Genomic DNA, 72,089 nt, shown 5'->3' with positions numbered 1-72,089 from the left:
AGAAGGGGAGGCATTGAGAGACTCAGACTAAAATAGAGCCACGGGGTGAGTATCCCCCTACTGGGTGAAGCTCGGCCTGGGTGGCAGGTCCAGAGAGGGATGGCTTATCAGAGCAGGACAGGGCAGCTAGAGTCCCCAGGTAGCCCTGCTCACTCCGGCAGTGGGCTACTCACCCAGTGAGAACCTTTCTGCACAGACCAGATCCAAGTCCCACCAGCAGCGAGCTCTGGCCAGCAGGCAGATTCAGGGACCAGGACAGGGCAGCCAGGGACTTCCCCAAGCAGCCCTGCTCCCTCTGGCAGTCTCCTTTCATGACCAGCTTCTCAGAGAATACCGCCCAGTGAGAGCCTTTCTGCACAGAGCCAGCTACAAGCCCTGGAACCAGTAGTAGGGCTAGGGGCAGCTATCTTTGGAAGCACTGCATTATCAAGTTCCTACAAGATTTCAGTCTACTGAAGGCTGGGAGGTGATACACTGGAAATTTACAGGGACACTATAAGCCAATAGAGAAAATCTGCAAAATCTTAGAGTCCCACTGATATCTGAAAAATATGAGAAAACAAGGGAAGAAAATGTCCCAAACAAACCTAGATACTATATCAATAAAACCCAATGACAGCACAGGAGAAGAAATGTCAGAAAAGGAGTTCAGAATGTACATAATTAAAACAATCAGGGAAGCAAATGAGGAGACGAAAGAGCAAATGCAGGCATTGAAGGAGGAAATGAAAGAGCAAATGCAGGAATTAAATGACAGTGCCAATCAAAAGTTAAAAGAGCAAATACAGGAAGCAAGAGATCATTTCAATAAAGAGTTAGAGATAATGAAAAAAAAAAACAAACAGAAATCTTTGAAATAAAGGAAACAATAAACCAAGTTAAAAACTCCATAGAAAGCATAACCAATAGGATAGAACACCTGGAAGACAGAACCTCAGACCTTGAAGACAAAATATTTAATCTTGAAAACAAAGTTGACAAAACAGAGAAGATGGTATGAAATCATGAACAGAATCTACAAGAATTATGGGATATCATGAAAAGGCCAAATTTGAGAATTATTGGGATTGAGGAAGGTTTAGAGAAACAAACCAAAGGAATGAACAATCTATTCAATGAAATAATATCAGAAAATTTCCCAAATCTGAAGAATGAAATGGAAACCAAGTATAAGAGGCTTATACGACTCCAAGTGTACAAAATTACAACAGACCACACCAAGGCACATTATTATAAAATAACTATCATACAAAATAAAGACAGAATTTTAAAGGCTGTGAGAGAAAAGAATCAAATTACATTCAATGGGAAACCAATAAGAATATCAGCAGATTTTTCAATCCAGACCCTAAAACTAGAAGGACCTGAAACATTTACCAAGCCCTAAAAGAAAATGGATGCCAACCAAGAATCTTATATCCAGCAAAACTTACATTCAGATTTGACGATGAAATAAGATCCTTCCATGATAAACAAAAGCTTCCATGAATTTACAAAAAAGAAAGCAGGCATTACAGAACACTCGCAGCAAAATATTCCATGAGGAAGAGATGAAAAACAATGATGCAATTTAGCAATGGGAGGAACTATCCTAAAGGAATAGCCAAATTAAGAAGAAACCAAATCATGTCAAAAAACAAAAATGAGTCAAATGACTGGGAATAGAAATCATATCACAATTATAACCCTGAATGTTAATGCCCTGAACTCATCAATGAAAGACATAGTCTGGCAGATTGGATTAGAAAGAAAGATCCAACAATATGCTGCCTGCAAGAGACTAATCTCATAGAAAGAGATACCCATAGACTACAGGTGAAAGGATGGGGAAAAACATACCATGCACACGGACACAGCAAAAAAGCTGGAGTATCCATCCTCATTTCAGATAATGTGTACTTCAAGTCAAAGTTAGTCAGAAGGGATAAAGAAGGACATTACATACTGCTTAAGGGAAGCATAGATTAGCAGGACATAACAATCATAAATATCTGTGCCCAACCATTGGCCCATCCATGTACATCAAACAAATCCTTCTCAATTCCAGAAATCAAATAGATCACAACACAATAATATAAGGCGACTTTAACACACCTCTCTCACTACTGGATAGATCTTCCAAGCAACAGTTGAATAAAGAAACCATAGATCTCAATAACACAATCAACAATTTAGACTTAACCGACATATATAGAATATACCATTCAACAAAGAACGAATACACATTCTTCTCAGCAGCACATGGATATCCTTCTCTAAAATAGACCATATTTTATGGCACAAAGCTACTGTTAGCAAATACAAGAAGATAGAGATACTACTTTGTATTCTATCAGATCATAATGGATGGAAATTAGAAATAAATGACAGAATAAAAACAGAAACTTCTCCAATCCCTGGAGATTAAATAATATGCTATTATATGATGAAAGGGTAACACAAGACATCAGGAGGGAAATAAAAAAATTCTTAGAAGTTAAAGAGAACAAAGACACATCATATCAAAATCTCTGGGACACTATGAAAGCAGTACTTACAGGAAGATTTATTTCATGTGGCACATTCAACAAAAGAAGTAGAAATCAACAAATAAATGACTTAACACTACAGCTCAAAGCCCTAGAAAAAGAAGAACAGACCAACACCAAAAGTAGTAGAAGACAGGAAATATTTAAAATCACAGCCAAAATCAATGAAATTGAAACAAAAGAAACAATTGGAAAAATAAACAAAATAAATAGTTGGTTCTTTGAAAAAATAAACATAATTGATAAACCCTTAGCCACACTAACAAAGAGAAAGAGGGAGAAAACTCAAATTACTAAAATTTGGAATGAACAAGGAAATATCACAACAGACACGACTGAAATACAAAACATAATTAGAGGGTATTTTGAAAATCTATACTCCAACAAAACAGAAATCCTCGAAGACATCAACAAGTTTCTGGAGACTTATGAACTACCTAAACTCAACCAGGAGGACATACACAACTTAAATAAATCAATTTCAAGCAGTGAAATAGAACAGGTCATCAAAAGCCTACCAACAAAGAAAAGTCCGGGACCAGATGGGTTCTCAGCCGAGTTCTACAAAACCTTTAAAGAAGAGCTCATTCCAATACTCCTCAAAGTATTCCAGGAATTAGAAGAGGAGGAAACCCTCCCAAATTCATTCTATGAAGCCAATATCACCCTGATACCTAAAGCAGACAGACACACATCGAGGAAACAAAATTTCAGACCAATATTCTTAATGAACATCGACGCAAAAAATCTCAACCAAATTTTAGCAAATTGCATACAAAAATATATTAAAAAGATAGTGCACCACGATCAAGTGGGTTTTATTCCAGGGATGCAAGTTTGGTTCAACATTCAGAAATCAATAAATGTCATTCACCATATCAACAGACTTAAAGTTAAGAATCACATGATTATTTCAATAGATGCAGAAAGAGCATTGGATAAAATACAGCATATCTTCATGTTCAAAACACTAGAAAAAATTGGGGTAGTGGGAACATTCCTTAACATTGTAAAGGTCATCTACACTAAACCCATGGCCAATATCATTGTAAATGGTGAAAAACTGAAAGCATTCCCCCTAAAAACTGGAACAAGGCAGGGATGCCCTCTTTCACCACTTCTATTCAATATCGTCCTTGAAACTCTAGCCAGAGCAATTAGAAAAACCAAAGAAATTAAAGTGGTATGAATTGGAAAAGAAGAACTCAAACTATCCCTGTTCACTGATGACATAATTATATTTTAGAGGAACCTGGAAATTCCACCAGAAAACTTTTAGAACTCATAAATGAATTCAGTAAAGTAGCAGGTTACAAGATCAATGCTCATAAATCCAATGCATTTTTAAACATGTGTTGAATCTTTAGAACAAGAAATTAGGAAAACAACCCCATTCATAATAGCATTGAAAAAAATAAAATACTTGGGAATCAATCTCACAAAAGAGGTGAAAGACCTCTTCAATGAAAACTACTGAACACTAAAGAAAGAAATAAAAGAAAACCTTAGAAGTTGGAAAGATCTCATGTTCTTGGAGAGGAAGAATTAATATTGTCAAAATGGCCATACTACCTAAAGTGCTATACAGATTCAATGCAATTCCAATTAAAATCCCAATGATATACCTTACAGAAATTGAGCAAGCAATTATGAAATTCATCTGGAAGAATAAGAAACCCAGAATAGCTAAAGCAATCCTCAGTAGAAAGAGTGTAGCAGGATATATCGCAATACCACATCTTCAACTCTATTACAGAGCAATAGTAACAAAAATGGCATGGTATTGGTACCAAAATAGACAGGTATATCAATGGTACAGAATAGAGGACATGGACACAAATCCAAATAAATACAATTTTCTCATACTAGACAAGGGGGCCAAAAATATGCAATGGAGAAAAGATAGCCTCTTCAGCAAATGGCACTGGGAATACTGGAATTCCATATGCAACAGAATGAAATTAGACCCCTATCTCTCACCCTGCACAAAACTCAACTCAAAATGCATCAAGGACCTCGGATTCAGACCAGAGACCCTGCATCTTATAGAAGAAAAAGTAGGTCCAAATCTTCATCTTGTTGGCTTAGGATCAAACTTCCTTAACAGAACTCCCATAGCACAAGAAATAAAAGCAAGAATCCACAACTGGGATAGATTCAAACTAAAAAGCTTTTTCTCAGCAAAGGAAACTATCAGTAATGAGAAGAGAGAACCTAGAGAGTGGGAGAATATCTTTGCCACTCATACTTCAGATAGAGCACTAATTTCCAGAATATATAAAGAACTCCAAAAACTCTACCCCAAGAATACAAATAATCCAATCAACAAATGGGTAGTGAAATGAACAGACACTCCACAGAAGAGGATGTACAAGAAATCAACAGATATATGAAAAAAAGTTCAACATCTCTAGTAATAAGAGAAATGCAAATCAAAACTACCCTAAGATTTCATCTCACCCCAATTAGAATGGCGATTATCAAGAACACAAGCAACAACAGGTGTTGGCAAGGATATGGGGAAAAAGGTACACTCATACATTGCTGTTGGGATTGCAAATTAGTGCAGTCACTCTGGAAAGCAGTATGGGGATTCCTCAGAAAACTTGGAATGGACCCACCATTTGACCCACCTCTCCCTCTCCTTGGCCTATACCCAAAGGACTTAAAATCAGCATACTACAGAGATACAGCCACATCAGTGTTCATTACTGCTCAATTCACCATAGCCAGATTGTGAAACCAACCTAGATGCCCTTCAGTTGATTAATGGATAAAGAAACTGTGGCATATATATATATATATATATATATATATATATATATATATATATATATATATATATAATGGAATATTACTCTGCCATAAAAAATGATAAAATTACAGCATTTGCAGGCAAATGGATGAAATTGGAGAATATCATGCTAAGTGAGATAAGCCAATCTCAAAAAACTAAAGGATGAATGATCTGGCTGATAAGCAGATGAGGACATATAAAGGAAGGTGGGAGGGAAAAAATGTGATCCCATTCCAAGCTTTCTGAGCAATCTCCATAATGCTTTCCAGAGCAAGTGCACCAATTTGCAATTCCACCAGCAATTTATGAGTGTGCCTTTTTCCCCATATCCACACCAACACATACTGCTTGTGTTCTTGACAATAGCCATTCTAATTGGAGTGAGACAAAATCGTTGTATTTCTCTAATTACAGGAGATGATGAACACTTTTTCATGTATTTGTTAATCACTTGTATATCTTCTTTGTGAAGTGTCTGTCTAGTTCCTTAACCCAATTATTGATTGAGTTCCTTGTGTTTTTGTTGTAAAATTTTTTAAGTTCTTCATAAATTTTGGAGATTAGTGCTCTATCTGAAGGGCCTGTGTAAAAGATTTTCTTCCGTTCCATAGAGTCTCTTTTCACATTGTTGTGAAAAAGAGAAAGAGCTTTATACTTTGAATACTTCCCATATATTGATTCTTGCTTTTATTTCTTGTTCTCTGGGAGTCTTGTAGAAAATCTGGTCCTAAGCCAACATGATGGAGATTTGGGTCTACTTTTTCTTCTATTTGGTGCAGGATCACTGTTGGGTGAGGAGTTCTGAAGGCCAGAATTCACTTTTTTAAAAACAGAATTGAATATATAGAATGAGTAAAATCACAATATGTACAAGTTTTTAAAAGCTAGAGAATGACTTATATATCACCAAAATCAATATAATACAGTTGGCTTAAATGCCAGAAAGACCCATAATACCTTTTCTTATAATCTTGAAATATATATATATTATTATTTATAAAATGTATATATATATATATATTTCAAGATTATATATACTATATATATTTTACAATATATTTTACATAAAATATTCACTTTTTGAAGCAATATACAGCAGGATAAAATTAAGATAGAAGACTAGTCTGTTGGATAGAAAAATTCCAGACCTGGTCAGCTCCTCTTCCCAGCATTATAAAGGGTAAAGGGGTTTCTCTAATTTTTTTTTCTTTCTTTGATAACAACTGTAGTCTAAATACTCCCCAAGATAGTAATCTGATGTGTCTTGTAAAAGGCAACATAGCCAGGTGGGAGAAATGTCTTAGAGCAGAACACTGGAGATCTGGATTCTCATTCTGGTTTTAACACAGTTGTTTTGCATATTTTAAAATTTCCTGGCCTTGTTTCTTTGAATGAAGAATGGAGACAATAATAGTGCTTTACTTCCCCAGGATGATAGTGGAATAAAATTTTCCCAGAGGGGTCTCCAGACATTCTCTCTAGTGGCAGTGATGTCATTGATCTCTTATAACTTATCATATACTGATGTGGTTTTCCAAATTTCAAACCAGTTGCCTCACAACTTTCTGCTAGCTGCCAGTAATTTGCACACATTTTGCAATTTGAAAGAACAGAGCCAATTCCTCCAATCCCCAATCTGCTCCCCTGGTACCTCTCTTCACACCCCATCTCTGATAAAAACAGAGATTGTTAGTGGTACAGAGTACAGGATTTGAGCTCCCAACATTGGAAAAGTTATTGGTTAGAAGAATTCTGGCCCTGGCAAGCTTGAATCTGTAACCCTCAGTGTTCCTATCTGTATCAATGACACTCATCTATCATCAAGGGTAAGGTGGTGCTTCTATGAAAGACTGGGCCACAGTGAGTGCTCAATTCTTAGTAGGTATTGCTTATTTTTTCCCCTTAGGCTTTTATATAATCTTGCTAGATTGAAGAAACCCACGTGGCTGGCAACAGAAAATCAATATAGCCTCTCCCCATGTCCAGTCACATTCATATACCCTCAGGACACATGGGTCTTTGAAAGGTCACTACTGGACTGTTAGCCAGTGCCCCTTAGGGGCCCTCAATATTTTCTCAAAGAATAGGGCTCCTTTGTGCTGCATTTAACACTTGTCTCCTTTCTATCAAAGTGAGAGATGTGGGCAAAGGTGAGAATAGGGTCAGATGTAGTTCCTAATCCATCTGCTCAACTTGGCTGCTATTGTCAAGCCTCAGTTCCCCCACTTATTCTTTACTGCTTAGGCTTGTGAAGGATGGTGTGTAAAGGTTAATTGGTGTCAAGCTATATGTGTTAAGGGGAGAAATAATAAAGAGGCAAGCAGAAAGTGTGGCAAAGAGCAAGAAGTGGCTCTCATGGGAAAGCCAGTGCAGATTATTATCTATTCCAGGGTCATATCAGGTTACACTAGGCTACATAGTACAATTAACTTTATTCATGTCCAGATTATGTAACTTACTTGCTTATCAGAGTCCACCAGGACCAAAGGTTATAATAATAATATAACATCCCCAGGCCTCAAGGACCAAGTAGTTGCAGAGCATTTCTAAGTCATTCAGAGCACCTATTCTGTCCTGAGGCATTTGCTCAACTGAAAATCATTTGATCCTCTGAGCATTGACTGATTTGAAATCCCTACAACTCCTCTATTTTGTTTTGTATTGCCTTTAGAATAGACATAACTCATCTTATGTTCAGGGGAGATGGAGGCAGAAAGCAAGGCCAACATTGGCAAAAAACAAGCAGAGTATAATAAGGTAAATTTCAATAAACATTCTCCAATGAAAAGCTCTTTGATCTATGTAAAATTTGGTAGCCATGAGGTTAACAAATCTAAAAAGCCCCATCCTCCATCATCTTCCTACACCTTCTTTACAATGTCCTTAAGATGATCCAATTCCCTTTAAATCAGGTTACTCTTATTAGTTAAATGGAAACAACACATATTATTAAATTCTGGCATCCCTTATGATGTAACATCAACAAATAATCAATAGCGACTGTATTATCAAGAATAGATTGATGATACCAATTTGAAAAGAATTAACAATTTTTGCTAAGTACTGGGGCACCACCAATAAGGATACAATAACACAGAAATAACACAACAACAGCATAGTTGTGGAATTCTGGGTAATTTTAGCAAACAGAACTGTACCAAATTTTCCAGGGTACATTCTAAATCCATCTGGGCTAGCAATTGTTGAGCAGATGTTGTTAAAATCTTTATATCTTCCCAAGTCACTAGATTATTAGAAGAATGAGGGTTTCTTGGGCCTCTTGTTCCTATTGGATGTTCCTTCTTTGAATTAGGGTCCTCTTCATCCAGGGTCAAGTAGAATTTAGGAATCAGATTGAGAAGTACTTGATGCCAACTCATGATGATTGATGGATCTCACACATCTGGCAGGAATTCAGACAGGACCTGTAGGAATAATAGCAGCATATCCCCTTCTCCATGTAATTAAAGGTGCAGAGTCCTGCCATATTAAATCTGGTAGAATGTGGTATTTTAACTAAATATTTGATAGAGGTTCCTTAGGGGAAAAGTACCTGTTCAAGATAGAGGTCCAACTATGTGCGTTATCTTCATACTGTTTATTAAGAGCATTTGTTATGAATGAGGTAATATTGAGAGCACTATTAACATGAGCAAGGCTATGTTGCCTTTTTTGTTTTCTTTTAAAAGGCACATATAAGTGTGTGATATGCATGTTCAACTAAAGTAGGATTGTGAGGCATTCCACAGGTTAGGATTATATTCCATTGATTACAAAACTTTGTAAAGAAACTAGAAGTATAAGTAGGGGCATTCTCAGTTTTTAAATGATGAAGTTTGCCCATGGTGGCAGTATAAATGTCACATGAGAGATACAGGCTGAGACCTTCTCTGAAGAAGGTACACTGGCCCATATAAGACCTGGGGATGTATCTGTGGTAATATGTAAAAAGAAATACTGGTGAAAAGGAGAAAAATGTGTCATATCTAATTGCCAAAGGGCATTATAATGTAAACCTCGAGGATTTACGTTTCCCAAGTGGGGAAACAAAAGGGTTTGAAATGAGAGTAATTATTAATAATGAAATGGGCCTGTTGAGAGGAAATGGTTTTCATTAAACAACAAACATTTTGATGAAAAAAATTGTGTGATACCTTGACATCTTAAAAGAGAGGATAAAGTGACTTTATAGCAGAATCAGCATGAGCATTTCCTTCAGTGAGTTGTCCAGAAATCTTAGTATGGCTATATATATGAGGAAGAAATACTGGAGCTGTATAATCCTGTAAAAGAGATTGAAGATTAATAAGCAGGGATAACAAATTAAAGTCCAAATGAGGAGACCAAATTGCAGAGGAAATATGAGGTTATCAGTTTGGCTATATACTGAGAATCTGTAATAATGTTTAATGTTGTGGGAAACATATGAAGAGCCAAAATAATTGCAGCTAATTCTGCTCACTGAGGAGAATCTTGCAGAAATGTGTAATAATCAGTTCATTTTTTATTAGTGAATAGAGATTATAAACACTGTCATTTACCTCCATCAGTATAGACAGTAATCCACCTGGAAAATGTAATGAAGGAGATTTTAGAAAGAGCATGAGAGACTTGACACAAGGAAAGGCACTCATCCTAAGGTGCATGGAAAGCAATAGGAGCTAAAAAAAACTAGTTAAGACAGCTTGAGATATGAAGAAAATTGTAAATAATTTAAATGTAAAGTCTTTCTATAAGTTAGATAAAGTACATGAATATCTGTTACTGTAAGAGATAAAATATGATGGCAACTATCTGAGATCAATTGAATACATATATACATCAGCATAAGGGAGAAACATTTTTTCCTGAAAAGTGAGGAGAATATGACCGCTCTATTACATACTAGATTTGATTATAAATGCCAATAAATGCAGTAAAGTCATAAGACTTTCCTGTAAATATTATTAGAGTTAAAAGAACATTGAGTGTTGAGAGTCTGTCTGTAAGAACTGTAAATAATTTCTCATTAACATACTGAAGAACTGCAGTGAGTAAAGGAGTGAACTGAAAAAAATTGGTGGGATTATGTTGTTTTCTCAGCAGTTGAAAAAAATGTGACATGTCAGTAGTTAAGGAAATATATGATGGAGCCCAATTAAAATGTCTTAATATTTGCTGTAAATGAACTAAGAAGAATTTGGAAGAAAGTGTCAGTTTTGCAACATGAAGAATGGAATAAAATCAGAGTATTTTATGTCCTAATTAATAGGGAGTTGTCATTGAATTTTTCTGTGGCCACATAGAGATCAGATTGTTATAGAATATGTTGTAATTTATTTAATGTATGTTCTGTAATTATTGGCCCAGCACTCAAAATATCATCCATGAAATGAATAACAAGAATATGTGGGAATAATTCTCAGAAAGGATGAAGAGTCTTATTCACAAAATGTTGATATAATGTGGGTCTATGGAACATACCTTGAGGAAGAACTTAGTATTGATATTTATCAGTAGTCTTATGATGATTGAAAACAGGGACTGTGAAGGTGAATTTTACTTGATCATCAGGAAAGAGGAAAAGTTAAAAAATCATTTTTCTACTAAATATAAAGAAAAATCTTGAGGAATTAAATTAGGATTAGGCAATCAATCCACATTGAAGTGGACCCATATATTGTATACATTTATTAATTTCTCTTAAATCTTGTAATAATCTCTATTTCCCTATTTCTTGTTTATGATAAAATAGGTGTATTATATGGATTGGTAGAAGGTTCAATATTTCCCAATTTTAACTGATCTTGAATGAGATACTGTGCAGCTGCCACCTTCTCCTTAGACAAAGGCCATTGTTCTACCCAGACAGGAGTGGTAACCTTTCACTTTAATAGCAAGGTGGTCAATTCCAAAGAGACCCCTATAAAAAAGTCAACTCCATCATCATTTGTAACTTGTATAAGATGTCTTTGCCTCTTATAGGACAGTGAATATCCATAATGTATAGTTGAGTATGAGTAATAACTTATTGTGGGTTGGAAGGGGTGAAGCATTGCAACCATAGAGACATTTATACAGCTGTTTATTATTTCCTCCAATGCCCCAGGGGATGACCCTCTGAAAGAGCCATGCATGAGGCCACATTGAGACAGATATAACTGTTACATCAGCACTGGTGTCTGATAAACCTGTGATTGACTGCTCATTTAAAAAAAGGGTTAATTTTCATCTATTTTCAGTAAAAGGTAATCATGTTCCTGTAATACTGGAGCCAAATCCTGTATTTTCTCTTTCATTTAGGGGTTGTTGGGCAGTAATATAAGGAATGACAATTAATTGAGCTATGTAGAATCCTTTGGGGAGAATTAAAGTCATATGAGACCAACCTTGAATGTATATTACACCAGTGTAATCAGAATCATTCACTTCAGAAATTATAGATTTCCTTCTTTACCACTCTGAGAGCAGGGCAAAATTAAACCAAAGTTACCTTTCAGTAGAGGTCCTTGAGTTTGGGTAAGAATTTCATAAACTACCCCAGAGAGACATATTTGAGCATCCTCAGTAGTAATCAAATTTAATCCCTCTAGTAGCATGAAAGTATTTGTGGAAGGAGCTTCTGTTTGAGCTGGAAACATCTGTGAAGGAGACATCTGCATTTGCAGATGAGAAGGGTTCCTCCTCCTTTAGCCTTGGGTCTGGAGATGGCCCATAATTGGGTTTCCAGACATGTCTGTTTTAGATCTGCAATGATTAGCCCAATGAAATCCTTTATGACAGATTGGACATTTCTGATTGTGTTGTTTTTGAAGCCCCCCTCCTCACTTTTTTTTACCTTACGGTCCTTTGGAAGATGACCAGGATTTTTACAACTGTAACAAAGATTATCAAAGCCATGTCCACTCCTGGGAATTTGGGTGCATGTAACCAAATTCTATGGTCTGGCAAGGGTTGAAGGGGGATTAGAAAATAAAGATTCACAGACACAGACCTTGAAGATTAAGCTGGGTTCAGGTGGAGTTCTGCTCTCTGTTGGAGATGCACATCTAAAGATTTATGTTAGCAATCTTTATTTATATATTTCTTATTATTAGGTAAAAGACTATGTAATTCTTTATATTCAGGAAAGTTACATAAATTAGGACATCCTATGTAGTTTTTCTGTTGTTGCAATTCACAGTTGGAAAGGGCAATGATAAGAGTTTTGTGTAGCTCTCAATAAAGTCCATTGTTAAATGTTTGTATAAGGCAGGCAGGAACCTGGGAAAAAGAGCTGGTGAAATATTGTGGTTGTCTAGCATAAGAATTTCTTTCTTTCCTGGAGCTGTGTACCTGAGATCAAGGTCAGAACTGACAGGACACTTGCACAGAGTCTGCTCATGCAAAGCATTACCACAGCAGCTAAGCATCCTGTGTCCTTGCTGAGAAACATTCTCAAACTCTGGGCATGTCACAGCTATGAGTTTATCAGAGACATCCAATTTCAGTCACTGCTCTCCCATCCTCTGTCACTGATCTCCACAGGTGGGATTGGGCCCCATGGTGCCTCTTGTTGCTAGGAATGAAAAAAAAAAACTTGCATTAATTTCTCATTAACTGTTACACCAACGTGGTATGTCACTACCAAGCACAGAGACTGCAGGTAGGAGCAGGGCACTTCCCTGGGTACATGCAGGGGCAAACCCACATGCCCCGGGTGCAAGAGCAGCAGTGTTCCCTCATTCTGCCTTACCTGTATGGGTCCCACCTGGCCCAAAACACTCGGGCACCCTGTCCACGCAAGCCAGGCCTGAAAACCCCACCCTGAGTGAGAACTGAGATGCAGGTGTCTGCAGTGCCTGCCCCAGATCCCTAGGGCCCAAGCCTTCATGGGAAACTGCCAGACTAGTGCAATATTGCAGGCAGGTGGGAGCGCGTGGGTTGGGGTGGAAGTCGCCTCTCTGGGCCATCTGCTCTGGCATAGGTGGCACGTGTGAAGGGATCCTAAATCCAGAGCAGTGGCTACTGCCGAGGGAGAGGTGACAGTGAGCCAGCATTCTTTCTTCTCAGCACTGGTTGGGGCGGGGAAGGTGTGGTGGTGGCCACCAGGAATGGCCAGGCAATGCTACCTCCTGCAGGGCAGCCACTGCATCCCTGCCCACTCTGGCACCAGGGCTCAGGGCACTACGTGGTCTGATGCTGCATGGCGCACCATAAAGTAGCAGGCTGGGAAGGTTTTGGGGAACTTCCCTGCCATGACTTGGTGCCAAAACCTAGTATGCTGGTGTGATGTAGTGGGCAGCAAAAATCAGCCCTGGTGGTGGCAGATGTTGGGCACTGCTGGCACTTCAACTGCTGTTGTTCTGGGAGCTCTTGAAAAGTCAGTGTGTGTTTGACACTGGAGCCATAAGGGGGCACAGGCATGTTTGTGGGTCAGGTGAGGTGGATGGAGTTGGGGGTCACACACTGGGAAGCCACCTGAGTGTCGTAGGGTTGGTGTAGGCCAGGTGGACTCTCCATCTGGGGTGGGCTCCAGAGCACAACATTGTGAGCTTCTGGATCCCTTCCTTTTCCTCAGAGTCACTGGGTCAGGATTGAGCATCTCTTGGTCTGGAGGCTGTGGGTGGGTTAATGCAGTGTGTCTTTAATCCACAAGGCAACCATGAGAGAAAAACTGAGCTAGTGTGTGTACACCATGTTGCTGCTTTTTTTCTTAATCAAAGCCAAGAAAAACATTTGAAGCTGCGACCCCACACTCTGTTCCTTCAAAGAATGCCAGAGACCCTTCCCATTACTCTGATTAATGGTGGGTTGACTAATGTTTGAGTCTCAGCCCTGAAGATTTGTTAATTAAGGATGACTGACATTTGGTGAACTTCAAATGTCAAGTGCCAGTCAAAGCAACCCACACTTTCAGTCCTCTTATCCTCCATGTCCCCCAAAACCTGGTTCGCAATCCCAAGTGGGTGCTGTGTAATCCATGGAGTAAAACTTTCAGTATCTGCAACATTGCCAGTTCACTGTTTCTCCTTCTGTTGACATCTGTTTAGAAAACAGAGGTGAGCTGTAAAATACCGGAGGATCTGTTGATTTCAAATGACCTTTTGAAAATGGAGATGCAATCTCTTGTGCAAGAGCTTTCAAACCTAAATCTGAATTTCCCACCTAAACTTTGCCAAACCTGCTAGGTAGCATCTTCTTCCACAGAAGTTTCCTCTTAAGAAATGTTAAAACTTCTCTTTGGTTGAGCCTTGGAAATGCATGAGTGAAATTGTTTTGCTGCTAGGTCCTTTAGAAAAATTAACTGGAGTATATTCATTGCATGTGTCCTGAAATACTGCCACACTAAGAAACTAGTTACTCTGGGTTTGATGGAATTTGCCATCATTGGCTCTCTTCTGTGTCAGAAGTTGATTTAGGTGAGTCAGGGATTTTCATTTGATAATATTTTAAAGGTCTGAATCCAATTATGATCAGATAGTTTGACAACATAACTTTTAAATTAATGCATATCTTATGTTTTGGAGTCATTTTTCTCCCTCAGGATTCCATAAATGCCTCCTTTCATGTTTTACTGCATGAAGACAAATTGCTCTACTTCTAGTTAACTCTTCCATTACTTATAAAGTTTATTTTATGTATCTCTGATTTTTGCTTAATGATTTAGTCTGTGAGAAAAAAATTAATCAATTTTTAAAATGGAGTCTGTGGATTGAATAATTCATAGTCATTCTTGGATTCACCATAATTAAAGGAAAACTTTTTGTTCATATTTTCCTGTATCATTAAAAGTTCCATTAAAATATTAAGGGTTATGGAGGAAGGAGGGACTGTATAGAGGGAAAAGAGGGGTGGGAGGGATGGGGAAGAAAAAAATAACAGAATGAATCAAACATTAAAAAAATATATTGAGTTAAATATTTTCAAGTATATATTTTTGTTTTCCTCCTGAACTTCTAAAGAAACATGATTTCAAATTCATTAATTTATAGAAAATAAATGTGCATGTATTTTTCATGTGAACATTGTGTACTGTGAAGTAATATTGAAGTGTATAATTCACACGAAGAAAACAATATTTACTGAGAATAACATGGATATATCACCAGTTTTGTTCCTGGAAGACAATTTTATGAACTATCTAGAAATTCTTGTGATTATTGCTTATGCTTTTTTAAAAATTTTTTTATACTTGTTTTACCAGACTTCTAAGGAAAATTTGTATAATTTTAGAATGATCACTTGTATATTGGTTAAGTATGGTTCAACCTTTCAAAGTTTTATTTATTCAATTAGGGTAATTTTATTCTTAAACAATTGTAGATTTATATGGAGTTGTGTTAATAAAAAGAGAGACATCCTCTGCTCATTTTATATAGAAACCCCCCCAAGGTTCACACTGTGACATTAAAGATGATGTAGCTCAGATATAGACATTTTCTTTCACAAATACCCCTGAAGCTGACCTTTGAGCCACACTTATTTTCTCCAGCTGCCCTCCCCACTACTCATGGCCACCATTAATCCTTTTCTATTTTTATGAATTTATCTTTTCAAAAATATTTTTCAAACAGGAAAGTACTATGGAACCTTTACTGATTTAAAAATATTATAATTCTTTGGTGATTCATTCAGTTTGTTGTGTATATAATAAGGGCTAACACATCTATAAACATTCCACCTGAAAGCACCCAGAAACCACTCATGATGTGGGAACTCATGCAAGAGATTTTATTAAGTGGACAGGCAGAGTGGACAGGTGAGAGAGAGGGAATGGCAGGGGAGCTATTCTTAGTTAGTGGAATTTCATGGACTAATAACAATCTGACCAACGACTGATGAGAAAGTTTGAGGACTAACAATCGGACACAATGATTGACTAGAAAGTTCTTAGGCTAACAATCTAGGTTGTAAAATGGTGTGGAGGGGCAGAATAATGGTGGCAGTGAAATGGCAGATCTGATTCCAATATTCATCCCATTTTGTTTTTATAGATACCAGGGATGCTACAATGGTCCTTCTTCTGTAGCTTCTTCCTGCTGATGAGGGGTGAAGAGTCTCATTCCTGTAAAAAGGAAATTAGGGAGTGCTTTAGTGGGAGCAGAGTTTTTGGAGTCAAAGGTGTCAATAATGAATCACAGTTATTGGGTTTGGGTGTCAGGGGCTGGTAGTCTTGAAGGAGAAGCAGTTGATTGACTGATTGGTTGGTGAACTTGTGTATCTGATCTTGTAGGAACTTCTGTAGGTAATTTAGCAGGCCTGGTCCTGTTTATAAAGATCTGTAGGCCTTTAAATGACCAAAAATTTCTGACTTTAGCAGTTTCTCTTGATAGTTATCAGGCAATCCTGCCTGCCTAAGAACCTCTTTTGTAGTCTCCAGTCTTACTTATTCTTTGGGTTAACACAAGTGGACATCTTAGGTTATATTTGATTATTGTTTCTTCTTTTAATTGCCCAGAAATGATTATGCTTTTGTTTTAACTGTTTTGCTAGTTGTTCAAGATCAAGCTGGTCAAGCAGATCTTGTTCCTATCTGCTATTAAGGGTCAACAGGGGACACTCATGGAGAACTTGAGAGCAGCTTATTAACTCATTTAGTGCTATTTGCTAGGTAGGATCTCTTTGATGAGGTGGCTTCCTTTGGTCTAATAGAAACAATTCACAGTAAAGCAACAAAACAAGGAGACAAAAGAGATAGGTCCCAAACATAAATCCTATTTCTTAAACATTTTCTTTAGTTAAAAACTTTAAAAGGGGTAAAGGTATGTATGAAACAAGTTTCAGCTTGCTTATTCTCCACCTGAAACTACTCCACTTGGAGACAAAAACATGGATTTTTATTTCTCTGATGTGAGATAATTTATTTTTGTTACAAATCATACACTAAAAATCAGTAATATTTTGCTTGAGAAACAAGGGTCAAATAATTTCAAACTCTAATAAGTTTTAAATATGGGAACAACATTATTTATTTAAATATCAAATTAAAACTATCACATCTGATTATGAAAGTTCAAAGTGAAATAAAATGGGTGTATTTGTTTTCGATACATACATGTGCATCTTTGTAGTCACAAACACTTACAGGTAGGTTACATAGCTTTAACATGCTACCATGAGACACATGTGGAGGACACAGAGGGCAAAATATTTGTTGTTTCACTTTCAAGGTTAATGTGTAAGGCAAGAAAAGGAAGCAAGGAGAAGGTAAGATTCTCACTCCCAGTTCATACCAAGGGACATATCAGGAATTTTCTATGAACTTCGTGATCCTTCTTCCTTAGCCTCCTGAGGCACAGGGATTTTAGATGTGTGCCACTCACTGTGCCTGGCTCAGATAATATCTTTAACATCCTGCATAAGCTACAACTCATCTCACAGAACTTCAGTACTAACTCAACTGTTCCTTTCTACATACTCTTTTTAAGAATTTGGACTCTTGTATACAAAAGAATTAAGGCAATAATTTTTACACATCCAGATTGCAGGAGGGTAATCAAATATACAAAATAAAATTTTCTTTCTTAGAGTTGCATGAACTAACAACAGAATATTTCCACCATTGTCCCTACCTCTGTTGGAAACACTCAAAAAAGTCATAATATAGAAACCCTTCCTCCTGATCCCCAGGGATATGATCCAAGACCACCAATGGATGTGTAAAACCATGAACACTAACACAACCCCCAGTAATTTTTCCTAGGTAGCTTCAGTGTTTCCACAGAGAACTGGAGTTAATCCATTCTTAATGTTTTATGCCCTGGTGCATTCTTTGCATCACTATCTTTATGCTTTTGGGCAATTATTAAATAAAACTAGATTATTTGATTAAAAAATATGTGATACTGCAACAATCTGATAACAAGGAGGTAGCATATACAGTTTGAAGATACTGGACCAAGGTATGACTTATGTCCTCAGAGGGATAGAAGATTTCATCCTGAGAGGCTGAGTCATGTGCCCAAGGACACATGCCATGATGTATCAGAGACACCTTCTCCCCAGTTGCACTCTTGTGCATCTTGAACATCTTATCTCTGTTCTACTATGAATGTAGATTATTGGAGCTTGCATCTCTTCTCTCTAGAATCTCCTCCTAGAAGGAGTTGTCCACTAACATGGTTTCAAGTACTCCCTTCACAAAGCAGAATTGCACATCTGTTTATACAGTCCCAGCTTTCCTGTGAGTTCCAGACCTGTGTGTATGTAAACGTCCAGTTAATCATTCTGCGTAGGATTTTCATATGTGTCTCAAACCCATTTGAATCCAGATTTCTTAACTTTAGAGAAATGTATACCAAAGAGTTCAAATCAGGCCCTGACTCCACTTTACACTCAACACATCTTTAAGACCTGTCCATTCTCATTTTGACATAGCTTTTTGATGTGTCCACTCTGGTTCATTTCTTCTCCCTGGTCTTAACCAAGGCTGCCAGTGCCAATGGAAAGGACATATGCAGAAACTTTTTAAGTATTATATTCCAATTTGACTCTTGAATTTCATTATTCAAAGAGAAGTCAGATTTTCTTAAACCAAATCAGATGATAGCACTCCACCTGGAAGAATCCAAAACTGTTTCTCACAAAAAAGAGCCAGGTAACCATGGCCCTGCTCCTCTCTCCTGGGACACCCTCCTACTAGCAATGCAGCCAATCTGGCTTCCTTTCAGGCCTTGGAATTCACCAGACTCCTGACAACCTTAGGTTCAAATGGTTTGCCCAATGTTTAGCCCCATTTCTTTGTGTCACTGGGTTCTCTTTCAATTTTTGGTATAAATATTTTATCCTTAGGGCTTCTCTGATCATTTGATTACATTTATATGTGTGTTTTACTCATGTTTCCCATTGTACCTTTATCAGACTGTGAATTTAGTGAGAACAGGAACCTTGTGGAATGTGACATAAAGGAGGCATCTAACAAATACCTGTTGAAGGAAGGACTGCCTTTTCTTCACTCCAAAGAACTCAGGCCAGAAGATGAACCAATGAAATGACTCAGTGAAGTATAACGATGACCAGCAAAAGGCAAAGGAAAGTAAGAGAGCTGACTTCAGGCCATGGATGTTGTCAAAAGGCAATGCACTGAATATTACTTCTGTATTATTTAATACAGAATTATTTATTTCAGAATGGACAAATCATTGAGACAAAGCCTCATAGTTTCTGCAGCAAGAGAAGAGTTATAAATGGGAATGGCTACAAGTGGGAACAGGGTTTTCTTTCAGAATAAAGAAAAAATTCTGATAGGTAGTGGTGTATGTGCACAACAGTTTGGATGTGCTAATCACCTAGAAGTGGAACAGAACACTTCACAAATCAATTTCATGGTGGTAAGATCACACCTCAATAAAGTTGTTATTTTAAAAAAGCACATGACCTTCAACAGATGAATGGATAAAGAAAATCTGGTATAGATACACAATGGAATACTATTCAGCCATAAAGAAGAATAATATTATGGAATTTGCAAATAAATGGATGGAATTGGAGAATATCATGCTAAGTGCAAAGAGATAAGCCCAAAACACCACACACCAAATGTTTTCCCTGAAAAATGGAGAATGATATATAATGGGGGTGGAGAATGAGAGAAGAATCAGGGAACTTTAGAATATATAGAAGGAAAAGAGAGAGGGGGCACAAAAAATGGTGAAATGAGGCAGGCATTACCTTTGTACATGTATGATTATACAAATGGTATAAGTCTACATTGTGTACAACCATAGAAATAAAATGATGTACACAATTTGTTTAAAAGGAATCAAAATGCTGTCTGTAAAAAATTAAAAGCAAAATAAAAAAATAAAAAAGTACATAAGATGAACTGCTGTGAGGCAGTTATAGCCCACTCAGTAGAACACAAGTCCTAAAGAGTGGTTCCATTTTATTGATCTTTTAATCTGCAGAACCTACTACAGAGGTGAGACTTACACACTGAATAAAGACCATCTTTGAAGCAAATACTCAAACCATTATATCTAGTTAGCCTTTGGTCACTCTGATTACAGGAAAGCATGAGACCTCAGGAAACATAATTTTCCAGATAAAAAATTTGGTAATTCACAAAAGACTCCCAAATTTGTGCCATTATTTGATAATTATGCACACATACACAAGTTCTATGTGGTGAGCAGTCCAGCTCACTATCCCTGAACTTCACAAAGGGAGAAAAGAAATTTCCTAGAACTTAGCATTCTGCACTGGAACCTGGCTGCAAAAGGTATCACAACACCAGAGGCCTGGCACAAAGTGCCTTCTGCCACATGGCCACACTTGTGGCAAGTGGAGATGAATCGTGTCACAAGGATTCACAAAAATGACCAAAAAGTTCCCATCCAAAGGCTGAGGTTCATCCCAAGATCCACCTTTAACATGTAATTTGGCTTTAATTCACCTAATCATTTTCTTTCCCTATCCAGTTATCCACAACATCTGTTTGATAAAACTTCCTCTGTTTTCCTCCATATTATGCCATGTAGAAAGAGAGTAGTCCTGCAGACAAGTAAGAAAAGTGTTTGACTGCACATCATTTGATTGGGTTGCATGTCTCCCAATCCTGCTTCCAGTTCCCATTCTCTAAAAGGAACTGCCACCCCATTCAGTCCTCACCAGCAAATCAAACAAAAAGTAACACAATGGAATATTATTTGGTCATAAAGAAGAATACTATTATGGAATTTGCAAATAAATGGATGGAATTGGAGGCTATCATGGTAAGTGAAATAAGCCAATACCAAAAATTCAAAGGCCAAATGTTTTCCCTGATAAGTGGATGATGATATATAATGGGGGTGGGGGAATGTGGTGAGAGAAGAATGGAGAAATATTAGATTATGCAGAGGAAAATGAGAGGGAGGATGGGGGTTATAAAAATGGTGGAATGAGAAAGACATCATTGCCTTATGTACACGTATGATGACACAAGTGGTATGAATCTACATCATGTACAACCATAGAAACAAAAATATATACTCCATTTGTGTACAATGAATCAAAATGCAGGCTGTAAAAATTTAAAAAAATAATTAAAAGATATGTTCATGTTAGACAGTTGCAATACTGCTGTGTACTCACTTCACATGTAAAAAATATAATCCCCAAAACATTAAGTTAGAATTTTCTAAAATCAGAAGAAGATTGAGGAGGATCACTGGATCTCAAGGTCACTTTTCTCACTCTAACCCAGTATTCTCTCCAAACATATTCAAATTGCACACACTTCCATTCACTCTGTGACAGTAATGTGCCTCATCCACTTTCAAGGACTGTACATCTGTTGGCACCCATCTTGTACATGAATGGCCAAATACATCAGCTGTTGCATTCAACTTTGAGTGGCCTACCTTTTGTCCTTAACACACTTGTCCCTGCCCAAGCCCAAATGATTTTCTTTTTTCTTTTTCTTTTTTTTTTTTTTTTTTTGTGTGTGGTGCTAGGGATCAAACCCAGGGCCCTGTGCTTGTAAGGCAAGCACTTTACCAACTGAGAAATCTCCCCAGCCTGATTTCCTTTTTTAAATCTATAAGCTTCTGGCAGACCTGACCAAGAAGAATTCAAATGTGTGGCACGAGGTACACAGCACCTTGAGCTCAAAGTATAGCTTTTCTCTTGGGTTCCTTTTCCAGGGATGAGAGAATAGCCTCACCTCACATTCCTTATGTATGAGAATGAAACTTTGGTGGCCAATATTTCTCCCCAAACACCTGGGAAAACAAGAGATATAATCAGATCACCATGATGAGCACTCTTTTAAGTGCCAGTACAGACTGAATCCCAGTGATTTAACTCTTCCTTAGATGTGACAGGCATCATGAAGCATTATCAGAAGCTGTGCCTACGGGCCAAGGCTAGGTCTGGATTCAACCACATAGTCTTGCAAAATCTTCCCAGCTCCCTCTTGCAACATTTTCCTTGCCAGGATTAAAACATATTTGCCTTTTAGGGAATTTGGAGTTTTAAGGGTTAAGTTTCATAGATTACATGAGCATAATTAGCTACTTCTTAAATGAGTGAGTGAACAAATGATGAAATGATCTGTATCTGACACTGAAAGTCCAACAAAGAAACTAATAAAAGTCACACGTATTTGACTAGGTAACGAACTGCACATGAGATGCACAGTTGTGATGCCTCCCTCATTACCCAAGCAATATTAGAATGACTTGAGTTTTCCAAGAACATTGTCCCCATTGGAGAAAAGAAGGGGAGTGCCAATGGGTCACAGTTTGTAACAGTTTTCAGAGGTAGGCAGGACTAAGCAAATACTGAAAATTTATTTTGCGAAACCTACCTAAAGACAGTTCTGAGACAGGTGACTCTGAATATTAATGTATGCTCATGTGTCTAATTAGAGTGTAATCAACAGAGGTAGGCATGGAAATAATAATGTCAACACAATGCTTACTTTACAGGGGAAAGTATGCTTCCCCACATATGGTTTTATCAACAAACAATTACTGGCAGTCATAACTCCAAGGACTTATTAGGGCAACTACTACTAACTTCATTTGAGGTATCCCATTATCTCAGCTTTGTTTAGCATAGTAATCTCACTTGCCCATGGTAACAAAGCCACTAACTCAGGGTTGAGAATGAAGCCTTCGGTCCAGTGTACTTTATCCAACACCATCTTTACAGAAGTCACATGCTATCTTATTTATTTATTTATTAATTCAAGAAATACTTATCTACTTATCTGATAAATATTCACTGCTTAGTATGGGCAATCACTATGGTTAAGTTGCTGAGCCATTTCTTTGCCTCCAGGGATTACAGTTAGTACAATTAACCCAGGATTGCAATGAGTATGCATAGATAAGGCAGCAATAAAGAAGCATTATTTTACAATACATAATATAAGCACTTTAAATGCTTCTTGCTTATGACTGTTTCCATTTCAAATCATTACATGGACACAAATTTAAGAGTTCAAAAAGAGAAAGGTATGATTCAACTAACACATTCCAGGATTGCTAACTTCAGAATTTATTGTTCATTAAACCTCTAATTTAATTATTCTAGTTTAAATTAAACCATTTAGTAGAGTTGGTGAAATGCAATTATGAGCAACTGACTTAATATACATAATAGGCTAATATTTCTTAAGATAAGCCTTATTGTCACTAGATCTGTGTATGTAAAACAAAGTGATATTTTATTTCAAGTGAGTTTGGTACACAGAATATTAAACTACATTGTCAAGTAAAATGTAACCCAATCATTCTCAGAGTTTACCATTCTATGGCTTTTCACTTTGCACAGAAACAATTCCTGACCTGACACACAGCTTCAACAGAAGCAGAGCTTCTGTTGATTGCAGACACAAAGAGAAGATGCTAGAGACCTCAGTCACTTCAACTCCACCAGTTAATGATGCAGAACTCAATCTTAACCATTAATCTACTGCTAAGCATGGCCTTGACCTGGTCAAACACTGCCTGTGAGAGAGATTTTCTCATGCCTTCTGACAATGTCTAAGAAAATATGAAATTCTTATAATAATCTTGGACACTAAGGCTTTCACCATGCACTGTGGGATTCTATGTAAAGCACTGGAGAGGCAACTGAGTTAGCAGGCTGAACACTATTTTTTGAACCAGCTGACAACACATTAGAAGAAACTCCAGAGAAGAGGTTTAGAATGTAAATAGTCAAACTGACCTGTGAAATAAAGTATAGAATAAGGAGTCACATCAAAGAAAAATAAAGGAAAGAAAAGACCACCTCAATAAAGAATTAGAAATTGTGAAAAATTACCAAGCATAAATCCTTGAAAGGAAGGAATCAGTAAACCAAATTACACATTCAATAGAAACCATCACCAACAGCCTACACCACTTGGAAATTGAAACCTCAGACAAAGAAGACAAAATATATAGCCTTAAAAATAAAGTCAACCATACAGAGAAGATGAGAAGAAACCATGAACAGAACCTCTAAGAAATACGGGATAACATAAAAATACCAAATTTATGATTTATCAGAATAGACAAAGGCATGGAGATAAAAACCTAAGGAATACACAATCTTTTCAATGACATTATAGATAATTTCCCAAATCTAAATAATGATAGGGGAAATCAAATACAACAGACTTACAGAACCACAAGTGTACATAATTACCATTACAACAGATCCACACAAAAGCAAATTATGAGAATAACTGACATATAGAATAAAGATAGAACTTTAAACTCTGTCAGAGAAACAAATCAAATTACATATAGGGAAAAACCAATTTGGATTTCAGCTGATTTTTCAATCCACACTCAAAGACACTCAAACACTGAAGGAAGATGGATTTTCACATGAGTTCCACAATGCCTACGAAGAAGAATTAACACCAATAGTCCTAAAATTATACCATTAAATAGAAAATAAGAGAACCCTTCCTAACTCATTCTATGAGTATCATGTTGATACAAATAAAAGACAAAGTCACATGAATGAGTGAAAACTTCAGATCAATATCCCTGTTGAACCAGACCCAAAAATTCTTTAAAAATTTCTGTCAAAGCATATATAAAAGCACATTAAAAAGATGGTGCACCACAATCCAATGGGGTTCTTGCCAAAGATGCAAGGTTTGTTCAACATTTGGAAATCAATAAACATAATTTATCCCATCAACAGACTTACAGAAGAGAATCATATGGTCATCTTGATAGATGGAGAAAATACATTTGACAAAATGCACATTCATTCATATCTAAAACAATGGAAGAACAAGGGATAGTAGGAAAGTAGTTCAACATTGTGAAAGTCTTCTATGTTATGCTGAAGGATAACATCATTCTAAATAGAGAAAAAAATGAAGCCTTTCCCATAAAAACTGGAAGAGAATATAAATGTCCTCTTTCACCAATTCTTTTTGACATAGTCCTTGAAATTCTAGCCAGAGCAACTGGACAGATGAGAGGAATTAAAGGGATATGAATAGGAAAATAAGAATTTAACATATCATTATTTACCAAAGACACAATCCTACATTTAGAAAACCCAAAAGCTCCATCAGAAAATTTCTTCACCTAATAAAGAAATTCAGAAAAATAGCAGGATAAAATCAATATCATAAATCAAATGCATTTCTATACATCAGTGAAGGCACAAAGACAAACTCAATAAATAGGATTTTCTCATATTAAATTAAAGAACCAAAAACATACATTAAAAAGATAAAGTCCACTAAAAAATGGTGCTGGGGAAAATGGAAATTCATATGTAGTAAAATGAAATCAAAGTCTATCTCTAACCCTGGGGAAAACTCAACTCAAAGGTGAGTAAAGATGTAGGCACTATAACAGAGATCCTGCAATTAATAAAAGAAAAATTTGGACCAAATCTGCACCCAATCAGCTTGGAAATTGACCTCCTTAACAAGTATCCAAAAGAACAAGAAGTAAAATCAAGGAACCATAAATGGGATGGACTCAAAATAAAAATCTTCTCAGCAAAGAAAACAATCCATAATGTGAAGAGAGTGCCTAGAGAATGGAAGAAAATCTTTACCGTATACACATTAGATAAAGTGATAATCTACAGGATATATAAAGAACTCAAAAAACTTAACATCAAAAATAACCCAATCAATAAACTGGGAAATGAACTGAACCAACAATTTACAGATGAAAAATTACAAATGATCAACTAACATGAAAAATTGCTCATCATTTTTAGCAATTAGAGAAATGCAGCTCAAAACTCTTGAAGATTTCATCCCACTCTTATTACACTGAGAATTTTTAAAAAATTAAACATAAAAATTATGTTTTATTGAGGATGTGTGAAAAAAATATACACTCATACATTGCTGCTTGTTCTACAAAATGATATGACCATTCTGGAAATTTTATTAAGATTTCTCAGAAAACTCATAATGAAACCACCATTTGACCCAGGTATCCCACTCACTGGTTTACACATGAAGAATTTAAAACCAGCATACTACAGTGACTCAGCCACATCATTGTTTATAGCAGCTCAGTTCACAATAACTAAACTAGGGAACCAACCTAGATGTCCTTCAACACATGCATGGATAAATAAAATGTAGTATACACAGACAATGGAATGTTTTTCAGACTTAAAGAAAAAGGAAATTATGGCATTTTCTAGTAAATACATGGATGTAGAGAATACCACAATAAAGTGAAATGAGTCAAACCCAAAAAACTAAAGACCAAATGTTTCCTCTGGCAGTCAAACGCTGATACATAGTGGGGGATATTGGAATAAAGAGTCTTTGGATTGTGCATAAGGTAGTGGGGGGAAAGGAATTAATGTAAGGAGGATAGTGACAGTGAAATTATCTGGATATCATTACCCTGAATACATGTGTGATTACATTACCTTTGTGTCTGCAATACTTGCAGTCTGTGGAAGGAGAATCTGTACTCCATTTCTGTACAATTTGTCTGAATGCATTCTACTGTCACATATAATTAATTGGAAACAATTAAAAATAATTTTTGACAAATAAATGTTTGCCACATTCTTTTTATTTGTAGGACTTATTTTCCGTATGATTTCTCTGCTACTGAGAAATGTATACTTTTACATTAAATGCTTCATCACATTTTTGCATCTGTAGGGCTTCTTCTTAGTGTGAATTCCCTGGTGGTAAATTAGTCATGCTTTTTTATTAATAGTTTTGCCACAATCTGAACATTCCTAAGGCTTATCACCAATATGATTTCCCTGGTGTCGAATAAGGTTTGATTTTAAATTAAAAAATTTGTCACATTCTTTACATTGGTAGGGCTTTTCTCCAGTATGAATTCTGATGGTAAATAAGGTACAATTTGTCATTAAAAGCTTTGTTGCATGTTGTACATTTGAAGGGTTTCTCTCCTGTGAATTCTGTGGTGTTTAGTAAGGTGTGTTCTTTGATAGAAAGCTTTGCCACATTCTTTACATTGGTAAAGCTTCTCTTCAGTATGAATTCTCTGGTGATTAGTAAGTCCTGATCTTCGATAGAAAGCTTTGCCACATTCCTTATATTGGTAGGGCTTCTTTCCAGTATAAATTCTCTGGTGTTGATTAAGGCATGTTCTTCAATACAAAGCTTTGCCACATTCTTTACATTTGTAGGGCTTCTCTCCAGTATGAATTATCTGGTGTTGATTAAGGCATGTTCTTCAATACAAAGCTTTGCCACATTCTTTACATTGGTAGGGCTTCTCTCCAGTATGAATTCTCTGGTGATAAGTAAGGCCTGATTTTCGATAGAAAGCTTTGTCACATTCTTTACATTGGTAGGGCTTCTCTCCAGTATGAATTCTCTGGTGTTGATTAAGGCATGTTCTTTGATAGAAAGCTTTGCCACATTCTTTACATTTGTAGGGTTTCTCTCCAGTATGAATTCTCTGGTGGTGACTAAGGTCTGATTCTTCCTTAAAGACTTTGTTGCATACTGTGCATTCATATGGCTCCTCACCTGTATGAATTTTTTGATGGCAAATAAGGTGTGATTTTGTACTAAAAGCTTTTCCACATTGTTTACATTGGTAGGACTGCTCTCCAATATGAATTCTCTGATTGCAAATAAGGTGCCACTTGACATTAAAAGCTTTATTGCATGTTATGCATTTGAAGGGCTTCTCTACTGTATGAGTTCTGTGGTGTTGACTAAGATGTGACAGAAAGCTTTGCCACATTCTTTACATTTGTAGGGCTTCTCTACAGTATGAATTTGCTGGTGTTGAGTAAGGCATGTTCTTCGATAGAAAGCTTTGCCACATTCTATACATTTGTATGATTTCTCTACAGTATGAATTCTTTGGTGGTGACTAAGGTCTGATTTTCCCTTAAAGACTTTGTTGCAGGCTGTACATTTGTAATACTTCTCTCCTGTATGGATTCTTTGATGACAAATAAGGTTTGATTTTACATTAAAAGCTTTGCCACATTCTTTACATTGGTAGGGCTTTTCTCCAGTATGAATTCTCTGATGGTAAATAAGGTATGATTTGTCATTAAAGGCTTTGTTGCATGCTGTACATTTGAAGGACTTCACTCCTGTATGAGTTCTGTGGTGTTTATTAAGGTGTGATCTTTGATAGAAAGCTTTGCCACATTGTTTACATTTGTAGTGTTTCTATCCAGTGTGAATTCTCTGTTGTTGAGTAAGGAATAATCTTTGACAGAAAGCTTTGCCACATTGTGTACATTGGTCATGTTTCTCTCCAGTATCAATTCTCTGATGGTGGATAAGGTCTGATTTTTTATTAAAAGTTTTGTTGCATGCTGTACATTTGTAAGGCTTCTCTCCTGTTTGAATTCTCTGATGGTGAATGAGGCATGGTTTTTCATAATATAATTTATGATGTTCACTCTTACTTAATGTTCTCCATATTTTCCTGTGTTGTAAATAGTCAAGGTCAGAATTTACATATTTTCCATTAGTCACTTTTTGAAATATATATCTTATGCCCTGGTCTGGTGAAAATTCTTTGGTATTATGAGACATCAATGCTGAAATAAATTAAAGTTTAAAAAATTAATTAGTAGAGTGGGATGAATATATTTCATATATATAACAGGAAATTATAGCAGAGTAAGCAATGTCAGGACATCAGTAGTGTAGCAGGCTAGTAAACTGAGGCCATCATTACTTCAGAAACATGTTACATAAAAATTTACGTCACAAATATGTTGTAAAAATTACATAAATTATTGTAGATCACACAATATCAAAGATGACTATATTTCTAGAGAGAGCAATAAATTATAGGGAAGGAATGTATAGTACTTCTATCAACCAAACTCTTTCCTCCTTTCTTATATAGCATTGTGCAATTAGCAAAAAAACCTACAAGCTGTGTTCACTCTCGGTAGAATAAGGGAAATATGAAACATACACCAACATTTCAGGCTTCTTTGAAGACTGTGTAAACATTGTGTCTCCCAAGATGCAGAAATCTGTAATTAGCAGGTAGATTTTTGATGCTAATACAATGGATATTCAATGAGTTTTAAGAGGGTAAGAAATCTATGGACAAAATTTTAAACAGAAAAATATGAGTGTCCAGAAGATTCTACATGAAAACAAACTTGAGAGAAAATAAGACCCTTGCACAGCCTATGTCAATATTACTTAGATGAAGACAACACATGGAAATAAATACTGATAAATTGCATTTTTAATATCTGTGTTATTTGCTGATTTGTTTCATTGACAAATTCAACTTTGTGTATTTACTAATTATATCACTATATTTTAATATATTTTTACAAGGTGATATGACACATGTAATATTAATAGCACAGTATCATTTTGTATAATTATGTTTTGTTCTTACAAATATTGCAAATATTTGCAATATACAAAAGTTACAAATATTTATTCTACTAGTATTTATCAAGAACATGTTACATAATAGTCACCATGTGGTACAACAAAACTCTTGACCATGTTTCGTCCATTCTAATAAAAATTTGTAGACTTTGAGTAACACTATGCCAACACTCCACAAAACACAGTACCTGGTGACCACATTTATACTCTCTGCATTTCTAACTTTCATATGTGAATCACATGCTCCTGCAAGTGACTTTCTCTGTCTGCTCCATTTCACATAATGTAGAATGCATATTAATCCCATATCACTTTAAATGACTATACATTTTATTTTATAGCAAAATAGAAATAGTATGTAAATACCATGGTTTTACTCATACAAACATTGATGGGCATATAGATTTATTCTCTAAGTTGAATGCTGAGAACCACACTTACACTGAATTCAAATACTGTAGATATGTTTTCAATATGCCAAATTAATTTCTGATGGATACAAATTTTGTACTGGCATTTTTGGATCATGAGATCATTTTACATTTATTTATTTTTTATATGTGGTGCTTGGGATTAAGCCAAAGTGTGCGATACACTCAACTCCAATACAAGCACTTTAAAAATCATTTGAGACATGTCATTTCTTACTTTCTGTGACCTGCCTCAAACTTGAAATCTTTTGGAATATCCTCCCAATTTGCTGGGATTTCAAGCATGTAGCTTGAAACTGTACTTGACTATTTTTAATTGATTTCAAAACTTCCACATATTTCATAAATATCTCTATAATCTACTGTTGACTGTTTTTCAAATGTTCAAAACAATTAAAAATAGTACCACACAAAAAGATAAAGTAAATGATGTATTAATCAAAGTAATAAATGAAAACATTACAAATTGAACATTAGATTAGTGAATTGCCCAAAGAAAGCTAAATAACCATTTAAAGGAAGTATAGTGAGTTAAATTCAGAGAAAAATTGTTAATATAAATAAGCAGAAATTTTGTATGTGAAGAATTCCTTAAGGGAATGTGTGTGAGAGAGGCAGGCATGGTGAACAAATCTATAGTCCTTGCATAATGAGGGAGGCTGAACATGGAGGACCATGAGCTCAAAGTCAGTCTTAGCAACTTAGTGAGATCCTGTGAAAAATAAAAAATCTATAGAATATATATAAAGGGAAAGGGGAATAAAAATATATAAAGGGAAGTGTGAGAGGAATCAAAGCATGTCCCTATGAAATGCAGTGAACCACGTGTTAAAATATTAAGCAAATTAGTAAAAAAAATACATATATATATAAATATATATATATATATAAGAAATATAGAATATGACTTACAATGTAGGAGTAGTGAGTTCTTCAATTTTAAAATTGTATTAGATTATTAGTGCATTATAATAAAGCAAATCAAAACATCTTAGCTAGCAAAATTAAATCTAAAAGAAAGAACTGCCATGTCAGTTCTGGTAGAGAGAGAGTAGCAAGGAATGGAGCATGACTAACTCTTAGAACCTTCTGTGACCCTCCAGTCTCAGGCTGCTGGGTAAGACAGGGGACCCAGGGAAAGGGTGCAGCCTCTGGCCTATAGATATCCAGAACTACTGCAGTGGCTGCTCTGTGGTTGACCAAGGCTGTGAAAGACTGAGAGACCTCCCTGCATGACCAGATGGTGGCATTGATCTTTCCAATCCCAAACCCAGGAATCCTTGACTGTAAAGTCTCCTGCCCCAATCATGTTCAAAGTTGTACTGAGAAAATAGCACAATTGGAAGGTATTTGAAGAATGGTGGTCAAACAAAAGTGCCAATTCCAGCAGGGGGATGAGTGAATGACAGAAAGTTGAGCCAATCAGCACTAACAAGGGCCCTCCATGTCCACTTTGTGCAGGCTCCATTAGATGGGACCTCATCCAGAGAAGGCAAACAAAAGTTAATTCATCCCAGTAGGTAAGCAAAGCTGTGGAACCTGATGGATGGAACAGTGAGCACCTTTGGACAGTTGATGTTTGTTCTACCAAAGAGAGACCCTGCAGGGTAGCAAACTATTTGACTTATTTGAAATGCCCAACATTCTTCAGAAAGATTTACTGGGCATTTGTTGACCTGGGTATATATTATAAAACAGCTGCTCTCAATTTATCCCCACCAACCATTTAAAACTTTAGCTACATCTGTACATTCTAAATTTTAAACAGGTTGCTTATATAGGTTACTTATAATGTTACATACATACTCATTTGTTTTAAAAAGTCAGAATTATCTTCTGGAAGTGACATTGAAATGGAGTTGTTAGACCACCTCTAGGAATGACATTGTCTTTGTTTATTCAGGGAGTTAGAGGACATGGAGAAGATTTTGACCTTGAGAAGGGAGGGTCCTGGACCAGACTGGTTATGTGTAAATTACATTTTTTATATTTTAACCATTGTTTGGTGTGTGCATTTTACTCCTCATTCCTGTATATATAGTTGACAATGCTATGTATTTTTTAAGAAATATCCACTTTTTAGATATTGTAATGTTCCAAGTGGAAGTGGTAAAATATAACACATTTTGTAAATTACTTTATTTTGAACATTTCTAAGAAATGTTTTGAGGAAGACAATAACAAAAACACTTGTTGATTAATAAGCATTGTATGCTGGTTCTCTAGAGCACCATGCCAGCATGCTTAATATGAGGCAAAAGTCACCACTGATCCAATGTCAGTGGGTTTCATTTTACTTTGCTCAGTACATAGTGTATAAAAAGGACAAACAATCTCTAATCTACACCTAGTTTTTCTAGATGTTAATGAGGTTGCCACTGTATGACAAAAGTAGAATTAGTAAACAAATTTTGTATCTTTTGTGATAAAATTCCTAGGAAGAATTCTCTTCTTAAAATTGGATCATTATAACACATTCAGTTAGTGAACGATAAGAATGCTTGTATTTTAAAGTCATTTTCAAATAAGAAGTACTGTTATATGTGTGCAGTTTCTTCAAGACTGTCATGCACATAGTGGACAAATTGAGTTTCTAACTGAAACATCTAGTCTGTATAGATATGTAAAAGTGTCTGATGAATGTTAAATGTACAGAAAATAAGAAATCACTACATAAGGCTGAATGTTCTTTCTGATATGTGGACACTAACAAACAATAAGGTGGGGGTACACAGAATAAAATTTCAATGAATTAGAAAAAGAAAATTAAGGGAACGAAGTAGAGATTGGTATAATAATAATAATAGAATGAATCAGACATAAATTTTCTATGTTTATATATGAGTACACAAGCAGTGTAGCTCCACATTGCATACAACCACAAATATGGAAAGTTTTATTCCATGTATGTACATGTGTCAAAATACATACTACTATAATGCATATCTAAAATGATAACAATTTAAAAAAATAAAAATAATAAATCTAAAAGAAATACAAATAATGCAATCTACAGGGAACACTAAATCTAAAGAGACATGTAGAATAAAAGCAAGGAAGAGTACAGTGTTATATAAAAACATGTACTAAAGAAAGTCAGAATGGCCAAATTATCCTATAGAAAACAGTTTAAAGCAAGAAGTTATCTGAGATAAAATATATTTTAATTAAAAAAACTTTGAAAATAGGCAAAGTAGAATATTCTATGAAGATAAAAAGCTTTCCCTAGAATACTGCAAAAAGAATAGATATAGTTTCAAATCACACCATATATCTAAGACATAAAAAGTTAAGATTGACAGAAGTAAATAAAAAAATAGAAAGCAACACTTGAATACTAGGAGACACCAATGTGCACTTGCTGTAAATGAAAAGTCAAACAAAATGATAATTAAAAAAATAGAAGACTTTGAAAATAATTTAAACAAATTTGACTTATATACCAATTGTTTTCAACAGAAATGGAATATCAAAGTGGATCAACAAACAGGAAATCAATAAACCAAAGACTAATAGGTATAAAATATTAAAATTATTTTCTGATCATCAGAGAATAATGTTAGAAAGCAAAAGTGGACAGGATGTTCACACATATGTGGCAATTGATTGAACAGTCTTGAACATAATCTATTTCCATAATTGAAAGATTAAATTAAAAGACCTTTGTTCTTCTCAAAGTTATCTGGAGACTCATGTAAAAGTTCTCAAACTCCCACTGATAGTTTTTGCAGAGACAGAAAAAACTTATTCTAGAAATTTTATGGAATCTCAAAATTTTATGGATATATAAAAATATTCAAAATAGAAACTAAATTGGGAGAAGGTTGTCTCATAATTTTAAAACATTAAAAACTTTAAAATTTAATTGGTAAGAGTGAAATCAATTAAGACAAACAGTGAATTCTGAGTGTAATATGGCTTCACATATACAGTAAATGAAGACATTTAAACACCAAATTTTATTACAGCTTTAATCAACAGAGCTACTATGAGGAAGAAAACCAAATATCCCTTGAAATGATTGGATGGAGCAATTTGGAATATAGAAACTACAGAATATTTTGTTTTTCTTTTTCTTTCTTTCTTTTTTTTTTTTTTTTTTTTGTGCTGCTGGGGATTTGATCCCAGGGCCTTGTGCTTATGAGGCAACCACTCTACCAACTGAGCTATATCCCCAGCCCTACAGAATATTTTTCAAATTAAAAAGTAATAAATTTTTGCAAAATCTGTATTCAGGATAAATCTTCAGTACATTATGTTAACTGAAATATGTCACTATCACAAAGAAAATTATGAGAGAACTCTACTTTTATATGACAATTAAAAAAACAAACAAATATGCAAAAAACCTTTTGAACAGAAATTAGAATGAGATTAGTGATAGAAGACAGAAATGAGCACTTTTTACATGGAAATATATTTATTGATTTTTGAGATGTAAACATTCTACAGATATATTATGTGATAATTTGAATTAATATTGCTGAACAGTATGCATGATATGGCGAAATGCAAGTATTATTTTGTGGTTTCGATCACAATGAAAATTACAAAAAAGACATAAAAATAAAAAGAATTGTAAAATATTTGAAAGGTACCTTTAAAATTCTGTGGTCTTTATCCTATAAATAAGAATAAATTCATGAATATGTACATAATATAATATATATGTATATATGTATATATGTATAATATAATATATATGTATAAGAATAAATGCATGAATATGTATATAATATAATGTATATGTATATATTATATATGTATATAAAATATAATATAATATATATTATATTATATATTTAATCCAGAATTACTATTGTAATTCTGAGGCAAGGAGGCAAAAATTTCAATGCCATTCTCAATAACTTTGTGAGAACCTCTCTCCAATATAAATAGAAAGGGGCTGGGTATGTAGTCCATTACTAGAGTATCCCTGGATTCTATCCCTATTACATTCACATATAAAAATTTACATTACTATGTACATATACAGGATAAAAAAATTAATCTGGATAAAATATAAATTCATTTAAAGAGGTATACATACGATTTATACAAATAAAAGCATGTAAAATTTTATTGTCAGTAGAAACAAGAATCATGCATACCTTAATTTCAATAATTTCCTAATTTGTGAAGTAATGGAAATTTTCATATATTCATAAAATATTGAAAAAATAAAACAGTGTTATCTGAAGTAAGGAACATCTTATACAACATGAAATGTAGTCTCTAAAATGAAAGAATAAAGAAAAAGAAAATTTAACCAAACATAGATATATTATTTACAAATGCTTTCAAATAACTACAATTTACAACTATCACTACATATCACAAAAGACCATTTATTGTGAATCTTGTCTTTCTTTTCACAGAAAATCCATAATAAGTATTTATTTATAAAGAGCACATGTAAGTGAATTTTAATAAATAAATATATGAATAATAATAAACTGCTTTTGGATATTAATTTATTAAAATGACTTGACCTAGAATTCACCAACAATGTGCATGTTATCACCTGGAGACCCACAAATAACAGAAAATCTTTTAGATCATGCTAACACTCACTATCAAAGGGGAGTTTAGGTGGTTAATTTAAATGAACTTGGACATCACTGTAGACAAACAGAAGATTTTTAAAAATTTGAATACATGATAAACATAGGGCAGTACATATTCAATGATAACAGGAGAAATAAATCTAAGTTTCTGAAAAATCTTTTCTGCTAGGTAACTTCTCCATCTACATTTTGAAGTTGGCTTCTTCCTTGAACTTTAGGTCTCTCAACTGTGTCTTCTAATATGTGTAGGCCACAATATTTTATTTCACTCAATTTCTCTCAGTATCACTTTTCTAAAGTGAAGCATATATAATATATACCAAGAAAGGGAGAGATTAAAGACTAAAAGGAATGTCATTAACATTTTATTTATACCAAAAATATCATTTTTCTTGAATGCACAAATCTTAAACACATTCTTATAGAGAAATTCCCAGAAGATATTCATCAAGGGAAGAAAATTAAATAATTATATTTAAATAAAAATTGTGAAGGGAAGTTATGCTTACCTAGGAAGACCAGTTTCTGTAATTCTCTAACATCACATTTCTATATAAGTTTTTTTGAGCTGGTTGAAGGCATTTCCACTCCTCTTCAGTGAAATCAATGGCCACATCCCTGAATGTCAACAATTCCTGAAATAAGAATAGGTAAATAAATATTACAGAAGAGAAGGGGGCAGCCTAAATTTTATCTGATGGTAGCTCCAGAACGTGGATTGACTGGCAGAGGCTCTCAAAGCATCAGGCCTAAGAATGCCCAGAGAACCTCTGTGGAAGAGGCAACTGTTTACTGTTAGCCTGCAGACTGACTGCAAACTGCCAGGTTATCATCAGTTGCCTGCTGTTTCCTGGAAATCCACTGCAACAGTACCCACAAGTTTGGTTACACGTGGGTCCCACAATTCTGAGACAATAGCCACCACCTGCAGGACCTGTGGAGGGACTGACCAATCCCCATCTACAGGGCACCTCAGCCCAATCAACTGTACCCTGCCATAGGGACCCCCAGGCCAATTGACCACAACCCACCTCTGGGAAGCCTCAACCAGACAGACCACACACTGCTCCAGGACCCATTCCCAACCAACCACACCCTGCCTCCAGGACTCTGGCCAACCATGCCCATGCCCTGAGCCGCAGCTACCCATTTATCAACATATTCATAAGCCAGTGTAGCCATCTTGGATTATTCTGGAAGTGGAAGATCCCATTTTTAGGTGGGGCAAGTCCCATCCTGAGACACCTGCTGGACACTGGAAGTTCATTGTCATGTACCTCTCATGCATCAGGCTACTGAAGATTGGATGGTTTATATAATCCATAACTCTTATAGTGCAGGGTATTCTTTTTCTCCTTTTAAAAATTTGTAAGTTTCTGTTTATTTACTTTTCTTGCTCTATTTACCTTTTGTTTACCTGCATGCTCAGAGTTTTTTCTCCCTTTGGTCATGCTAAAAACCAACTTCTCTTGATTACATTTTCACACTTTCTATGATCTAGAACTTCTATATACTCTGTTCTTACCCCATTAACATTTACATCCTACACCACTCCCCATCCTCTTTGTCCTCCATTATAAACTACAGACCTTTTTGCAAATCTGTCTGTTATACTGTAGTAATAATTGAACTCATCCATTCTGTTTATTTTGACAAAAATTTTAATGTCTTCAAAGGGGTTATTTGGTTTAGAACTGCATATTATCTATACTGGGTGCTGCTAATATTGATCTCCCTCTTAAGGAAGAGGTTTTGGAAACCTATAGGATCACTATAAGCCTATAGGGGGGAAACTTCAACACACAAGAACTGCACTGCTAGAGGGGAAGATAGGTGAACAACATGAAAAAACAAGGAAAGAAAATGTTTCAAAGAAACCTAAATTGTATATTCAGAGAAACCAGTGACAGCATGGTAGAAGAAATTTCAGAAAAGAAGTTCAGAATACACATAATTAAAATGGTTTATGAAGCAAAGGATGAAATAAAGGAGCAAATGCAGGCAATAAATGATCACTCCAATAAGCAGTTGAAAGAGCAACTGCAGGAAGCAAAAGATCACTACAACAAAGAGATAGAGCTTCTTAAAAAAGCAACATAAATCCTTGAAATGAAGGAAACAATAAACTAAATAAAAAACTCAATGGAAACATCACCAACAGACTAGATCACTTGGAAGAAAAAAACCTCAGAAAATAAAGACAAAACATTTAATCTTGAAAATAAAGATGACCAAACAGAAAAGATTGTAAGAGATCATGAACAAAACCTCCAAGAACTCTGGGACATCATGAAAAGAACATATTTAAGAATTATCAGAATTGAGGAAGACACAGAGATCCAAACCAAGGGATGAACAAACTATTCAATGAATGGATATTAAAAAATTCCCCAAACCTGAATAATGAAATGGAAAATCAAATGCAAGAGGTTCACAGAATACCAAATGCACAAAATTACAACAGATCCGCATCAAGGCACATTATAATAAAGATGCCTCATATACACAATAAAGATAGGATTTTGAACGCTGCAAGAGAAAAGCAGCAGAATACATATAGGGAAAAAACAATATGGATATCAGCAGACTCCTCAGTCCAGACCCTAAAAGTTTTAAGGGCCTGGAAAAATATATTTTAAGCTCTGAATGAGCATGGTTGCCAACAAAAGTAACCTTCATATTGAAAGATGAAAAAAATCCTTTGGTGATAAACAAAAGTTAAAAGAATTCGCAAATAGAAAGCTTGTGCTATAGAACATTCTCAGCAAAATATTTCATGTGGAGGAAATGGAAAACAGCAATGTAGGTCAGCAAAGGGAGAAACTGCCTTAAAGGAAAAACCAATCAAAAAAATATCAACTCAAGTTAAAAACCAAAAATAAACCCAAATGACTGGGATTACAAATCATATCTCAATAAAAACACTGAATGTTAATGGCCTAAACTCATCAAACAAAACAGATAGGGTGGCAGATTAGATTAAATTGAAAGACCCAACAATATGCTGCCTTCATGAGACTCATCTAATAGAAAAGATTAAAGTAAAAGATGGGGAAAAAAAACTACTACACACAGGAACTCAGTAAAAAAGCAGGGGTTTCATTCTTATATCAGATAAATTGGACTTCAAGTCATAGTCAGAAGGGATAGAGAAGGAAATTTTATACTCTTTAAGGGAACCATAAATCAGGAAGACATAACAATCCTAATTATTTATGCTCCAGACAAGGATGCATTCATGTACAGCAAAAAAATCCTTCTCAATTTCAGGAATACAAGAGACCACAACATATTAAATCTGGGTGACTTTAGCACACAGACCACTGGATAGATCTTCCAAACAAAAACTAAACAAAGAAACTATAGAACTCAATAAAACTATCAAAAACTTAGACTTAACAGAAATATATAGAATATTCAATCCATCAATGAGTGAATACACTTTCTTCTCAGCAGCACATGGATCCTTCTCTAAAACAGACCAGATGTTTTGCCACAAAGCAGTCCTTACAAATGCAAGAAAATAGATATTACCTTGCATTCTATAATATCATAATTGAGTGAAATTAGAAATCAATGACAAAATAAAAAACAGAAACTACTCCACACCTACAGACTAAGTAATATGCTGCTAAATGAAGCATGGATAACAGAAAACATCAGGAATGAAATAAAAAAAATTGTTAGAGGTAAATGAGATTGATCGTACAACATATCAAAATATCTGGGACACCATGACAGCAGTATTTAGCAGAAAATTCATTCCATGGAGCTCAATCAGGAAAAGAATAAAATGTCAAAAACTAAAGGACCTAATATTACATCTCAAAGAATTAGAAAAAGAACAGAACAACATCAAAAGTAGTAGAAGATAGGAAATACTTAAAATCAGAGCTTAAATCAATAGAATAAAAGCAAAAGAAACAATTCAAAAATTGACAAAACAAAAAGTTGTTGTTTTGAAAAAGTAAACAAAATAGATAAAACCTTAGCCACAATAACAAAGGAGAGAGAAAACTCAAATTAAAGAAATTCATGATGAAATAGGAAATATGACAGACACAACTGCAATAAATAGCAAAATGAGAAACTACTTTGAAAATCTGTACTCCAAAAAATAGAACACATTGATAACACTGACAAATTTCTGGAGACATATGATCCTCCCAAACTAAATCTGGAGGACATACACAATTTAAACAGATGAATTTCAAGCAATGAAATAGAAGAAACCATTAAAATCCTATGAACCAGGAAAAGCTCAGGATAAGAGTTATTCTCAGTTGAGTTCTACAAGACCTTCAAAGAAGATCTCATTCCAATACTCCTCAAAGTATTCCAGAAAATAGAAAAGGAGGAAACACTTCCAATCTGATTCTGTGAAGCAGTGTCACTCTGACACTAAAACCAGACAAAGACACATCAAAGAAAGAAATCTTTAGACTGATATCTCTGATGAATATAGATGCAAAAATCCTTAACAACATTTCAGCAAATCTCATACAAAAACATATAAAAAAGTTAGTGCATCTATAAAGAACTCAAGAAACTCTACACCAAGAATGCAAATAATCCAATCAACAAATGGGCTAAGGAAATGAATAGACACTTCACAGAAGAAGATCTACAAGCAATCAACAAACATATGGAAAAATGTTCAACATCTCTAGTAATAAGAGAAATGCAAATCAAAACCACCCTAAGATTCCATCTCACCCCAATTAGAATGGCAATTATCAAGAATACAAGCAACAACAGGTGTTGGCAAGGATGTGGTGAGAAAGGTACACTCATACATTGCTGGTGGGGCTGCAAATTAGTGCAGCCACTCTGGAAAGCAGTGTGGAGACTCCTTAGAAAACTTGGAATGGAACCACCATTTGACTCAGCTATCCCACTCCTTGGCCTATACCCAAAGGACTTAAAATCAGCATATTACAGAGATACAGCCACATCAATGTTCATAGCTGCTCAGTTCACAATAGCCAGATTGTGGAACCAACCTAGATGTCCTTCAATTGATAAATGGATAAAGAAAATGTGGTATATATAAATACAATGGAATATTACTCAGTCATAAAGAATGATAAAATTATGGCATTTGCAGGCAAATGGATGAAACTGGAGAATATCATGCTAAGTGAGATAAGCCAATCTCAAAAAACCAAAGGATGAATGATATCGCTAATAAGTGGATGATGACACATAATGAGGGGTGGGAGGGGTTAGTGTTAGGGTTAGAGTTAGGGTTAGGGAGGGGGGCAAGAATGGAGGAAGGAAGGACTGTATAGAGGGAAAAGAGGGGTGAGAGCGGTGGGGCGGGAAGGGAAAAAATAACAGAATGAATAAAACAACATTACTTTATGTAAATTTATGATTACACAAATGGTATGCCTTTACGCCATGTACAAACAGAGAAACATCAAGTATCCCATTTGTTTACAAAAAAAAAAAAAAGTTAGTGCTCCGTGATCAAATGGGGTAAACTCCAGGAGTGCAAGTTTTGTTCAACAACTGTAATAATGTAATGTGTGCAATTCATCAATTCAATAGACTTAAGGTAAAGAGTCATAAAATTATTTCAATAAAAGTAGAGTAAGTGTTTGACAAAATATAACACCCCTTCATACTCCAAGTAATAGAAAACATAGGGACAGTAGGAACCTACCTCAACATTGTAAAGGCTACTTATGCTAAGCCCACAGACCACATCATTCTTAATGGAGAAAAACTGAAACATTCCCTTTAAAACTGGAACAAGACAGGGATGCCCTCTCTCATCACTTCTACTCAACATCGTCCTTGAAATACTAGTCAGAGCAAATAGACAGACCAAAGAATTTAAAGGGATATAAATAGGAAAAGAACTAAAAGTATCATTATTTGACAATGACATGATTCTATATTTAGAGGATCCAAAAAACTCCACCAGAAAACTTCTAGACCTAATAAGTGCATTCAGCAAAATAGCAGAATAGAACATCAGCATGCATAATTCTAAAGCATTTTAATTCATAAGCAATGTAATATCTGGAAGGGAAATGAGGGAAACAACTCTGTTCACAATAGCATCAAAAAAATAAAATACTTTGTAGTTAATCTAATCAAATATATGAAAGATCTCTACAATGGAAACTAGAGATATTAAAGAAAGAAGTGTAAGAAGATCTCAGAATATGGAAAGATCTCCCATGTTCTTGGATAGGAAAAACTAATATCATCAAAATGGCCATACTTCCAAAAGTATTATACATATTTAATGCAATTCCATTTAAAATCCCAATGACACTTATATATAAATACAAAAAGCAATCATGAAATTCATGTGGAAGAACAAGAGACCTAGAATAATCCTTTACAGGAAGAGTGATGTAGGAGGTATCACAATACTAGACCTTAAACTCTACTACAGAGGAAGAGTTACAATAACAGCATGTTACTGGCACCAAAATAGACAGGTAGAACAATGATACAGAATAGAAGACACAGAGACATACCCACATAAGTACAGTTATCTCATACTAGAAAAACATCCCAAAAACTTACAATGGAGAAAAGATATCCTATTAAATGAATGGTGTTGGCAAAACTGGAAATTCACATGCAGTAAAATAAAATTAAAACCCTATTTCTCACCCTGTGCAAAACTTAACTCATAATGGATGAAGGATCTAGAAACTAGTTCTGAGACCCTTCACTAAACAGAAGAAAATATAGCCTCAAATCTCCATCATGGTGACTAAGGACAATATTTCCTCAACAAGACTCACATAGCACAGAAATAAAAGAAAGAATCAATAAATGGGATAGAGTCAATTGAACAGCTTTTTCTCAGCAAAGGAAACAATAATGTTAAAAGAAAACCTACAGAGTGGGAGGAAAACTTTTCCACACATACTTCAGACAGAGCACTAATCTCCTAAGTGTATCAAGAGCTTAAAAAACTTTACACCAAAATACAAAGAAACCAATTAATACATGGGCTAAGGAATGGGGCAGACACTTCATAGAAGAAGATATACAGGTTACCAACACATCATCCCTAGTAAGTAGAGAAATGCAAATTAAAATCACCCTAAGCATTTGGTTAACTCCAATTAGAAGGACTAATATTAAAAAAAAAAACAAGCAATAATAAATGTTGGCTTTGATGTGGTGAAAAAGTCACACTCATACATTGCTGGTATGGTGCAGCCACTCTGACAAGCAATATGGAGATTCCTCAGAAAAGTTGGAATGGACCCACCATTTGACCCAGCTATCCCACTCCTCGGTTTATATCCAAAGGACTTAAAATCAGCATATTACAGTGATGCAGCCACATCAGTGTTCATAGAAGTTCAAGTCACAAAAGGTAGATCATGAAACCAACCAAGATGCCCTTCTATAGCTGAATGGATAAAGAAACTGTGGTACATATACAAAATGGAATAATATGCAGATATAAAGAAGAATAAAATTATGGCATTGGCTGGTAAATGGATGCAGTCAGAAATTATCATGCTAAGTGAAATAGGCCAAGCCCAAAAAACCAAAGTCTGAATGTTTTCTTTGATAAGTGAATGAGGATATATAAAGAGGCAGGGTAGGGGGAAGAGAAGAATGAAGTTTCTTTGGTGTAGAGGAAAATGGGAGAGGAGGGGGTAGGGGAAAGAAAGATAGTAGAATGAGACTGTATTACCCTATGTCTATGTATGAGTACATGAATTACATGAATCTACATTGTGTGCAACCATAGAAATAAAAAGTTGTACCCCATTTGTGTACAATGAATCAAAATGCAGGGAATTCTTATACATAATAGTATAACCATGAATAAGAGATTACTGAAATGAAGAATCTGATTCAGTAGTTCTGGGATGGAACTGGGTTTTCTGAAAATGTAACAATTTTTCTAGCTATTCCAAGACCATAGTGGAATTAAAGAAACTTTTTAAAGGCAATGAGGTTGACCACATAAAGGAAATATTTACTAGTGAATTTGAGTTCAGATATTTTATGATATTTATGTATGTTATTAAAATATCAAATAGAACAACAGTCCTATTTGAATATTTAGTTTGTGCTTTATTTTTCAAATTAAAATATTTTAATATATGTAATCAAAATTATACATATTTATGCAATAATGTTTTGATACATGTATATATTGTATTATATTTACAAAAGGATAAACATCTAGCTTTTCAAACAATTGTCATTTTTATGTAATTTTATTGGTTCTTTTTAGTTCTACATGACAGTAGAATCCATTTATGAACTTATATAAGCATGGAATATATCCTATTCTAATTAGAATAACAATTGTCTTGTGGGTGGGCATGATGGTGGAACTCACTTAGGTATTTTTTATGTATACACTGATTTTCAATGTATAGATACTTCACCTCTTTTATAAGGTTGATTCCTAAGTAGTTTCTTTTTTTTTTTTTTGAGGCTATTGTGAAAGTGATAATTTTTCTAATTTATATTGAAGCTGATTCATTATTGATGTATAGATTTATTGTACTACCTTTTCTATTTCTATCATCCTCCCTTCTTTTTTTCACCATTTTCTAATCTTATGAACTTTTCTTACCCTCCTCTACTCTATGTGGTTTAGATTTCACATATCAGCAAAATATTCAACCTTTGGATTCAGGAATTGGTTTATTTCACTTAGCATAATATTCTTTTGATCCAACCATTTAGTGGTAAAAGTCATGGAGTCATTCTTCTTTATGTCTGATTAACAATGCATTGTGTATATATGCCCCGATTTCCTTATCCATTCATTTGTTGAAGAGCACCTATGTTGCTTTCATAACGTACCTATTTTAAATTGTGCTGCTATAAATATTAATATGGCTGTGTCACTGTAGTATGCTGAATTTAATGTCCTTTGGGTATATATTAAGGAGTGGGTTCACTGGTTTAAATGGTGGATCCATTCCTTGAAGAATATCCATACTATTTTCCAGAGGGGTTACAACCATCTGCAGTCCCACCAACAATGTATGAGCATCCTCTTTTCTGCACATCCTCATGAACATGTGTTACTAATTTTCTTGATACCATACTGAACAGACTGAGGTGGAATCTCAGGGCACTTTCAATTGTATTTCTCTAATGTCTAAAGATCTTGAGTATTTTTCAAATATTTTTTGATGATTTATTCTTTGAGAAAGGTCTCTTCAGTTTCTTTGTCCCTTTATTGATTGTATGTGAGTGTTTAAGATTTCTGAATTCTTTGTACATCCTAGAAATTAACAATATATACAGGTAGCAAAGTTCTTCTACATTCTGTAGGTTCTGTCTTCATGTTTCTTTTGTTGTGAATGTATTTAGTTTGGTCCCATCAAATTTATTATTATTATTATTTTTATTTTAGAGTCCTGTTCAAGAAATCAGTTGCTGTACCACTGTGTTGAAGATATGGTCCTAACTGCTCTTCTAGTATGTTCTGCATTTCTAGTACAATTTCTAGGTCTTTGACCTGCTTAATGTTAACTTTTGTGCAGGGTGAGAAATAGGTATCAACTGTCTTTCTATTACATATGGATTTCCAGTTTTCCTAGCACCATTTGTTGAAAAGAATATCTTTTCTCCAATGTGCACTTTTAACATCTTTGTCTAATATGAGGTAACTATACTTAGGTGGAATTAATCTATACATCTTCAATTCTGTTCCATTTCATGCCTATTTAGTCATGTTAGCTTTCATGCCTATTTAGTTTTCTTTTAAATATAGCTCTGTTCACTGATTTTCATTGTAGAGATGCTTCACCTCTTTTATAAGGTTGATTCCTTAGTAGTTTTTTTTTTTTTTTTGGAGGCTATTGTGAAAGGGATAGTTTTCCTAATTTATATTGTAGATGATTCATTATTGATGTATAGAAATTCAATTGAGTTATGGGTATTAATTTTGTATGCCAATATTTTGCTGAATTTCTTCATGAGATCTAGAAAATTACCAGTTGAATTTTTGGGACTTTTACATATAGAATCATGTTGCCAGCAAAAAGATATAGCTTGAACACTCTTTTCCTACTCATATTGAAGCCAGAATTTGGGACAGGCAGTTAGTGTAGAAACAGGGGATCAGATCAGATGGAGGAACTGGAGGCCATAAAAACCATCTGTCTCTGGAAATTGGAGACTGCCCTGGGAGAATGGAATATCAAGGATCTCCAGAACCCATTGGTTATCAAATTTACCTGACCTTGTCAGGGACCACAGGCAAGGAGATGCTAATTAATGTACCTTGGGCCCTTACCTGCCTGAATCACTTTGGCCCTCCCCCTGCCCATTCGCTTCTCACTTTATGCATCTCACCTGCAAAACTGGGCCTAGTAACATAGGCAGGAAGGAAAGAGATAAATGGGAAAGAACAGGAGAACAAAACATTTAAAAATGGCAGGATTTTCTCATCCTAAGGATTCTGCCTTTGAATCCCTTTTTCCACCCAGGAGAAGCCTGCTTTTACTTTTCTTAATAAAGCTGCTTACTTGCTATTCTACGCTTACTTCAGTGTGCTTCTCTTGCATTGATACTTCAACACCTGAGGAAGCAGGACTGGTCACCAGTAAATGGCGGAATCAGATTTGGAGGTCCCACTGAAATCTACACCGAGGTAAGCTTCTCTGCACACACCCCACATCTGTTTGAGGTGCATCATTCTGTCTCTTTCTTTCTGGAGGGCAAAATGGGCACCCGTTGGCAACTGAAATGCAGCTAGTACACCTGCCATCCTCAGGACTCAGGTGAGAGGTTTGCAGGCCCAGACAGTTACCAATCACCTGCTCTTTGCTGATGAGGCACATTGGACTCTGCTGAAGCTGTTTCCTACTTTTTTTTTCCAGGCCTGGAGGACAATTGCCATCACTACACAATGTCCCTAGTCCTGACCTCCCAGGATGCATGGAGGTGGAAGAATATTTGGAACAACTCTGGGGTTCTCTGGCCCAGGCTACTCTTGGGCAGATCTCAAAAGGTTTCTTATCTGGACTCCCACTCCCGACTGCCCTAAGGGGTATCTAGGGTGATCATTTGACAAACAGGACTGAGGGAAAGCACCAATCATCTTTGCCTCTTTATGAGCTGTACAAAACTCCCCCACATCTACTCCCTCCTGGATGTTTCCCCTTTGATCACTGATCAGACATTAAGAATTCAGATGGTAGGAGCAAGAGAAAGATATGTGATAATTAGTAAGAAAATGCCTGGGTTACCTTTGTTTGCATATTTAGACTTTACTAGTTTGTTTAAAATTTTTCTGAACTTAAATGTGTTTAGTTTGCTCTAAGCTGCAAAGAGGAGGTATTTTAAATCAACCCCTCCTTGAATCCCTCAAAGAACAGGTCATTGCATGCCTAACAACCATTAGGTGTTCGATCACTCTCTGGAGATTCCTTTAGTATACAAAAATAGGCAAGAAGATGTGCAATTTTTCTTTTGTTTTGTGTCTCTCTCTTAATTAGGAATTTATAGTGGCAGGGAGAAAAGCAGTAATGTCCTTAAATCTGAATCCTCCAAGGGTCTCTACACAGGGCAAACTGGGACACTAGCACTTTGCCAAAGAAGGCCAGAAGTAAATTTGGCAAAAGTCAGGTAGTGACAGATGGCTTTTCTGGACCATAATGAAGCTCAAACTTAGGGAGATGTCCCTAAAAATGGTCTCCAGCATGGGCACCTGAAGTCTATTTTTCTTTTGTTCCACTCAGATGGGAACTTCACTCTCAACAGTATTGCCAGGCTCACCAATAGCCTGCATACTGAAAAACTGTGACAAATTTGACCCACAGACATTCAAGAAAAAGTGTTTCATTTTTTTTCTGCTGCCAGGCCTGGCCTCAATACAAACTCTCTGATGGAGAATCCTGGCCACCAGAGGGAAGTATAAATTTTAACACCATTTTACAGCTTGATAGATTTTGCAAAAGGGAAGAAAAATGGTGTGAGGTACCTTATGTTCAAACCTTCTTTACCCTAAGGGAAAACCGCAAATTATGCAAACAATGTAAAGTAGACTCAGCCATAACCACTGCCATAAGGGAAGAATACCTTAAAGAATCACCTACTGAAGGAAAGAAATCATGGGGACCCCCAAATCTTCATTTTCTGCTAATGTCCATCAGTAGACCTACTGTCCTCCAAATGCTGGCCTTTCTCCATCTGCCCTGATGGACAGATCAAATATACTACCTCTCCAGAAGATGCCAGGAGAAAAATTTGGACCAATTAAAGTATACAACCCTTTCTCCCTCCAAGACCTAAGACAGATAAAAATAGACCTAGGGAATTTTTCAGAAAATCCAGATAAATATATTGATGTATTTCAAAAAACTATGCCAGGTGTTTGACCTCACCTGGAAAGATATTATACTGTTACTCAACCAGACTTTAACATCCAAAGAGAAGAAAACCACCCTAAAAGCACTGAAATATTTGGTAATGACCTACACCTTGCTCATGCACCAGGAGCCCAAACTACATCTAAACCCAACTATCCAAGGGAGCAATGCACAGAAATGATTCCAACTAGGTTCCAAATGATAAAACAGGATGCTTGGAAGATCAGACACTTCCAAATGTTAGTCCTTAAGGCCCTTAAGAGAATCAAACAGAAGCCTATTAACTATTCCAATGTCTCTGAAATTATACAAGGTCCCCAGGAAAGCCCAACTCTTTTCATGGAGAAACTCAGGGAGGCACTGAGAAAACAAACCACTGTGGATCCTGAATCCACAGAGGGCCACTTAATTTTAAAGGACAAATTTATCATTCAGTCAACCCCAGACATTCAGAGAAAATTACAGAAATTTTCATATGGCCCTGATCAATCTTTAGATGATATACTCTGACTTGTAACTTCTGTTTTTTATAATTGAGATGAAGAGGAAAAGAAGGAAAGAGAGCTTAGAGACAAGAAAAAGGCTGAAGTGCTGGTCTTAGTTCTCACAGGAGTTAGCTTCCTGAGTGAAAAGGAGAATTACTAAGCCTCTTTACAGCATACTGAAAGAAACTTTACACCAAGGAGCAACCAACCTAATATGGGTACCAGAGTATACTAAAGCTTTAAGACATTTAAAGTGGCCCTACTCCAAGCCCCTGCCCTTAGTTTACCTACTAAAGAAAAAATTAACCTGTTTGTCATTGAAAGAGGAGGAATAGCCCTAGGAATGGTAACACAAAAGAATGGACCTGTTCAACAGCCAGTAGACTATTTCAGCAAGGAACTTGACATGGTGTCTAGGGGATGGTGTCACTATTTGCAAGTAATTGCAGCTATAGCACTACTCATCCCTGAGGCAATCAAAAACACCCTGGGAAAAGACCTTATTGTCTACACTTCCCATGATCTCTCATAAATTTTAAACACAAAAGGAGGACTATGGCTTTCAGATAGTCACCTTATAAAATATCAGGCTTTACTTCTGGAAGGACCCAAAACTCAGATAAGGACTTGCTCTACTTTAAATCCAGTTACTTTTCTCCCAGAAACAGTCAAGGAAAGTCCTGAACAAGACTGCCAATGGGTTCTAACTATGAATTACTCAGCCCAGTAAGACCTTCAAAACCTCCTGTCTAATCCAAACTTCTCCATGTTCACTGATGGAAGTTTCTTTATGGAACAAGGAGAACAAAAACCTGGATATGCTCTGGTGACTCTACATGACACCTTAGAGGCACAATCTTTGCCCCCAGGAACAAGTGCACAACTTGCAGAATTGATAGCCCTAACAAGAGCACTCAAACTAGGGAGACAACAGAGAATTAATATTTATACTGACTCTAAATATGCCTACCTAATCCTACATGCTCATGCAGCAATTTGGAAAGAAAGGATTTCAAACAACTGGGGGAACAGTTATAAAAAACTATGAACAGATCTTAAAACTATTAGAAGCTGTGCATTTACCCAAAGAGGTAGCAGTAATCCACTGCCCAGGACATCAAAAGAATAGATGAGATAACAGAAGGCAATAGATGAGCAGATCAGCAAACCAAAGAAGGAACTAAGGGGATTTTACAACAAATGACAACCTTAGCATGTCTAATATGGACAGGCTCTCCCTCAGAGATAAGACCTCAATACACCCAGGAAGAAAACACAGCACATTTTATCTAGAGGAGGTAATCTCTTACCTTCTGGGTGGATTCAGATGGGAGATAACAAACTTTAGTTACCTGCTAATTCCCAGTGTAAGATTTTACACACCCTACCTCAACCTTCCCATCTAGGAGAAGAAAACACTCTCAAATTAACTCAAGAGATATTTGAAGGAAAACATATTTCAAAAACAATCCAACAAATAGTCAAAACCTGTGAGATGTACCAAAGAAATAGCCCACTTAAGTCCCCAAGGCTACAGAGGACAGGGCAATTCCCTGGAGAAGACTGGCATCTTGATTTTACTCACATAACAAAAAGCAATGGATTTCAATATTTAATGTTTATGGAAGATACATTTAGTGGGTGCACTGAGGCCTATCCCTCCTGAACTGCACAGGAAGGAGAAGTAGTCAAAGCCTTATTAGAAGAAATAATTCCTCAATGTGGGCTGCCCCACAGCATTCAAAGTAACAATGAAACTGCTTAAAGCATTTTTCTCCTTAACACAGAAGTAACACTCATGAGGGAAGCTGTCTTACAAAATTGGATACCGTTCGATATGCTCAATGCATCCCAAGATGGTGCTTGTGCCATTGTTAGTACTGAATGCTGTGTTTACATCTCTGACAACTCTTGCAAAGTGACTGACATTCTTAAAGATTTACACTCTCAGATAGAGGCCATGTCCTCCCCAGACTTTAATGGGAACAAATTCTTAGCTGCTGGTTCTCTGGTACCTTCTGGTGAAAAATATTATTAGTCTCTGTCATCACTATCATATTCATTGCTGTATTCCTATGCTGTGTCATTTACTATTGCATTAATATCATCTGAGCACTCATAACTTCTTGTTTCTCTTATATAACACCCATCTCTCAAATGACCCTCCAACCAATTACTTCTCAACCAGACTTTTACCATGGACCCCTCCATGGACCCAATTTCTGAAAGGGAACTCCAAACTGCTTGTCCCATGCTGCCCCTTCCAGCTTGAAGCAGCCAAAGCTGTCATTGCCCCCTTTCCTTATAGAAGTAAGGAGTTCCTAAAACTAGAGGGGTAATGAAGCCAGAATTTATGACAGGCAGTTAGTGTAGAAAAGGGGATTGGGTCAAATCAAGGAAATGCAGGCCAAAAAAACCATCTGCTTCTGGAAATTGGAGTCTGCCCTGGGACAATGGAATGTCAAGAATCCACAGAGCCCATTGATTACCCAATTTACCTGCCCTTGTCAGAGACCACAGTCAAGGAGCTGCTAATTAATGCACCTTGGGCCCTTACCTGTCTGAATCACTTTGGCCCTCCCCCTGCCCATTCGCTTCTCATGTTATGCATCTCACCTGCAAATTCTGTCCTAGTAACAAATGAAGGAAGAAAAGAGATAAAGGGGAAAAAAACAGGAGAATAAAACCTGTAGAAAGGACAAGATTTGCTCATCCAATGGATTCTGCCTTTGGGTCCCCTTCTTCCACCTGGGGGGAAGTCTGTTTTTACTTTTCTTTAATAAAGTGTCTTGTTTTCTACTCTATGCTTGTTTCAGCATGCTTCTCTGGCATTATACTTCAACACCTGAGGATGCAGGACTTGTCACTGGTAAACAGTGGTATCACTTCAATTTCTATCTTTTGCTTCATTGCTCTAGCCAGGGTTTCAAGGAGCATGTTGAATTAAATTGGTAAATGAGGAAATCCTTGTCTTCTTTCTGATTTTAGTGGTAATGATTTCAGTCTCTCCATTTACAATAATGCCAGCCTTGGGTTTGACTACAGTGAACTATCATTTTAATGTGTTTTTTGTGCAATTTGTCAGTATTTTATTAAGAATTTTTTGCATCTATATTCATCAAGGATATTGGCATGAAATTTTCATTCTTTGATGTGACTTTGTCTGATCTTGGAATCAGGGGGCTACTAGTTTAAAAGAATTAGTTTGAAAGCATTCCTTACTTTTCTATATAGCGCAAAAATTTGAGGAGGATTAATGTTAGTTTTTTTTTAAAAGCCAGGTAGAACTTGGCTGAGAATTCATCCAGTCCTAGATGTTTCTTTTGGTAGGTTTTCTATGGCTTCCTCAATTTCATTACTAGAATTTGATCTCTTCAAATTTTCTAGGTCCTCGTGATACAGTTTGGTTAGGTCACACATATCTAGGAATGTTTTTACACATTGAAGTATTAAAACAATATAATTTCTAATACTCCCCTCTATTTCAGTAGGACTTGTGGTGATACATTCATCACAAATTTAAATACTTTGCATTGTTTTCTTCTTATATTTAGCTAAGCTAAAAGTTTATCAAATTATTTTATTGTTTCAAAGAACCAACCTTTTCATTGATTTTTGAATTGTTTTTATAATGTCTAATTTATTGTGTTGGACTCTGATTTTATTTCCTGTGATCCAATGATGTTGTTATTGATTTATTCTTTTTCTAGGACCTTGAGATGTAATGTTAGTTCATTTAATTGGTGTCTACATGTTTGTTTAATAAACAAGCTCAATAATATAAATTTTCCCCTTACAACCTCCTTCAGAGTGACTCAGAGGTTTTGATATGTTGTGCCACTATTCTCATTTACTTCTAAGTATTTTATTTCACCACTGATTCATATTGCAATCCACTCATCATTCAGTAAAATAATTGCAATGATTTAGTCTCCAGGTGTTTGAGGATTTTCTACTTTTTTTCTTATCATTGGTGGTAGGGGAAGATGTTATATACATCAAGTAGCAATAAGAGATGTTAAGGATCCAATTCGGTATAAGGGAAAAGTAGATAGAAAGGTAGAAAATGTTTGCAATTTTAAAGGGTAAATAGGGCAGATGAAATGGTAACATAGAAAAGGAGGGTACCCTACCGAACTCATTCTATGAATCTAACATGACCCTCATACCCAAAACAGGAAAAGACACATGAAGGAAAGAAAATATTAGACCAATGTCCTTGATGAATACAGATGGAAAGATCCTTAATAAAATATTGGCAAACCGTATCCAAAAACATATTAAGAAAATCGTGCACCACGATCAAGTGCGGTTCATCCCTGGATTGCAAGGATGGTTCAACATTCAATAAATCAATAAATGTAATCCATCATATCAATAAAATTAAGAATAAGAATCATATGGTTATTTCAATTGACACAGAAAAAGCGTTCGACAAAATACAACATGCCTTCCTGCTCAAAACTCTAAAAAAAAATAGGGATAATAGGAACATATCTGAACATCGTAAAGGCTATTTATGCTAAGCCCATGGCCAACATCATTCTTAATGGAGAAAAGCTGAAACCATTCCCTTTAAAAACGGGAACAAGACAGGCATGTCCTCTTTCACCAATTCTATTCAACATTGTCCTGGAAACTCTAGCCAGAGCAATTAGGCAGACTAAAGAAATTAAAAAAATATAAATAGAAAAAGAGGAACTTAAGCTGTCACTATTTGCAGATGACATGATTCTACATTTAGAGGATCCAAAAACTTCCTCCAGAAAACTTCTAGACCTCATCAATGAATTCAGCAAAATATCAGGCTATAAAATCAACACACATAAATTTAAAGCATTTTTATACACAAAGAAAGAACTGAAAGGGAAATGAGGAAAACAACTCCATTTGCAATAGCCTCAAAAAAAAAAAAAATACATTGGAATCAATCTAACCAAAGAGGACAAAGATCTCTAGAATTAAAACTACAAAACATTGAAGAAAGAATTTAAGGAAGACCTTAGAAAATGGAAAGATCTCCCATGCTCTTGGATAGGAAGAATTAATATTGTCAAAATGCCCATACTACCAAAAGTGCTATACAGATTCAATGCAATTCCAATTAAAATTCCAATGACGTACCTTAGAGAAATAGAGCAAGCAATCATGAAATTCATCTGGAAGAGTAAGAAACCCAGAATAGCTAAAGCAATCCTTAACAGAAAGAATGAAACAGGGGGTATGGCAATACCAGAACTTAAACTATACTACAAAGCAATAGTAACAAAAATAGCAGGGTATTGGCACCAAAATAGAAAGGTAGATCAATGGTACAGAATGGATGACATGGACACAAACACAAATGAATACAATTTTCTAATACTAGACAAAGGTGCCAAAAATATGCAATGGAGAAAAGATAGCCTCTTCTACAAATGGTGCTGGGAAAACTGGAAATCCATATACAACAGAATGGAACTAATCCCCTATCTCTCACCCTGCACAAAACTCAACTCACAATGGATCAAGGACCTTGAAATCAGACCAGAGACCCTGCATCTTATAGAAGAAAAAGTACGTCCAAATCTTCACCTTGTTGGCTTAGGATCAGACTTCCTTAACAGGACTCCCATAGCACAAGAAATAAAAGCAAGAATCGATAACTGGGATAGATTCAAACTAAATAGCTTTCTCTCAGAAAAGGAAACTCTCAGCAATGTGAAGAGAGAACCTACAGAGTGGGAGAATATCTTTGCCACTCATACTTCAGATAGAGCACTAATTTCCAGAATATATAAAGACTCAAAAAACTCTACATGAAGTATACAAATAACCCAATCAACAAATGAGCTAAGGATATGAACAGACACTTCACAGAAGATCTACAAGCAATCAACAAACACATGAAAAAATGTTCACCATCTTTAGTAATAAGCGAAATGCACATCAAAACTACACTAAGATTCCATCTCATCCCAATTAGAATGGTGATTATCAAGAATACAAGCAACAATAGATGTTGGAGAGGATGTGGGGAAAAAGGTACACTCATACATTGTTGGTGGGACTGCAAATTAGTGCATCCACTTTGGAAAGCAGTGTGGAGATTCCTTAGAAAACTTGGAATGGACCCACCATTTGACCCAGCTATCCCATTCCTTGGCCTATACCCAAAGGACTTAAAATCAGCATAATACAGAGATACAGTCACATCAATGTTCATAGCTGCTCAATTCACAATAGCCAGACTATGGCACCAACCTAGATGTCCTTCAATTGATGAATGGATAAGGAAACTGTGGTATGTATATACAATGGAATATTACTCAGCAATAAAAAATAATAAAATTATGACATTTGCAGGCAAATGGATGAAATTGGAGAATATCATGTTAATTGAGATAAGCCAATCTCAAAAATCCAAAAGACGAATGATCTCACTGATAATCGGATGATGACACGTAATGGGGGTTGGGAGGGGGGCAAGAATGGAGGAAGGAGGGACTGTATAGAGGGAAAAGAGAGGTGGGAGGGGTGGGGGAAGTAAAAATATAACAGAATGAATCAAACATCATTACTCTATGTAAATGTATTAATATGCAAATGGTATGCTGTTACTCCACGTACAAACAGAAACAACATGTATCCCATTTGTTTACAGTAAAAATAAATTAAAAAAAGAGTTCAGAGGATATAGCTCAGTAATAGTACACCAGTTTCAATCCCCAATATCACAAAAGGGAAAAAGAACAACAAAAAGTTATTTCTTTTCAAAATTACACAAAATAGTATTTTTAAATTCATAAATTGTCAAATATTACAATAAAAATTTCATTCATGGATGATACCATAAAATGGTGTGAGGAAAAAGGACCAAATTGCCTCGTATATAATCAAACACTTATAAGAAGAAATAGACAGACTGCAAAAAGAAAAGCAGGAAAGAAACTTGAACACTCACTTCAAACAGACCATATATGTGTTCCATAATCATGAAAACCTAAACATCACTAGAAATTAGGTAATGTAAAATAAAATCACATCATAAACACAAAATTAAACACTATTGATGAACATGTGGAAGAAAGCCATTCTCATAAATGGGAGATATAGTTTAAACTGCTATTATCCATGTGCAGAATTTTTTTAATCAAAAATACATGACACATCACTAGCAGAAACAGAGACTGAAATTAAAACACCTGGACATATGAAGAAATAGCCATATTCCTCTTGAGTTGAAACCCAGGGGCATGGTTAAAGGGGATGTATATTTAAGAAGAAATAAAGAATAAACTGTGAAAAATAATGGTTCTGAGAAGCTAGACACATTTTTTGTCATATTCAGTTTCACAAATACTATAAAGCACCATGTACATTTTATAAAGTTGTCACATGGATATTGTATTTCATATGAAAGAATATATAAAAATGTGCAGAATTTGAGAAAATAAAAATACACAGAAGTACATCAAAGAACCAATTGCTCACTTTATGTATAGATGGTAAAACTATCATAAGGATGACCATTTTCTCCAAGTCAACTATAATAATACATCAATGAAATTAAAGAAGGGAACAATGCAAAAGCATCCAAAATTCTCCAGGAAGTTTATACATATATATTAGCCAAGAACTCTGAAATATAAAATCAAAGTACCAGCTATCATTACCTGATACTAGTATATGTTATAAAATTTTAATATTGTGGTAATATAAAGACCAAGAAATCACAATAGAGAAAATTAGATAGGTAAATCCATATGTATCTAAATATGGTTTTTATTGTTAAGTGCAATAAAAGGCCTATAAAATACAATCATATAAAGAAAAATATTTAATGTGAATGAATGATACAATCCAATCAAAAGGTAGATATTAGGACTAGAGGCCCAGATCACTGGTTGGGATTGTGTGCAGAATGTGTGCAATACTGAAATGATACCCCAGCACCACCCTCCAGGAAGCAGATATTAAGAGGAATGATTATAAAAATATACATAATATAAACCTTCTGACTCTTGATCCACTCATGGATACACCAAATCAATCTTTAAACCTGTTTTGAATCTTTCTTAAATTTATAAGTTAATTAGAGGCATATAAAACAAAAAAAATCTACCATTAGAAGAGTAGGAAAGCTTAGTTATACTAGAACATTAGCATTCCTTGTGCAATGATCCTTATAGCTAGGATGGGATACTTAAATTCACTCTCACCCTGAGTAGAGGAAAACAGTTAGGGTCATAAATATAGCACATTTAATTATAAATTTTCTGTCATTTGAATTTTAATTTAACTGGTGCACACAGAGAAAGAGATTAGATATACATGAGTATAAAGATCAGAGAAAAGGAGTGGTTTTCTAGGAAAATGCAAGAGCCCTGGGTTTTATTTCATGGGACCAGGGAAGAAGAGGAGTTAAAGTTCAAGGGTCCCAATTTTCCCTTAAAGACATTTGCCAGCATATTCTGCAAAAGTGTGTTGCTAATAGTTAATCTCCTATCTATGCAGCTCCAAAGAGATAACAAGGGAAATACAGTACATGACTGGCTCCCCAAGTGGAAGTGAAATACTTCATGAGTCCTCTTCCTCAACTCACCTCACTAATAACTCCAGAACTAGGCAATTCTTTCTGTAAGAAATTTGTCTGAAATTCAAATTTTTTCATTCAATGGACTACATTCTAAACCTCCAAGCTTTGGGAGCAATGACAAATACAGATGTGCATATCTCAGTATATCACAAAGAAGAGACTCCATATTTGTATGCAAGCATTTCCATGGGCTAAAATCCCCACCAGGAGTGAAGAAAAGGGGACAAAAGTACAGATCCCTGATTATTTCTAAAATAGTATCACATCACCTTCTTTTGATGAGTATAAGGCAGCCTCGATTCTAACAAACTTGCATCATGAATATAGTGCACCATTCAACAATAAGAGCTTCTGTTACCTGAGTGTAGCTGTTAGAATGATTATTTCATAAAGTGGAAGAATAACAAGTACCCCAATTATATGTATATGGAAGAAAGAAACACATTAAATTGCTTGAAATGAATTCAGCAAAACCAATTTTTAAAAAGCCTTGAAATTTGAAAGTTCTTTAAAAACTAACACAATAATAATTCTGGGTGTGGATTCGAAAGTATTTTAAATCAGTATGTTAAAAAAATGACTGAATTCTGATCCTCACTATAGCAGTATTCACAGTAGCCAAGGTCAGGAAACAACTGATGTGCATTTGGGATGAAGGGTACCCCAGGAGATTTCTTCCAGCTTTAGGGCACTCAGTTACTTCCCTGAAAAACTGTACCACCAAAATTAAGACTGCTGTTTAACAAGATAAGACCCAAGTACTGATATTCACTAGACTCTCAAGAGACATTAGATGTGCCAGATGTGGGATCCTCATATCAGACAGCTGTGAAACACACTACCAGGAAAATATCAGAGAGGGAAGGAGAACTTTCTTACATGAATTCCATCAGGGAACTCTCAACAAAAAGACATTTTAACAAGGTATCTGGCCTTGGAGAGACAAAAGAAGAATACGAGCACATATTTTTACAAAGCTCAAGTGATTTTTCTCTACTTTTCTATCATGTGATATTCTCATAAATAATAACATGAACAAAAGTCTTTGCTTTTTTCTGTTACTGGGGATTTAATACAGGGTCATGTTAAATATGAGCTACATACCCAGTCTGTGTTTTAAAAATTTGAGACAGGTCTTTCTAAGTTGCCTATGCTCAATCTAAATTTCTGATGTTGACTTTGGAATTGCAATCTTCATGCCTTAGCCAACTGAGTCTCTGGTATTTTATACATTTGTCATTGCACCCAGGCAGAAAACAAATTCTTTAGAAAGTTCTATCCAGTTATTGGTAAAAAAAAATATTAATAATAATTAAAAAATAATTGGCTCATTTGAAATGTAATGGGAAAAATAATTGATAATATCAAGGTTAGGGGAAGTTGTCATTGAAAATATGAAAAGGGAGCTGCAATTTTATGATTTTATTGACATATATATAAAGGTTTAAGCTCTGAGACAGTTTTTCTCCCTCCAAATGCTGGCCATGGTCCATTCCATTCTAGATATGAGAAAGCGAGCAAAATATATTAAAATTATAAACACATACACACACATACACACACGTACACACATTCTTATTTCACATTTTGCTTACCATACATTTAGAACATTCAGGAGGATTCAACCAGGGTCACACACACCTGTAATCCTAGCAACTCATGAGTCTAGGCATAAGATTAAGGCCAGACTCAGCATTTGTTTCAAATTAAAAATAAAAAGTACCAGTGATATAGTTCAGTGGTAAAGGACTTCTGGGTTCAAAGCACAATATCACCATCCCACCAAAACAGAAGAATGAGCTCAGGGAGTAGGAAGAACTGAGAAACAGACAGACTACAGATCACAACTCTCCTCCTGCAGAAAAACAATACATGGAGTTGTGATTCTGATGATCTTCCCTCTTCACAATCCACCACACAATCTGGGAATGTGCTGGAATGCTGGCATATATGTGCTCAAAAGGGACTTCAGATAGTGACTGAAAATATTCTGCAGAAACACGAAAGTCTACTGCTGACATATGCCTCACTTGAGTGGTCAGTGAGGATTCAGGATTAAAGATCAACTCCTTACTTTGCAACTTGGCCTTAGACCTAATTGCCAGTCTATCATACTTTTCTTCCTATGCTGAAAGCCCCTAAATGAGCAAGTGGACTTGGAATCAAGATGAATTTTCTTACCACTGATAATGGCACATGCCTATAATCCCAGTAGCTTGTAAGGCTAAAGTAGGTGGATTGCAAGTTCAAAAACCAGACTCAGCAACTTAACAAGAACCTGTCACTAAATAAAACTTTTAAAACTGCTGGAAATGTTGGTCAGTGGTTAAGTGCCCTTGGGTTCAATCCCCTGTACAAAAAAAATGTGTCTAATTTAAAATCCCAAAAACCTCCACTTGACCACATGACTCATACAACTTTTCTTATTATATTAGAACTTGGTTAGTGGCTCTAATTAAATAAAAGCAGGATTTCTAAAGGTGTGTGTGTGTGAGTGTGTGTGTGTGCATGTGTATAATTTTAATATACTTTGCTTGCTTGCTGTTATCTGGAATGGAATGGACCATGGCCAACATTTGGAGGGAGAAAACTTAACTCTGAAAGCTTTCTGCTTAAAGTTTCCTGCTTCATTCAGGGCAGAGTCTCTCAAGTTTTTTGAACCTGAGAAGAAATATAGATAAAGAATTGTATTATTCACATGAAAGAAAAGCAAGAAAGAGAATTGCCTGAACCTTTGTGCATATATAGAATATACACATATATTCCATATAAATGAAACATTTTTATATACCTGATTGTTTTGGGGGTTCTTTTCTAGGACCTGGGAAAGTCCTGGTTCAGTTTATAACAAGGAATGTCTCCAGCAGAAGTAATCCAAACCCTCCTGTAAAAATCAGCAAAAAATACATGTTTCTATGTCATTTTCTAAACATAGCTGATAGAGGCATGGAGCACACAACCATTTTATTGGGGACTCAAATAAAATCAGTGCAAGGAAACACAATTAGTTGTACCCTCTTGAACCACCAGTGAATTGGCATTTTGAATTCAGGCAAGAAAAATAAAACCTTTAATGCTGGGAATGGGATGACATTGGTGCCTACAGTGAAAAGGTTATTACAAACTTTGGAAATAAAATTCAGGTGAGTGGCAAATAATGGTTAAACAATTAGTATCCGCAGTGTTTTCCAGGTGGTTTTTCAACTATGGCCACAGCACATACATGTATTACTTGCCTCCATGAAGAGCATTTTCTGTCTGTGTTCTCTAAAATTATTTCTCACTATAGGGATGAGTAAACACAGTTTTCTGGATATTAAATGGCAATTTGGTTGCACAAAGAGAGTTACTCAGAGACAGAACTATATGAAATTCCCTTCAAAACTCCTCAAAGGCTAATTTGCTCCTGATGTGGAGGATGTTTCTGAAGAAATATTTTCACTCCATTTTTAAGAGAGTACCTAGAGAAGACATCCCAAGACCAATACAAATGTTTTTTTTCTACTTTCATGTTAAGTAACTCTTCAAAAACTGAGCTATCAACCTAGATTCCTTATGAGGTTAGTGTGTGGAGATTACAGAGTGCAAAAAAGCACATCACAGGTGCAGAGTCTGAGTATGACTGAGAAGAGAATTGAATCTAAAGGCTCATAAATTTTTAAAAAAATATATGGAACTATTTCATAAAATAAATGTCCACTCATTTCTATCTCTACAACATATCATTCAGAAAACAATAGATTATAATGCATATTTTTTGGAATGCCAAATCTTATCCTATATGATTTTGTATTAATGTCCAAATTCCAGATAAGACAATCCATGATTCACTGTCAAAAACATTAAAATAAATCTTCAAAGAAGGAGTGGATGCTTGCATGAATGTGTCATTCAACATTTACTTAACAAATGATGTTGAGAAAATATATTTTCCTTCAGCCATAAGGAAGTGAGATTTTTCTTATTTATATTTTCTGTTAGAATTTCAAAAGATAAGCCTTAGAATTTCATTTGAAATAATCTCCAAATACAAAACATATAAGATAACTACAATACAAATTCAGGGAAATAAAAATGTAATTTTTTTATTAATTAAATGCAAAATCTTTTATTTCTTGAAATCCAATTCTATCTGCCTTTTTAATACATTTTCTTAGCTTTGAAGCCAGAAACCAGAAAAGAAATTCAGGCAAATGCCTTGAAATACAATTAATACAGGGGATATCTATATCTAAGTCTTCAATAATCATAAAAATATCAATATCTAAAGGACTACTAAAAATATTTAGAGAAATATAGAATTCTATCACAGGCAAAATAATATTGATGATGATATAAAACAAATGAATACTAATAAACTCAAGGAGTTTATTATTATTTGTGGAAAATCTTGCTATTGAAGATATATGATGCTCACTGTCACAGACTTCCAAAAATTACAGCATATGTGACCATGATAAGAGGTAAGAACACAACAGTATTCATCCAAACACCAACCATACAACCCCAGGGACATGGTTCAAGTGAATGTAAATTTTGGAAGAGAAAAATAATTATCTGTGGGAAAAATGATTACTAGGAGCCAGTCAAAATTTTAGTTATAGTATATTTAGTTTAAAAAATAGTATAAAACACCATGCTTAAATTTTATATGTGTGCAATATGCACGGGATATTTCATATGTATACATGTTTAGAAAGAAAATATATAGAACTTATTAAAAAGTAAGTATCAGCAGAAGCACAAGAAATACTTACATATCCCTTGTGTAGATGATAAAACTCATCATTACAAGGAAGAAAATTTTCCCCTAAATTTACCTGCAATATGCCCAGGAAAACTGCTATGTGCCTATATGAGTATATCACAATAAACTCTACTTTTATGTGTATCCATAAAGCAGTAATATATAAAATGATAAATAAATGGAAGAGAGGAGAAGGTAGGTGGAGAGGAAAAGAGACACTACTGGGTAATAAAGTGAAACAAATTAAATTCCACGGTTATATGATTATGTAAAAAGGAACCCCAATATTATGTATTACTATAGTGCAATAATAAAAAAGATCAACATGCCTTACTTTTAATGAAATACAATACCATAAACTTCTAAAATTCATCCACAAAATTATATATAATTTTAGCCAGGAAATTTTTCAATTATAAGACCAAAAGGAGTACTTCTCATTAACTGATATTCATGTATATTGTGAAACTATACTACTACAATAATCAACAAGGAATCATAATATAAACTAAATCCATATATGAATCCATATGTATGTAAAAATCATTTACTTAATTGCAATAAAAAATCTAGATAAATCAGACCATAAAAAGACACTCTTAGCAAATAAGCTAGACCCTGTCTTGAAAAAAGAAAAAAATTACTAGAGATATATCTCAGTAGTAAAGTATCCTAAGGATCAACTTCCAGCAACACACACACACAAAAAGAAAAATAAAAAAGAAAGAAAGAAAGAAAAAAGAAAGAAAGAAAGAAAGAAAAGGAAAAAGAAAGGAAAAGTGAAAATTTGCTGGCTGAGGAGGAAACGTGGTCCCTACAGACCACAGCTGCTCTCCTGGAGGAAAATGACATGTGGAAATTTTATTTCAATAATGGGACCCCTTTCAATCAATGACATCTGAGAAAATGCTGGGCCACAGGCACACACCTGTGAGATAGTATTTGAGGATGTCCTGCAAGGATAAGGAAGGCAGTGAGTGGTCTCTGCCACTGACATGTTCTCCATCTGGATGGCAAGTAAGATGGGGGGAGAACTGCCCCACAGGAGGGCTCAGGCCTGCAAACTCCAGAGTCTGCCAAGAGTCCCGGTCTGCCTGGTCTGCCCGGTCTGCTGGGTCTGGTTTCTGCACAGTCAGTACCGCCGTTCCAACAGCCTCCCTCCCCAGGCTCGTCATGACACTGCCCACTCACCATTTCTGGGTGTTCAGGAGCCAGTCCTTCTCCCTAGAGACCTTCAGCCCCTTCAGCAGAGCGACCTGGTAATCCTAAGCAGGAGAGTGAAGCCTAGAGCTGAATGCCCGATATGGCGGACCTAAGAGAAATGGAGAAGGCAGCAGAAGCCCAACCCCAATTTCCTGTCAGCACACAGGATTGGACAGTTCTAACTGCTCCTGATTGGACAGGCCTTCAGATCTTGCCTCTGGGTTATGAGACCAGGGAGCCTTCCCTGTGAATGACAGTGAATAAGAGCCAATGCACATGAATAAGAACAAAATGGACCTTGGTTGCAGTTTCTTTTTTTTTTTTTCTTTTGAGGTCTGGGAATTGCACCCCACAGTCTCAGGCTGCTGCTATTTTAAGGCAATATTTTCTTCCAGAAGTGGAATCTAATCCAACCAGCAGAACATTTGCATTTAACCTGGTGCAGGTTTCCCTTTTCATTTATGGATTATATACAACAGTATATTATTCATGAATGAAAATAATATAATGGCAATTAATGTAAAATGTTATTTAACTATTCTGCTCTCTGTTCTTGTTAGGAGACAGACTAAACTTTAAATGGAACAACCCCTTAAGGCAACAATATCCAATGAATACAACACCTGAGGTGCAAGGGTGATTTAAATATTTCTAATACTCATATTGATAGCATAAAAAGAAAGAGTTGGAATTGATATAAATAGCATAATGCAGCCTTTTGAGAACATTACCTTCATGTGATTTATAAAACACTACCAATGAAGAACATGTTCTTTTGGAACTACACCCTCAAGTTTGACTCTCTCCTGCATACTTCATTTTACCATAGCCACATGCAAGTTTTGAGGGATATGGGTCCCCTGATGTCAGGGACTTAAAGGGCCTTGTCTCTCACTTTAAATGCCAGTGTTGAGGGATAGAGTTTTCTGATAATATTGCTCCTCAGGCCCAAAATTATAAGAAATAATACCCTGAGTGGGAGTAGAAAGTTCCAACCAGGAAGTGTCCAAAAGTAGATCATTCTTTCTCACTTCATTCTGACCACAGCTTTTTCACATTGCAGACATAATACAGCAGAAAAATGAAGATGCCTAGGGGTTAGGGACACATAGCCTGCCATCTTCCACAGTCCTGATTCTGTTTTTTAAATACATGAAATGCAAATTTATTTGGCAATTTGAGGTTAGACCTACTGGCCAAGATTTAATATATGTTTTCTCCTGTAAATGTATTTCCACAATTAATAAGTAGGTGCACTGGAACTCAAGATAAGCTGTATCTGATTCCAAAACCAAAATAGTTACACCCATCACAAAACTCTTGCAATATTTCTTAATCTCATCAGACTTTTAAAGTGATAATAATTCAAAAAAGCAGGATATATGATATATGTATATAAAATCCACTCCTGTGTATTACATAGCACAACACAAAGAGAACATTCTCATATAACTGTATCATCTTGGGGTTCCCATTCCAGGGTCCAGGGAATCCTGATTCAGTTTACCTCAAGAGCAAACACCAGCTAAAATTTATCTCAACATACCTTTACATAACAAAATATAGGTTGATGTTAAATATGTGGGAAGTTAAATCAAGGTTTATTAATTATAAAACAGGCTGGTCTAGAGGAATGTAAAGGACCACCAAGCCCTATGTTTTCAAAACAAAGTGGTATATGCACTGTAGAATCATGCAGCAGAATTTTTTTTTATTGAGGAAATAGAGCAAATGGAGGCCAAGTAGGAACATACAATTATTGGAAGTACCATAAAATATCAAAGAAATTGAATCTGGATTTCAGACAAACAAGAGTTGGCATATTGTGTCTGGGCATGTGGGTGATATGAGGACCCTGATGAAAAGGTTATAAGATTTTGAAAAAAGAAGTGGTGATATGTCAGAAAATGGTTAAGCACTATAACACAGTAACTTCAAGGTGTTTTGACAGTTGTGGGAGCAACTAATATTAATTATTCCATGAAGTCTTGATCCAATTGAGTCCTCTAAAATCATCCAATTGTAGAGATAAGAAAACACAGGCTTCTAGATATCAAAGGTTTCTCAGCATCATATGTCAGACTAACAACTGCCCAGGACATAACTGTATGAAATTCCTTCTAAGATTCTCCAAGTCTGCTTTACTCCTGATATAGGAAACATTTATCTAGAGAAAGAATATTTCTTCTTCATTTTAAAGAGAGAGCCTAGCAAAAACATTCCAGGAGGTCCATTTGAATTGAGACACTATTTTTTGCTTTTTTTTCATGTTAAGGAAAGTCTTCAGTAACAGGTCAACCCAAGTTCTACATTAGGGCAAATGATCCCCCCAAAAAAGAAAGAAAAGCAAGCTCAGGAGAAAGGAAGAACTGAAAGCCTTATAGACCACAGTCCCTCTCATGCATGAAAACAATACATGGCATTGTGAATCTGATGATCATATCACTTCACAATCCACCACACAATCTGGGAAGGTGCTGGAATGCTGCCACATATGTGCTCATATAGGACTTCAAGTAGGGTCTGCAGATATTCTGCAGGGATAGGACAGGACTTCCAGAGTCTACTGCTGACATATGCCCCATTTGACTGTCCAGTGGAGATTTAGGGCTGACCTTTGCCAGAAGAGAACCCAGGTCTGCAGACACTAGAGACTTCCACAGGGATTCCAGTCTGAAATTGCCAGTTCCCACCATAATCAGTGCAGCCAGTTTTAAGCAGCCTTACCCCTCAGTTTCAAGATGCCACAGCACACTCACCTATTACTGGCTCTTGAGGGGACCGGTTTTCTTTCTATAAGATCTTCCAGCATCTGCATGGTAGAGCAAACCAGGTCCCCTGAAAATAAAAGAGGGAGCCTAGAGATGGATATCAACACTAGCAGGCTCCAGAGACAAAAGCCACACCAGATTGTCAAAGCCTGCTCCTCTTTACTGCCTGTATTCTGAATTAGACAATGCTTTAATTAAGAGCTCCTGAGTGGACAGGGCTTATATTTTAAAATAATCAGACTCAGTCTAATGATTTTTCTAAGAGGTGGTGACATCAAATGCATAAATGAATAAGGTCACAATGGCAGGTTCTTGCTGTAGCTTTTTTCTTTTCAGGTGCTGGGAATTGAAATCCAGAACCTCAGGGTCCAGCTAATTTAAGGCAAGATTTTCTTGGACAAGTGGGGTCATTCTAGCCAGGAAGACATTTGCATTTAACCTTACATATAAGGCCTTTTAAATTTGTGGATTTTATGTCTATATATTATTCATGGTTGGAAATAATAAAATGACAATCCTATAAAATTTCATTTAACTTCCCTGCTCTCTTTTGTGAGAAAACAGATTGAACATTAAACTTGGAAGGAATCCCCTAAGACAGTAATATTTAATGAAAATAATATATGAGTTTCAAGAGTAATTAAAATTTTTCTAGTATTCACATAAAAATAAGTAGTAGAAATTGAGTTTAATAACATAACCCAACATTTCCATTATGTGAATATTACCATTATGTGACCAACAAAATATTACTAGTTTAGTATATGTACTTTTGGAACAGCACACTCTGACAACTATGTCAAGCCTCCAGAACATCTCAGTTCACAGAAACATTTTCAAAATTTGATAACTATGATTCCCCTGATCTCAGGTAGAAGAAGGTCCTGACCAATCTTTTGTAAGTTATAAGTGAAGGATTCAATTTCTTGCAGTAGTTGTGGTTCATGTGTTCAGATACAAATCTTGGAATCTATTATTTAAATGCATTAAATGCAACCTTTTTTGCAATTTGGCTTTAGATCTAATGTCCAGTCTATGACATTTTTTTTTCTTCCTATGATGAAAGCCCTTCAATAAGGAAGTGGGCTTGGAATCAAGATGAATTGTGTTGCCAGTAATTGTGGCACACACCTGTAATCTCAGTAGCTTGGGAAGCTGAGGTAGGAAGATAGCAAGTTCAAAGGCAGCCTGAGAAACTCAGCAAGACCCTGTTACTAAATAAAACATAAAAAGGGCTGGGAATGTGGCTCACTGCTTAAGGGCCCCTGGGTGTTCAATCCCCAGTACACACACACACACACACACACACACACACACACACACACAAAGTGTCTAATTTGAAATCCCAAACGCAAATACCTCCAATATGCAACATAACTCAAACAACTTTCCTTATTAATTTAGGACTTGAATAGTGACACTTGTTCAAAAAAGAAGGATTGTGTGTATGTGTGTGTGTGTGCACACATACTATATTATATATATACACATATATATCATTTATAATATATTTACATATATATATATATATATATTGCTTGCTGTCTGCTATCTGGAATGGAATGGACCATGACCAACAATGGGTAGGAAAATGTTCACTTCTGGAAACTTTCTTGGTAAAACTCCTTGCTCTCAGGCCAATATCTCTCCTGTTTTTTTGAACCTGAAAATAAAAGAAATATTGGTAAGGAATTGTATTCCTCACCTAAAGAAATGCAGACAAGAGATTTGTCTGCACATATGTCCATATATATATATATATATATATATATATATATATGTTTATATATAGTATGCACATTTCATATACCTGATTGGTTATGGGACTCCCTTTCCAGGACCTAGGGAAGTTCTGGTTCAGATTATAACAAGGAGAGGCACTAGCCAGAAGTAATCTGAAACCTTCTTTACCAGTTAGCAAATAATACAGGTTTCTAAGTCTTTTCTATACATAGCTGAACATGGGCAATAGAGGCATGGAGCAGAGAACTCTTACTGGGGACACAGAGAAAAAAAAGACAAGAAGAAACAAAATTAGTTGAACCACCAGAAAATTGGAACCTGGAATTCAGAAAAGGAAGATTCAACCTTTAATATTTGGTAATGTTGATGACAAGGGTTGCTAAATACATGTATTAGTGGCTTACATAATAGCATTATCCATCTGTGTCCTCTAAAATTATTCTCATTGTAGAGATGAGACAACTCAGGTTTCTGGACATTAAATGGCAACTCAGCAGCACCCAAAAACTACTCAGAGACAGAACTATATGAAATCCCTTCAAAGTTCCTCAAAGACTTGTTTGCTTCTGACATAGGGGATGTCAATCTGGAGAAATATTACTTTTTCTTCAATTTGAAGAGAGTGCCTAGAGAAGACATCCAAGGAGTAAAACAAACATTTTTCCTTCTTTCATGTTAAGGAATTCTTCAGAAACAGCTATCAACCCAGATAACTTATGAGGGTAAATGGTTGGAAATTACATGATGCAAAAAAGCACAACACAGTCCCAGGATCTGAGTATGACTCAGTAAATAAATAAATCTATAAGTCTTATAAGAAATTGAAAAGAAAAATTATGTAACTATTTCCAAAAAATAAAAGTCCTTTTGTTGGTATTGTCAAAATATATCATTCAGTAAACAACCATTTATGCATATTTCTAGGATTTTCCAGTTCTTATCCCATATGATTTTGTATTAAACTCCAAAATCCAGATAATAGAATGCATAATTCACTGTCAAAAACATTAAAAAAAAAAAAAAAAACTTCAAGGAAGAAGAGTGGATGTTTCAATGAATGTGTCATCCAACAATTTACTTACAAATAATTTTAAGAAAATATATTCATTTTCCTGCAGCCATAGGGAAGAGAGATTTTCCTTATTTTTTTCTGTTAGAATTTCCAATGATACAGCCTAGAATTCCATTTGAAATAACCTTCAATATAAACAGAAAAGAAACCTACATTATATGCTCAGGGGAAGAAAAACGGCAATGTTGGGAACACGAGGTGGAAAGAGGCTTACATTGCCTATGTGAGAGGTTCTCAGGGCCTGAACTGTGATACTGTGGTTAGAACACTAACCAAACTTGGCTCAATCACTGTGGTAACCTAGCACCCTTCCATCCTCAGCCACAGTTTTTCCTCTTACTTTTTCTGCCAGTGATCTTCCAGCCCATTGTTTATAATCTCTGCACATATTGTAAGCCCATTGGGTCCAACAACTCTCAGAGATTCTGTCCAGCGACTGCTTGATAATATAATCCTGCCCATGTTACAATAAAGTTGATCAAGTTCTCTGAAACTGATCTCCGGAGGTCTTTCTTCGACTCCATTTCCACACCCTCCTCAACTATTTGGTGGGTTTCAGCTGGACCAAGAGACCCCACAAGGCAAATAATTTTTAAAATAATCAATACCCTTTTTTTCTTGAAATCAAACTCTATAAGCCTTTTTGGATTCATTTTCATATATTTGATGCCAGAAACTACAAAGAAATGCAAACAAGAACCTTGAACTGCCAATTAATACAGGGGATATCTAAGTGTTTAATAATCATAAAAAAGTTAAACATCTTTAGAAATTAGAGAAATATGAAATAAAGTTCAAAATAGTATTGATGATTGACAAAAATCAAATAGTATTGATGAAGATATAAAACAAGTGAATACTCATAAACTGGAGAAGAGTTCAAGTTATCTAATTGTGGTAACTGTTTTGCTATTGAAAATATATCATACTCCCCATCACATAGACTCAATATGAGACTGAAATGACAGCATATGTGACTATTATAATATAAGGACATAACAGTATTCATCCAAACACTTGTAACCAAGGGAGATAGTACAAGAGAATGTACATCTTGGAAGAGATAAATAATAACTTCAGAGAAAACTGGTCACCAAGGGCCAGTCATATTTTGGTCACAGTATATCCAGTTTTTAAAATAGTATAAAACACCTTGTTTAATTTTATGTAGGTGTAATATGCACTGGTATTTCACATGTATACATGTTCAGAAGGAATGTACATAGATTTTATAAAACAATGAAAATCATCAGATGCTCATTAAAGACTCAATTACACATCCCATGTGTAGATGATGAAACTCATCATTACAAAAGTGAAAAATTTCCCCCAAATTAAAATACAATATATTCCCACCAAATTTACTATGTACATATGTGAATATGTCACAGTAAATTCTACCTTTATGAGTATCTATGAAGCAGTCATTTTAAAAAACTATAAATAAATGGAAGAGGGGGAAGGGATGAGGAGAAGAAAAGGGGAACTACTGTGTACTGAAGTGAAGCAAATTATATTCCATGCTTGTATGATTATGTCAAAATGAACCCAAATTTTATGTATAACTATAATGCAATGATAAAAAATTAACATGCTTTTTTTTAAATGAAATAAGAAACCAAAGGATAAAGTTCTAAAATTCATCCACAAACTTATACATAACATTATCCAAGAAATTTTTCAATTGTAAGAGCAAAAGAAATACTTATAATATCTGACATTCATGTATACTATGAAACTATAGTATTACAATAAGAAATCACAATATAAATGAAATCCATATATAAATTTATATGTATGTAAAAATTATATACTCCATTGCAATATAAAAGTCCAGATAAATCAAACCATAACAAGGCCAATCTCAGCAAATTAGCTAGATTCTGTATCAAAATAAAAATAAAAAGTACTAGGGATATAGCTCAGTGTTAAATCTTCCCTCGGTTCAACTTCCAGTAAGAAAAAGAAAGAAAAAAGGAAGTGAAGAAAAAGAAAGTAAAAATGAACAATAAGTTAGCTCAAGAGGAAGCAAGATTCCTGTAGACCACAGCTCTTCTCCTACAGGAAAATGATTTGGTGATTTGATTATGATAATCATCCCACCAGTCAATCACCAGCATCTGGGAAGACCCGGCTGCAGGCATACACCTGCCAGATTGTATTTGAGGCAGGGCCTGAGGATGCCCTATGAAGATAAGAATGGTGGAAAAGGATCTCTTCCCCGACCTACTCCCCACTTGAATGGACAGTAGGACTGAGGAGTACTGCCCCAGAGGAGGGCTCAGGCCTGCGGCCTCCAGACACTGCCTAGAGGCCCCATCTGCTAGCTCCTGTTCCCATCACAGTCAGTCCTGTGGTTACAACAGTCTCCCTCCCCCAGTCTCCCTCCCCAGGTTCCTGATGCCACTGCACACTCACCATTTCCTGGTGCCTAGGACACAGGCCTATCCCTTGGGATCTTCAGCACCTGCAAAGTAGAGTAAAGTGAGACTCCAAGTGATGAGAGTGAAGCCTGTAGCCAAATGGCAAAAATGGTGGACTCAGGAAAAAAGGACCCCTGGCCAGATTGTGGAAGCCAGCCCCTCCTCCCTGGTTGCACACAGGATTGGATAGTTCTCACTAACTGCTCCTGATTAGACAGGGCTTCAGACCATACCCCCTGAGTTTGAGTCCAGTGAGTCTTTTTTTTTTTTTTTTTTTTTTGAGTGACAGGGAGTATTATCCAATCCAGGCATTAATAAAGCCAGAATGACAGGTTTGTTGGTTGCAGCTTTTTTTTAATTTTTTTCTTTTGAGGTCAGGGAATTGCACCTCAGAGGCTCAGGCTGCTTCTGTTTTAAGGCAAGATTTTCTTCCTGAAGTGGGATCTAGCCCAGTCAGCAGAACATTTTCTTTTAACATTGCACATAAGGTCATTTCATTTTATGGGTCATATCCTGTTTATCAATCATGAATAAAATTAATAAAATGACAATTACTATAAAATTCCATTTGACTTTTCTGCTTTCTGTTCTTGTTTAGAAGACAGACTGAGCTTTGAACTGGGAAGTAACCCCCTAAATCAACAATATCCAATGTAGACAACACAGAAGGCACAAGGATAATTAAAATATTTCTAGTATTCATATTAATAACATAAAAAGAAACAGTTAAAATTAATATAAATAATATAATCTGGCATATCCAGAATATTATCTGTGACTAATAAAATACTGCTAATAAAGTATTTGTGTTTTGAGAACTACACCCTCAAGTTTGACTCTATCATAACTCTGTTCACAGTAACTGTATTCCAGATTTGATAGCTATGAGTCCCCTGATGTCAGGGATGTAAAAGGCTCTGTTCTATCTCTTTATATGCTAAAGTGGATGGATACAGTTTTCTACTAATATTTCTCCTCAGACTCCATAAGTAGGAGAAACAGTGTCCTGAGTAGGAGCAGGAACCTCCAACCAGAAAGTGTCCATAAGTATATCATTATTTCCCACTTTATACTGGTTGTAGGTTCTTTCCTATTACAGATATCAGACAGCATAAAAATGAAGGTGAGAGAGCCGAGGAGGTTAAAGTCACATAGC

The 72,089-nt window shown here is 35.6% G+C and overlaps 1 long non-coding RNA gene across 1 annotated transcript; it reads right to left on the bottom strand.

The window, feature by feature from the left end:
- Positions 1–16,158: 16,158 nt before the first annotated feature.
- On the bottom strand, positions 16,159–63,032 carry LOC124973301 (uncharacterized). Its single transcript, XR_007106664.1, has 3 exons — positions 62,913–63,032; positions 36,089–36,214; positions 16,159–16,351 (listed from the first exon to the last, which is right to left on the bottom strand). It is a non-coding gene; the product is annotated as an uncharacterized LOC124973301 (long non-coding RNA).
- Between the last annotated feature and the right edge of the window lie 9,057 nt (positions 63,033–72,089).

This window comes from Sciurus carolinensis (genome assembly GCF_902686445.1).
Source record: "Sciurus carolinensis chromosome 14 unlocalized genomic scaffold, mSciCar1.2 scaffold_115_arrow_ctg1, whole genome shotgun sequence".
In the NCBI taxonomy this organism is placed as follows: Eukaryota; Metazoa; Chordata; class Mammalia; order Rodentia; family Sciuridae; genus Sciurus; species Sciurus carolinensis.
The sequence above is the reverse complement of the archived record's forward strand: the minus strand, read 5'-3'. Positions and strand labels throughout refer to the sequence as shown.